We start from the raw sequence: 72,089 nt of genomic DNA on the forward strand, positions 1-72,089 counted from the left end.
AGAACACACCCACACCAGGGTATACCAGGAGAACATGCCCACACCAGGGTATACCAGGAGAACACACCCACACCAGGGTATACCAGGAGAACACGCCCACACCAGGGTATACCAGGAGAACATGCCCGCACCAATTGGTTAGATAGATATGTCCCAATAAAGTGGCCAGGCAGTGTATTTAGTAATATTACAAAAAATGTATGAAATTTTTGAGAAGCATTTTGTTACCAGCAGCAATTAACTCAACCTTCCCATCACAACGCAATTGGCAGCAGGAAAGTGAAACAGAATATCAAATCAAAACCTCACTCTTTTACCTTTAGTCTCACATTGTGGGGAACTAACAACATAAGAACATCAGAAAGCGAGAGGAGGCCACTCAGCCCCTCTAAGCTCGCCTGGTTCCTAGTAGCTGATTGATCACAGAAATTCTCAGTCAGGTCATAAAAGATCTCCCTCATCAACATGACTAGGTAACCCATTCCATCCCCTCACCACTCTCTGTGTGAAGAAGTGTCTCCTTCAACAACATGACTAGGCAGCCCATTCCATCCCCTCACCACTCTCTGTGTGAAGAAGTGTCTCCTTCAACAACATGACTAGGCAGCCCATTCCATCCCCTCACCACTCTGTGTGAAGAAGTGTCTCCTTCAACAACATGACTAGGCAGCCCATTCCATCCCCTCACCACTCTCTGTGTGAAGAAGTGTCTCCTTCAACAATATGACTAGGCAGCCCATTCCATCCCCTCACCACTCTCTGTGTGAAGAAGTGTCTCCTTCAACAACATGACTAGGTAACCCATTCCATCCCCTCACCACTCTCTGTGTGAAGAAGTGTCTCCTTCAACAACATGACTAGGCAGCCCATTCCATCCCCTCACCACTCTCTGTGTGAAGAAGAGTCTCCTTCAACAACATGACTAGGCAGCCCCTTCCATCCCCTCACCACTCTCTGTGTGAAGAAGCGTCTCCTTCAACAACATGACTAGGCAGCCCATTCCATCCCCTCACCACTCTCTGTGTGAAGAAGTGTCTCCTTCAACAACATGACTAGGTAACCCATTCCATCCCCTCCCCACTCTCTGTGTGAAGAAGTGTCTCCTTCAACAACATGACTAGGTAACTCATTCCATCCCCTCACCACTCTCTGTGTGAAGAAGTGTCTCCTTCCCTCTGTCCTAAGTCTGTCTCTTCATTTCCACACTGTGTCCCCTGGTCCTGGTTTCTGTGCTGCGCCAACAGTATTGTTTTGGGTTAACTATGTCAGCTCCTTTTAAGATTGTAAAGACTTGAATCATACCCACCTAGAAACAAGAAGCGTCATGTAATGGTCTTTAAAGGAGAAATGACTGCTGTCAACTAAAAGACAAGAGGAGCAAATCAGGGCAGTAAAAAAACAGATTTAATACTGAGGGGCCTCAAAGCAAGACTATACTGTGAATATTAAGCTAGTTTCAAGGAAAGATCCAAATGACATTAGTTTTGCTTCTTGAGGCAACAGCACAGCTTAAATATTTATACTGTAACCTCCCACTGCTGCATGTAATGGCAGGAGGCGGAGAGGCATCGCAATTTGACTACGTGATTTTAGGACAGTTTCAGTTTGGTACTGTGTCACAGATGACTTTAGTTTTTCTTTCACCCACAATTTGGCCCACTCAGCACCACAGCAAAACAGCTGAAAGTTACATGCAATTCAGACAAGGCCTGAGGGGTTATCTAACACTAGCCTTAAACACCAATTGAAAGAACAAATTGAAATCTGACAGCAGAAATCTGCTTTATCAACATCCTGAACTTTCTTTTTGATCCATTCCTCCTGATAGTTTCCTTAAAAAAAATAGTTAAATAATGACCCTCCCCGCACACCACGCGGCCGTGCCTTTACCAGGGGAGACCCCCTGGGACCCCTGCGCTCCCCTGACTGCATGACTCCCCCAGAACACCACGCGGCCGTGCCTTTACCAGGGGAGACCTCCGGGACACCTTTCATCTGTGCCTTTTGCCAGAATGTCAAATTCAGAGGTGAGCTTCAGTCTAAATTGTATTTTGCTATCTGGGATGTGTTGTATTGCCTGTTATAGAAGAGCTTACTTTGTCTTTGCACTGTCCTCTCCACCTCCTCCAAAAGCACACTTCTCCAGCTCTTATTGACGCAGTTAGGAAACAGACACCATTACGGCCCTCAGCCAGGAAGAGCAGAAGAGAAGAGGTCTTCAAATCATGGTGCTGGAGCTACAAACTTGCTTCTCTCCTGAGCGTTCCTTTAGCAGCTCCTGCAACAGCTCCCGGAGTCCAGCAGAGGGGTTTGGTTTCCTCCACCCCTTTAAGGTGTGATTCATTACCTTTGACCACAGTACTAGCACCTGTAACAAGGGTAACTAAATCAGTCTGCTTGTTAATAACAACATACACAAACCCTGATGTTGTACCAGCACTACAGACTGCATGGTGTTTCGTTTCCATGTCCACACATAACTTTCCCTCGAATGTGTGTGCGTGTGTCTATCTCATCTGATATGAACTCCCCTTCATTTGCCTACAGCTCTGTGTGTTTCTCTGTCAGCGAGCGGAAAACAACAGTGCTTCTGTTTCCTGCCTGGGGTCACTGCGTTCTTATCACAGACCTGCGCTTAGCGTAACCATAACAAATAGGACAGCATCCGTGCAGCAAGAACAGACGACACAAACAAACTGCATTTGCATAACTCTGCACAGCTCACTGGTCACAGCATGGCAGCATTGACTGTTGCTGAGAACTCTTATTGACTTCAACCAAATCAGCTGCTTATAACATTATTGGTTTTGCACGCTTGGCTATACAGGATGGCACAGAAACCTCCAGCAGATTTGGAGACACAATGGGGAGCTTAACACTAGAGCTGGAACAAATATGATATAATATAATATAATATATGAAGTTTTCCCATAGTAAAAGCATAGCAAAGTGTAACAATTAGTGTAAAGCACAGGTAAGTATAGTAAAGCCTAGAGGGATAAGGTAAAGCATATTAATGACCATGCAAATTTACTGTGTTTTTTTAAGGGAAGCTAGAAATGTATTTGCTGGCAAAAATAACCATGTTCCTATTTGTTCACGATCGTGCAAATGAATCCAGTGCATCAAGTCTGAAATAAGTAACACATTCTGTCCTACAGAAGAGTGTCTCTCTCCTTTCTTTAATAGGCTATTTGATTTTATAGAGGTTATTTTTACTGTCATATGATACGAATTATACTTTTTTCCCCAAGCTAATTTAACATTAAATAATATTTGAACATGTAAAACCCATGCTCATCCCAACACTAATCTAGTCTCAGCAAACTGGAGCTACAGTGAAAATCCTAGCAGTGTTGGCAGTCCCCATTGCAGAAACCCTAGTCTGATCTATGCAGAGTCCCAGTGTATATCGTGCATGTAAACGCTGGGATATGGGCTGGTGGTCTCAATGGGATTCCGGTGCATCTGATTCCTCTGAGGGCGGCACGGTGGTGTAGTGGTTAGCGCTGCTCCCTCACAGCGCCAGGGTCCTCGGTTCGAATCCAGCCTAGGGTACTGTCTGTGTGGAGTTTGCATGTTCTCCCCGTGTTCGCGTGGGTTTTCTCCGGGTACTCCGGTTTCCTCCCACAGTCCAAAGACATGCTGTCCAGGTTGATTGGTCACTCTAAATTGCCCTCTGTGTGTGTGTGTGGTGCCCTGCGATGGACTGGCATCCCATCCAGGGTGTAGACTCGCCTTGCGCCCTGTGTATGTCGGGTTAGGCTCCGGCTCACCGCGACCCTGTAAAGGAGTAAGCGGTTAATGAGAATGGATGATTCCTCTGAACCCCACTGAGTCTGGCTTGGAAACTCAGAGCATCTGTTTTCAGATACAAAGCGATCCATTCTAAAAGGATCGATTCTTAAAGGTAAACATAGTAATGTAGAGCCCCACTGAGGTCAAGCACAGGTAAAAACAGCAAGTATACTAGGCTATATCAATCATGCAGACATTATTGTTATTAGATTGTTGTGAATAAGGAATTCCCTACCGTGCGATGGTTTCTGGCTGCAGGGAACTGGGGGCTTGATGGGAAAAGTAACTAATCAATTCAAGATTCATCGGTCCACTCTGCAAACCGCAGAGAAGTCTGTGGCCAGCCCAGGAGTTCGGCTCAGTTCAGGAGGGGCTCCGGAGTCAGAGCAGAGATGCTGGCGTGATGCGCGACTGCAGTAAAGTAATGGGCTTCATGTTACAAGCCCGTGTTAGGTGACTTGTGTTTGTTTGTTTGTTTAATATTGTTGATCTTTAATAAAAGCGCGCGTCCTGTGAATCGTATTTTGTCATATACTTGTACTTACTAGAACCGAAGTCATTGTATTTTATCTTGCTCTTAATTGTATTAATACTTGTACTGTGATTCTTGAAATGTATTTTTGTTTTCAATCGACTGTAATATTTTTATTTATTTTTGCCAATACATCGTTTTTTTTTTTGTTTTTTTATGTGTTACTTTCACTTTAATATCTCCAAGCGGCAGCCCTCGTGTCAATCAGCCCTTTGGCCGCTCCTCCCCTCAGCGGTTTCAACGAAAACTCGTTGCCATGCAACAACAACAAAAAACAATTGAACGTCTTGACGTAATTCGTGTTGGAACGGCGTCTCCATGGCGACGCAACGTTTTGTCTACAGACTTGGAGGAAACCACGTGGTGCCGCTGAGAGTGAGAAAGAGAACGGCGGGAGACAACGGAGTCTGAAAGCTGATAAAATGAAAGAACTGAAACTTGGATATTGAAATGAAAGACGGACGGGGATTTAAACCCATTTGTAAAAACACAATAACTAAAATAACTGTATTTACCCGACCATAAAAAAAAGTTTGTTTACTAAATGCATGCAAGTTCTGTAGTTTGCTATATTGTTATGATTTGATTGTAGGCTGTAGCCGACAGAATGCGTATGTATTGCTAAATGACTGCTTATATTATAAACTGTACCTGTTACTTATTTGTAAGGTCTGTATCACCCTATAGCCCAAGACTACTCACAACATCTTAAAAATGTAAACGACACATATACCCTGCTCCCCTGTGCTGCACCCTGCTCCCCTGTGCTGTAGCCTGCTCCCCTGTGCTGCACCCTGCTCCCCTGTGCTGTACCCTGCTCCCCTGTGCTGTATCGTGCTCCCCTGTGCTGTACCCTGCTCCCCTGAGCTGCACCCTGCTCCCCTGTGCTGTAGCCTGCTCCCCTGTGCTGCACCCTGCTCCCCTGTGCTGTACCCTGCTCCCCTGTGCTGTACCGTGCTCCCCTGTGCTGTATCGTGCTCCCCTGTGCTGCTCTCCCCTGTGCTGCTCTCCCCTGTGCTGTACCCTGCTCCTCAGGGAAGCAGGGAGCAGCACAGGGGAGCAGGGAGCAGCACAGGGGAGCACGATACAGCACAGGGGAGCAGGGTACAGCACAGGGGAGCAGGGAGCAGCACAGGGGAGCACGATACAGCTCAGGGGAGCACGATACAGCTCAGGGGAGCAGGGTACAGCACAGGGGAGCAGGGAGCAGCACAGGGGAGCAGGGAGCAGCACAGGGGAGCACGATACAGCACAGGGGAGCAGGGTACAGCACAGGGGAGCAGGGAGCAGCACAGGGGAGCACGATACAGCTCAGGGGAGCAGGGTACAACAGGAGAGAGAGAGAGAGAGAGAGAGAGAGAGAGAGAGAGAGAGAGAGGGAGAGGGAGAGGGAGAGAGAGAGAGAGAGAGAGAGAGAGAGAGAGAGAGAGAGAGAGAGAGAGAGAGAGAGAGAGAGATGCAGACAATGGGCAGACGCAGATATTTCCCACACTGGCCAGGCCGGCACATTACTCACCGGGGTGGAATGAACACAGCGCTATGTGTTCATCGCTGACATCACAATGCTGAGTAACGGATGAATCTATTGCACATTCCGCATCCCGACTCGCTGGAGGGGAGTCAGAGGCGCGCTGCAGCTATCGCCGTCCCCGACACGGGGCAGGATGAATCACCGCTCGGAGGAGATTCGTGTAATGTTATACGCAATATAGCATGCATGAATATACAGGAGATATATCTAAACGATATTTTAACACGTTTTTTCACGTTGCTTCTACATGCATTAATTTTGATTGGTCTTTCTATTTTTTTTTCCTTACCATACGCATTGCTCGACTGTCCCTTCAAGAAGGTGAAAATCTGCCATACTGGGATGACAGACTAGTTGGTGGAGCTTCTATCCCGAGTGTGTGTGTGTGTGTGTGTGTGTGTGTGTGTGTGTATGTGTGTGTGTGTGTGAACATATTTTATTCAACATCGTATAATGGAAGAAACTACAAAATTATATCATCATAATAGTTGTACATTATTTTATGATAGATTTCGAAACATCACGTTTTTTAATTGTCAGTTTTTATTTAAGTATGGAAAACTACAAAGCGGTATGTAATTCAATAGTTAACGTAACATTATTCAGCAGGTTTCATTCGACTTCACGAAGTAAAACGTGATAATTCTATGGGGTGATGCAAAACGTTAAGCCACAGCTATAGAACCTGTCTGAATTCTAGAATCTGTTAACCACTTGAGATAATTCTAGAAGCTGTTCACCTTACTTAAGAATTCTAGAATATCTTTACGCAGCATATCATTCTAGAATCCGCCTGTTTTACTTGGAATACAGGATGAAGCAATTCCAGTACATACGGTATTATAGTTCTGGCGATCTGAGGTGCAAAGAGTACATATAAGTCAATACTGTGAACTGGGGATCTGCTAGCCAGCACTTAACTATTGAGAATTAGTATTGAAAGATGATAGCATTGCGGATCTGAGAGCAAATTCAATACAGCTATAGTGTAGTGTTAACTCAGCACTGGGGAACTGTGTTGGCCTATTAATAACAGCGTACCTATTGCTGGATTTACGTCACGCTGAAAGAGTGAACGCCCTTTTAAAGAGTGCTCTTGGTCCTTAAAACAAAACGAAAAGAACGAATGAAAAAAAGAGCGCGTGCACGGCTCAGTTTCCTTTTCAGCGGCCGGCTTCCTCCTTTCTTTTCAAATCCATGCAGGATTCCCCCGGCCGGCTCGCGCCGCGTGAGTGCGCCACACCCCCGAGGAATGTAAACAGAGACCCTCCCGTGACGTCACCTCCTCCTGCCAGGTGAACGGGACGGAATTCCCACGGTTGTGTGGTTCCAAGACAAGCCTAGAGCGATTGAGATAACAGACTTGAAAACACGTTCCCTGGTAACGTTTATCCGCCACGAACTTCAAACAACATGTATAATAATTATTATAATAATACAGATAACAGACTTGAAAACACGTTCCCTGGTAACGTTTATCCGCCACGAACTTCAAACAACATGTATAATAATTATTATAATAATACACTGACCATGAGTAAATTAAAGTCGTTTTTAAAATGCCCTTTTCATTTTTTTGTTTATAATGCAATTGTATTTATTTAATAAGAATTGAGATAAACATACCATTAAAAAAAAAAGAGTTTTAATATGATTAATGCAACGTTTATATATAGAGAAACACTCAAAGGATGCTAAACGTTTCGAAGACATTGAGAAAGACTTCTCGTCGAAATGTTTGGATGTCACTGAAGTTTCTTCTAGTATTTCTAAATGTTTCTGTTGAGTTTTTAGTTAATGTTTCTTTATACAGTAGTTTCAAACAGTTTCTATGTTGGCTGTTTAACACGCTGTCACTTGTTTGGAGAAGCCCAATCAAGTAGCAGGGTAGCGCCCGTGTTCACCCGCCCCGCCTAGTCTTCACAGAGGCGTCCCAGAAGAACTTTTGCCCGAGGCCCTGTCTCAGATTACCCCGTTGCGTAACGATGACATGAAAACGGTTTCACATTCTTGCACGGGGCCCAGCAAAAAAAAAAAAAAAAAAACAGAAAACACAGCGGACACCGCTAATAGCAGGTAAATAACTGAACCGTATTTTATTATTCATTATAATAACACCGATTCTACCTCAACTACGACGATTATTAATGATACTAACAAGATGTTTATAGCACACCGCTAATCTAACAGTTGGAGGCATAGATATCAATAGGGACTGGCCACAGAAATGATAAAATGCAACCATATTTGAACCTAATATCAATGTATGGACCCCCCCCCCCCCCCCCCCCCCATAACAAATTATGTGGCCCCCCATAACAACAACCCCCACCCCGTGGCGCGAGAGAACACATACCGTTAGTGAGTTACTTATAATTTTGTGCCGGTATTAATTCCTAATGTCCAATAAAATGACTTTGTATTCACATTTCTCGTTAAACTGTGTTACTGAAAGCCATTTGTGGGGATTCATATCGGCTCTGAAACTGTGTTTACTGTTTTTTTTTTTTTAACGTCACTTCTCGTTAAAACAGAATTGAATATGGAATACTTAACACTGACAATAAACCGAGGAGCACCTAAAATTACCTGAAAAAAAAAAACCAAAAAAACAAAAACGACTGTTGTTTATATTGTGTTCTGAGAAACGACACGTTTTTTAAGAAATAAATGCACTTTTTCTTCAAAACAAAACAAACAAAATCTTTTTTTCCGTCCTGGTCTGTGATAAATAACAATTTCGTTTATAAGAAGCCGTGCGAGTTTTCTCCACACTGTCTCTGAATAGGCGCTCTAGTAAAAGTTTCTATTAATAACAGCCGAGCTTGAAAGCGCTGTGGTATGTGGGAGAGGGATTCCCTCAACGTCATTGCTAGGTTACCAAACAAAACACAGACAAGACAAATCCATATATGGGCACGTACGTCATCGGAACGGGCGGGGCGAGGAATCCCGTATTATACTCGACTGCAGTTCGATTCATTCATAAAGACGAGAAGCCGGGTTGCCGTGAGGATCTTACTACAGCCCCGCGCGCACACCGGATTGATCAGTTTCACCGAAAAAAACTCTCGGATCTTATTTTAACACAAGAAGGAGGGTTCAACAGCAAGATATTGATAAAGGAAGAAGAAAAACACCACCGGATTTCAAATGTTTCTGTATGGGAAATTGCACTTTTAAAAGGAATTACTCAAGAAACCAGCACAAAAGGTACTTTTTGTATTTTTTCACTTATTAAACTCTGTGTACTTGTTTGAATTCCTGGAGCTTAGTATGTTATTGCATAGAAAAGGCGTGAATAGATGCGATTGGTGTTTGTATCTGTAAAGCGATTTATCAGGAAAGGCGCTAGATTGATTAAATACACAGGATAGCAACATTGAAGATGCCTGTAGCGTATACAGAGTAATATGCCATCTGTATTTCCACTGCATTTTGAATGCATGACACTGACAGTTAACGCTTAACTTAAATGCTGCAGCTTGCACACCATAGGGTTTGTATAGGGACGTGCACAAGGCTATATGCATCTTTCATGCATAGGATTCTTTTGTGAGAAGTATATAGTAAAATAAAATAAAATAAAATAAAAAAACACATTTGTGTTCTCAATGCACCTGTGTGTTTTCCTCCAACACTATTTTTGCAAACGATGTAATGTCGTATTAATAATGCTAAGGATATTACATGAATTCTGTATCTACACAGATATCTACACAGTGCACCTATACATCCAACATCCATGAGATCGGCATGTACTGTGTACTAACTGTCTATTCTCTGATCTCTCCCTCACTGTATCGCCTTGCCTTCAGCATCCCAGGACTCTGAGGTAGACAGGGACATGTACCAGGGATTCCCCGGTGGCTTTGACTCCGGCTCCCGTGACAGCTCTTCCCCCTCCGCTGAGTCCCAGTACCTATCATCCGTGGATTCATTCGCAAGCCCTCCGACCACCACTGCTTCGCAAGTAAGTACACTTCACCCCTCGTGTACAGCGCAACACAGAGACCATGCAGATTTGAAATGTATGGCTATACACTGTTTTTGTAGATGTGTATTTGTGTCTGTGTTTTTATTTAACCCTACCAATAACTTGATCTGATCTCACACACTGTCTGTAGTTTCTACCTATGAGACAACATTTTTGTCCGGCAAAAGAGAATACTTTTTAATGGGAGCAACACGTTTTGAATTCAAAACACAGTATCTATAAATGCATCATGAAACTGAATTTGTATTTTGTAGTACAGTTGTACGTTTTTGAGATGAGTTTACAATGCGACCGTCAGCACATTTCGACAACTGACTGGACTGCTGGGCTGCTGCTAAAATTGTGATTTTAGTGTACTGTCTGTGAACATCATTTAAAACAAGTCTCCAAATATGCCGTTGTGTTCGTTATTCGACTGCAACGCAGCGTATTATTATCTGAATGTGCTGGAATGTATGCTCAGATCTTATCGACAACATTCATAGCGGAACAGGCATCCTTTCCGGGGACAGTATTTGTGCAAGGGGGATTTCGAAGATATAAAATGTAACAGATCTCTCCTGTGTCGCTAACTAAAGTCTTTTAATCTGGTTAGCCGCACAGCTTTCCTCTCTCCGTCTCGTACGGGCTACGTAACAGAGAACAGCAGTTGGAACTCTCCGTCTGACGTTTGGGACGCACACGCAAAGACCCGCCCCCTCTCTCTTTTGCATCTCTCCGCTCCGCGCCGTGACGTCGACGCGTTCTATTTTGGAATGTTACGTCGGTTGCTAGGGGGAACCTAGGAGACAAGGCGGAAAGCGAGTGCTGATTGGCCGAATCTGACTTCAAAGCCGTGCCTCCCCCTCCCCACGTGGGCTTCTGACAGCACTAGCAGGGCCCCGGTGAATATTAATGCCATTGAAACGAGACGGCGCTGTTATATAATAAGGAGGATTCGGATATATTTTCAACAGTCTATTTTTGTTTCTTCAGTTATTTTTGTTATATGAGCTATTTAGAGAAAGGGTAGGTGTTTGTGCTTTACATATAAACAGGTCTAAAGCAGCAGATCCCAAACGTGTGATCAATCAATCAATCTATTTTATATAGCGTCTTTTCAGTAACAACAAGAAAATCCATAATACTTTAAATACAGAGAAATGCAGAATACATGCTATACAATAAATGCATAATACAATTAGAGCTGCTTACAGAAATACACTGAATCCATTTTACAAGACCTACTGACCATATGTAATTGGACAGATTTACGTTATACCATTTTACTGTTATACCATGTAAATGCGTCTTACTAGGTATTATTATTATTATTATTATTATTATTATTATTATTATCTTGTTACACTAAGAGTTGTTACACATAGTTTTTGGAAGAACCACTACTGTGTATGTATGAATATGCCTAATATATTCGATCAACGTTAATCTTCAAAACGTGGAATGCCTGAAACCGAACAACAGTAAATATACGGCGCCCCTAGTGGATGCCATGTGATCTTTCCCGACATTTATTTGTGGTTGCTCTTCCCGAGAGTATCTTTGCAGTACATGCTGTCGTTTCACGGTAGAGGGCGCTACTGCGTTGTGATAAGACGACTTAAAGTCAGGGGTCCGAGTCATTGAGAGAAAAGGGCAGAAAACGCAGTCGTTTTAATAATCTGCCACAGTGTATCTCCTCCGTGTGATTTTAAATGATGACATTTGTTGAGTTCAGATATTTTCATTGATCGATGAAATGGCGGTCGTAGAGATGCTAGACAGAGAAGGAGATGCGATCCCTTTTATTGCACACTAAACAAGAATTCATCACAAGCTTTCAAGACCTCAAAGGTCTCTTCTTCAGGTGAAAGTAGGGAAGAGAGATTGAAGTTTATATTCAAAGGTGACATCAGAACTTTAACAGAAAATAACCCATTTTGAATCAATGCAATTCTAATGCAAGGAAACAAACATTACCATTTATAATACACAAGTATTATAAATTGTAATGAGGTAGAAAACCATTTTCTATATTGTAATTTATAATACTTGTGTATAAAAATTGCGTGTGAGTGTGTGTGTGTGTGTGTGTGTGTGTGTGTGTGTGTGTGTGTGTGTATATATAATATATATAGGCATGTCTATATAGTATGCATATGTATGTGTCTATGTGTGTATTATGAATAATTCATTCAACATATATTCCATATAAAAACATATTAAAAAAAAACATTGAAAATTCCTCGTTTTTGTTTAAATATAATATTGTCATTTAACCAACACATGTAATACATTTTTTTATGTAGCCAATCATAGCCGGGAAAAATGTGGACAATTGTTTATCATTGTGATAATAAACATTCTGTTGGTCTGCTGTATAAACGCCTCCCTTGTCTTTAAATTCAGTCTGTATAATGTTATTTATTATTATTATTATTATTATTATTATTATTATTATTATTATTATTATTATTATTATTTATTTCTTAGCAGACGCCCTTATCCAGGGCGACTTACAATCGCAAGCAAATACAAATACATTCAAGTGTTACAATACAAGTAATACAATAAGAGCAAGAAATACAATAACTTTTGTTCAAGTGTGACAAACCACAATTCAATAATACAGCAGGTAATAGTGATAGTTACATCAGGATATGATTAAATAGTGATAGTTACATCAGGATATGATTAAGTACAAAGTACTACAGGTTAAACACTTGGCAGATTACAGTATTCTGAAGTACAGGATTAAATGCAGTAAAATAGGATGTTAGACTTACCCTAATACAACCTTCCTACAGTAAAAGCACAGTAAAGTGTGATAAAGCTTAGTAAAAGCCTGGTAAAGCATAGGTGAGCATGGTAAAGGATATTAAAAATACATGGCAAACCTATAGTCATGTAACAGTATGAACTGTAAAATTACACTGCAAATTTACTGTGTTAACTTTTATAAGGGTGCTTTTTCTAAAGCATGGCTCAGTCTGGCTCTGGTAATAACGTGTGTGTCTGGCGCCCCCCTGTGTCTGTCCCCAGGAGTGCACTGGAGCAGTGTCGGAGATGCCTGGCTCATTTTTACCCACCGTGACGGCCATTACCACCAGCCAGGACCTTCAGTGGATGGTCCAGCCCACACTCATCTCCTCTGTGGCCCCGCACCAGCCCCAGGCCCCCGTGGCCGTGTCTCACCAGGGCCCCCTTGTGGATCCGTATGATCAGCCCAGCACCAGCTACAGTGCGGGTTACACTCCACCCAGTGCCGAGGCTCCAGGGCCTAGCAGGCCCACACGAGCGCGCACACGACGGCCCCGCGAAGAAACTGTGAGTCAACACCCCCCCCTCAACTCGAACCCTACCTGCCAGCCTGTGTCTGTCTCTCTTGGTGTGTGTGTTCTGGAGCTTCTAACTTCCAAATGCTTAATCAGCCCTTAGAAAAGTTTCACATAGTGGAAGCACAGCAAAGTGTAATAAAGCACAGCGAAAGCATGGTAAAGCATAGGTAAGAATTGTAAAGCACAGAGAGGTCTGGTAAAGCATAGGCAAGAATTGTAAAGCACAGAGAGGTCTGGTAAAGCATAGGCAAGCATTGTAAAGCAGAGAGGTCTGGTAAAGCATAGGGAAGCATTGTAAAGCACAGAGAGGTCTGGTAAAGCATAGGGAAGCATTGTAAAGCACAGAGAGGTCTGGTAAAGCATAGGGAAGCATTGTAAAGCACAGAGAGGTCTGGTAAAGCATAGGGAAGCATTGTAAAGCACAGAGAGGTCTGGTAAAGCATAGGGAAGCATTGTAAAGCACAGAGAGGTCTGGTAAAGCATAGGGAAGCATTGTAAAGCACAGAGAGGTCTGGTAAAGCATAGGGAAGCATTGTAAAGCACAGATAGGTGTGGTAAAGCACATTAAAAAACCATGGTAACTACATAAACTACAGGAATAGCATCTTGTCATCGATAGTGTGGGCTGTCTGCATACTTCAAACTGAAGTGTAAAATACAAGCAAAGAAACTCAACAAAAAGAGGGCTGAGAATATTTTTATACTTACATTTTTTATTAATATAAATACATAAATAGTTTCGATTGTTAATTACATGCTCAAATAAAGTTAATTAAGAAAATGAAAATAAATGAATAAATAACCCAGGTCAGTTATAAATATACGAAACAACAGATTTAGTTAATAAAACATGGTTAGAACTCTATTTTCCCCCCATTACCATCAGCAACATCATCGCTGGTCCCTTATTTTATTAAGTGAATGCAGGTTTGAAGAACCAAGCTGTTCCTTGCTGGTATCTTTTCACTTCCTGTGCTGTAGGGCACACAGCTGGATTTCAGCGAGACCACTGGAGTGCATAGGCAGTGATAGGACACTAGGGATAAGGGATCAGTGTTAGGTGTCGACAAAGGACTATATTTCTTGACTGTTGGCTATGGGCAATAACACAAACTATTTCTGGCGACCCTGTATTGTCAATAGTGTTGCAGGCTTCAATCTAGGGATTTAATAACACATACTATAGTATATTATAGGACAGTATCAGCTGTTTTCCTATTTTATATGTTAAATAAGGTTCGGTGTTTTGTAATAGAAAGTGTTTTCCTGACGCTAATTCAATCTCTGTCTCTCTCTCAGCTCACCCCAGAAGAGGAGGAGAAGCGACGTGTCCGCAGAGAACGGAACAAACTCGCTGCGGCCAAGTGCCGCAACCGCCGGCGTGACCTCACTGACCGCCTGCAATCGGTGAGTGCTGATTGGCCCAAATGAGACTTCCAAGTGACAAAGCCCCGTCCCATGACAAGAGTGCTCAGATCGGGTTGCCTGTGCAGAATGTATCAACTCCAAAACGATCAATTCAGATTCTTAGGGATCTAAGTCAAGGGGACAAACCTGTCGGTGAGTCCCTTCATTGTACAGTGGACAGGACTGAAGGTCCAATCGGTGAGTCCCTTCATTGTACAGTGGACAGGACTGAAGGTCCAATCGGTGAGTCCCTTCATTGTACAGTGGACAGGACTGAAGGTCCAACCGGTGAGTCCCTTCATTGTACAGTGGACAGGACTGAAGGTCCAATCGGTGAGTCCCTTCATTGTACAGTGGACAGGACTGAAGGTCCAACCGGTGAGTCCCTTCATTGTACAGTGGACAGGACTGAAGGTCCAACCGGTGAGTCCCTTCATTGTACAGTGGACAGGACTGAAGGTCCAATCGGTGAGTCCCTTCATTGTACAGTGGACAGGACTGAAGGTCCAACCGGTGAGTCCCTTCATTGTACAGTGGACAGGACTGAAGGTCCAATCGGTGAGTCCCTTCATTGTACAGTGGACAGGACTGAAGGTCCAACCGGTGAGTCCCTTCATTGTACAGTGGACAGGACTGAAGGTCCAACCGGTGAGTCCCTTCATTGTACAGTGGACAAGACTGAAGGTCCAACCGGTGAGTCCCTTCATTGTACAGTGGACAGGACTGAAGGTCCAACCGGTGAGTCCCTTCATTGTACAGTGGACAGGACTGAAGGTCCAATCGGTGAGTCCCTTCATTGTAAAGTGGACAGGACTGAAGGTCCAATCGGTGAGTCCCTTCATTGTACAGTGGACAGGACTGAAGGTCCAATCGGTGAGTCCCTTCATTGTACAGTGGACAGGACTGAAGGTCCAATCGGTGAGTCCCTTCATTGTACAGTGGACAGGACTGAAGGTCCAATCGGTGAGTCCCTTCATTGTACAGTGGACAAGACTGAAGGTCCAATCAGTGAGTCCCTTCATTGTACAGTGGACAGGACTGAAGGTCCAATCAGTGAGTCCCTTCATTGTACAGTGGACAGGACTGAAGGTCCAAAGTGAGTCTATAGAAGTGAGGGTGGGGTGGAGTTGAAAGATCGCGCTGTCACGTGATTAGAAGGGAATGAAATACTAAAAGAACAAAAAAAAGGTATGAGAAACGTTTCCACTGGGAGACTTTTGCAATGTTGAAAAAGGATTCTAGTGGAAACGTGTGTCGTTGAATTGCAGTTTTCTGTTAGCATTGTTGGTGTTTCTGAGCTCTGTATTAACTTGTGGCTCCCTGGCTGACTCGCAGGAGACAGACCAGCTGGAGGAGGAGAAGGCGGAGCTGGAGGCTGAGATCTCGGAGCTGCACAAAGAGAAGGAACGACTGGAGTTCATGCTGGTGGCTCACCAGCCTACCTGCAAAATCCCTTTTGAAGAGCAGCAGCAGCAGCAGCAGCAGCAGCAGCAGCAGGGTCCTGAGCAGCACCAGTTGGCTGGGCCTTCCGTGTCCATCCTGGGGCTGTCCGTCAAAGAAGACCCCTTCTACCTGCCCCCCGCCTACCTGCCTCCCCCCCACGAGCAGCTCCACCACCCCTCCCAGCAGGGGCTGATATCAGCGGAGGTAGCGTTTTCTAGTTCTTTCTATGCGCACAGCGAGCCCGGGCCCAACCCCTGTTACACGTCTTCCTTTGTGTTCAGCTACCCTGAGGGGGGGGGCACTTGTGGGGCGAGCGTTAACCAGCGGACCAGCAGCAGCGAGCAGTCCTCAGACTCCCTGAGCTCCCCTTCCCTGCTGGCCCTGTGAGCGAGCTGCCCAGCGAACCACACGCACACGCTCACACACCCCATCTTCACAGCACCGTAGAGTTAACCCTGCTCCCTTTGTACCGCAGACAAACTAGACAGCATACACAGATTTCACGCCTGCTACTGAATTCTCTTCAATGGTGTGGCTTTGCCGTCTTTTCTCTTTATCGTTTAAAGCAAACTCCCGGGACATCCTCAATGACTCCGGCAGTTGGATCTTCAGAAGAGGAAGAAGAGGAGTCAGCCCAAACTACCCCCACCACCACTGCCTCCTGGTTTTTTGACTGATTGGATTTGAGTATAACCGCCTCCCCCTCCCTCCCTGCCTTCTTCTTTCTCAACCTTCCAGCTCCTGTCTTAGCAATCTGGGGGGAAAGCCACTTAGAAAGCCCAGGGGAAGAGCTGTGAAAAGGAGGGGCTGGAGATGATGGTATGGCATTGTATTATATGGCTAGGCACAGCAAGCCCACGCACGGCTACTGCTGTTAGTCGTTTTCAAAGTGGGTGTGTCAAGGAGTGAGCGTGCATCCTGCAGCCTTTAAATAGGATTTGTATTATTTACAGATAAGAGCAATGTTGTGTGTTGAAATATAAATGTATTTGTTTGGAACAAATGCACAGTTACTGTGTGCAATGCCCATCAGCAGTATTCACCATGGCTTGTATGCGCTGAGTCTTTTAAATAAAGCGTCTTGCCGCTCGACCTGTACAGCAACATGCTCGTCTTTTTACATTCTTTTCTCTTGGACTTGATAACTTGATAGCTTACAAGCTAAACATCTCATAACCATAATCACAGTTATGCAACACTGCCGAGCTCAGCAGGAGAACTCTTTCTCGTTATTTGTTTAAAATGAAAAGCAGTGCTGATGTGTATGATTGGGAGGTGGAGAACTTCCTCCATTGAGGCTCCTTCACTGAAACTTTCTCCCCAGCTAACTGCCGCCCATCATGGAGGATCCTAGGCGGTTGCTAGGTTACACCTAATCATAAACAGCTTTCTACAAATTCAATTGATTGACTCCTATAACATACTTGACCATAGGAGCACACCCCTATTCTGTGCTTGCATGTTGAGTATTTATGCAGTCACTTATTAGATAACTCTCGTACCCAATAGCCTCTATATACTTATCCTTCCTCCACACAACAGATTCACTGTTTTCCCAATCAAACACACTGCATTCAAACAACATTTCAGCTTGCTATTTTTAATGGTTTAGTAAGTAATGCAATCCAAACTTTTTCAAGCGAGTGACTACCACCTAATACACACATTTCTGTATGACTTTCTAACACCAAGTTTGTGAATACTAATGATAATGATAATAATAATAATAATAATAATAATAATAATAATAATAATAATAATAATAATAATAATGGTGATTGTGTTGAATAGGGTATTTGTGCTGATTGTGTTTTTGTTCTAACACTATACCATGGCTCAAGCTCCAGAATTTATTTTACTTGTATTGAAGGAGAAACACACCTGCTAATAACACAAAACTAGGACCAAACAAAATTCAAGGGGTCAATACCATTGCTTTATACTGCTGTGGATCTAAATAGTATCTTCATTTAAAACATTGGAAAATCTCCATCAGTGTGTCTAATTTATATATAGGGTGATTCATAATTCAGGCAACATTGTCACGTCAAACTGTGTCTGTGACAGAGACACATTGTGACAGAGACACATTGTGACAGAGACACTGTGACAGAGACACACTGTGACAGAGACACATTGTGACAGAGACACTGTGACAGAGACACATTGTGACAGAGACACTGTGACAGAGACACACTGTGACAGAGACACTGTGACAGAGACACTGTCACAGAGACATTGTGACAGAGACGCTGTGACAGAGACACACTTTGACAGAGACACTGTGACAGAGACAATGTGACGCACCGTTTGGCCACCAAAGGGTTGTCAACATTTAGAATGAAAAACAACAGTGCGTGAATTATGAATCAGTCTGTATTTTTGCCTTGGCATGATTGCTCCTAGTTCTAAATGAGGATTGAGGTCATTAGACCCACTGCCAGATCTCTTTACAGCACCCACTTTGTTTGTTTCTCTTTTTGTAACATTGCTCTTGTCTCATTTAAACAAATCCAACTGGGTTCAGTATCACTTAATTTGGCATCCAGATAATTGCAATGTGAGAACATTGATTATCAGCTTTGAGCTTGACCATTGTACCTGCCCCCTCTGAGGGTGATGTGCAGAGTCTCTGCAGCTTGGGCACTGTGCCCTGGGGGTGAGGGTGATGTGCAGAGTCTCTGCAGCTTGGGCACTGTGTCCTGGGGGTGAGGGTGATGTGCAGAGTCTCTACAGCTTGGGCACTGTGTCCTGGGGGTGAGGTTGATGTGCAGAGTCTCTGCAGCTTGGGCACTGTGTCCTGGGGGTGAGGGTGATGTGCAGAGTCTCTGCAGCTTGGGCACTGTGTCCTGGGGGTGAGGGTGATGTGCAGAGTCTCTGCAGCTTGGGCACTGTGCCCTGGGGGTGAGGGTGATGTGCAGAGTCTCTGCAGCTTGGGCACTGTGCCCTGGGGGTGAGGGTGATGTGCAGAGTCTCTGCAGCTTGGGCACTGTGCCCTGGGGGTGAGGGTGATGTGCAGAGTCTCTGCAGCTTGGGCACTGTGTCCTGGGGGTGAGGGTGATGTGCAGTCTTTGCAGCTTGGGCACTGTTTATATTTTGGAGATTGTTAAGGGGATCTTTATTGTACAGAATGTAAGAAAATGTTTTCTATGAATTCAAAAGATAGCCCCCTCTCTCTCTCTCTCTCTCTCTCTCTCTCTCTCTCTCTCTCTCTCTCTCTCTCTCTCTCCCTCTCTCCCTCTCTTTATCCTAAACTGACATTTTTACACGAGGACGATTTGAGACAGGGAGGGGGTCTATTTTTATTATCTCAGTCGTATTACTGCCATCCTAAAAGGACTGTGAAATCTATTTTTATTAGCATTGGTAACCTTATCACTGCCATTCGAAGTAAGGGTGGAATGATCATTGTGTGTCAATGACTCATGATACCCTCTTTACATGATATATCGTGATAGTGGGCTGTATCAGTTGAATCGCGATACACACCAGCTCATTGGAGGTCACTAAATGGTCCTTGAATGAAGGATCAGAGTGTTTTATAGTTTGTATGAACACTCTCCTGATCTCGTTTAATTGTTGTCTTTCAACAAAATCGTCCATCATTAAGTTTGGTCTTGTTATACATCACACAAGTAGCCACTGCTGGACTTTTTGTAGATTTTTTTCAGATACAGTGTCCCTCCCTGTACTGTGGGTCTCATGGTCTAATGTCCTGTCATTGGAGTGAACCTGACCTACAGCCCAGGAAGCAACACCAAAAATAAGCATTTACCTGCCAAAAACAGGAATGGATTTTAAATCTTGGCTAGCACTTATTGAAAGGGGCTGCTCTGTTGCTGACCTCTTCAGATTGTATTCAGTGATGTTAATAAGGGAACAGCACCTGTTAGATTAATGCAGAGGCCTTAATTGAATGAAAGTTCAACCAGAGCTTTACAATGGACAAGTCACTTTGATTGAATCCAGTTCAGATAATGTTCAATTGCAGAATTAAGATCGGCTACTGTTCAGATAACTGAAATAACCCCTAAGAAATAAAATGCTATTATTATTATTATTATTATTATTATTATTATTATTATTATTATTATTATTATTATTATTATTGCGCATATTGGGGAAAATCTTGCACTATAAACTTTTTTTATATCAAATAAATATGTAGGTCAAGTATAAATTTTAGAATATAGTAACTTATATTGTGTTTTTTGTTCTAAATGTTTTTTGTTTGTATTTTTAGGTTAGCAATTTCCTTGTTTTAGTTAAAGCGAAAAAAATAAAAATACAATAAAAACAGCCTTTCACTGCCTTTTGCCACTATGGTATACATGATATATATTATAAAATGTGTGTATATATTTATTTGCCGTAAGCATTAGTTACTTTGACTGCGAACAATGAGGACTTTGTGAAGGAAGGTGTTTTTAATTCCAGTGAGTTTCGGTGTTTTAACTGGGATTGTGAATTGATGAATGTTACATAGTGCTTGGAAAATAGATTTTGGAAATCAATCCATGTGAAAAAAATATATGTAGATCTCCCTGGGGTCCACAGTGTGGACAAACAACTATGGCAAACATTTTGGCTAAAAGTCTTTTTCAATGTCCAGAAACCAGGACCAAAGGACACAATAGGAAATGAAGATTAAGGACAGTGGGTAGTGGTGAGGGGATGGAAGGGGCTATCCAGTCATGTAGCTGAGGTACAATCACTGGGATCCTTTGAGACCCAGCATGACAAAGTTCTGAGATCCATCAGCTGCTAGGAACCAGGAGAGCGCTGATGGGCCGAATCTCGTTCGTACATTTTCTTATGCTCTTTCTGTTTGTCATGGAATTAGATGACCTTGAAAAAGACTTCTCGATGAAATGTTGGGCATAGAAGCCTGTGTTAAATATCTAAAATGACTGTAAAATGTTTTAAACAGTGAGTTGAATAGCTTTTGCATGTGTATTTTATTTAATACATCAGGCCTGGTGGTGTTCTGAGCATGGTCAGTTTCTACTGTAGCTGTTTCTATCGCAGTGCTGTTCAGCGTTTGTTTCAATGACGCATTTCTGGGCAGGATGTTGTAAACAGCTGATGGGAGGCTCCTCGTTGCAGGGGTCTTCTGGGATTCTTGCCCCCGCGGCAGCTGCCTGGCCCTTGTTGCTTATTAAAGGCATATTCTGTGTGACTCACCTGTTTGTGCGCCAAGAGCTATCTCTTCTACAGGTGCTGGGTAACTGTAATGATGCACAGCCCCCTCTATGGGCCACAGTGGAAGTTGCAACTGTCTGACCCCATCCTTACCACCAGCCTGTATATAAACAAGGTTTATACTTTGAGACAAGCATATATGCTCAAAATATACAGTATGTGTAAATAATATATCATGCATATAGGGCATGGCCATTGTAACCCATTCCAGTGTAGTATACACTGGCGGCGTGCTTGAGTTTATTTTTCATATGGATTGTAATGTTACAGATAGAACGGACGTAGAATCAATGCAGCGCTTGGGTTTGTCTCTCGTCTTTTACATAAAGAGTTGTATTTTTTTATTTCATGGACTACAGTTAATAACGTCACTCTGTTCCAATGATTGCTGTTTGTATTGAGTTATGTAGTGATTATAGATGCCATCTGTGTTTGTAACTTATACAATCCTGTAAATACCTTTCAACTCACCAGGCCATATTTTCAATGCATTTCCTCCATTCTTTAATTAACTCCTGTTTATGAAAAGGAGAAAAAAATCCTGTGCTCAAGAGAGCTTGGATTATATGATTTCGTTGTTTGGTTCTAGTTTTGTAAAATGAACAGGACTTAGTTAGATTGCAGCAGTTTTTGCAAATTTCATTCATTCTTGGTGAGGCCATTTTGACAGCAAACTGTACATTTTCTAAACTTTACTGGTCACTAAAAAACAGTTTTCAGTATTTTAAGCTCATAGTGAAATAGGAGGCACTGTATAGGATAAGTCATACATTATAATAAATAAATGATTCATATAAGATATGGATAATGTGACATGAATTATATATAAAAAATGATATACCTTTATTTTTGATGTATTATGACTTAGCATATTGTAAATGTATAACCAATACTTCAACATATATTTCCATAAATTACCTGATCCTTACATTTTATGCTCACAGTTTTATTTCACTTCCCAAAGTGGCAAAGATTGAGAAGAGGTAGAGAAAGGGTATGGTAAAGTCTTATTTACTGAAGAGAAAATCAAATCAAATGCCATTTCAATAGATTTGGTTTGCAGTACTTTTTCATTCTGAGTGGTTCTGGGTTCTGTTGCTCCAATATTTAGTCACAAACCAAGTAGAGCAGAGATTCTAGAACCAAACATCACAAACCAACTAGAGCAGAGATTCTAGAACCAAACATCACAAACCAACTGGAGCAGAGATTCTAGAACCAAACATCACAAACCAACTGGAGCAGAGATTCTAGAACCAAACATCACAAACCAACTGGAGCAGAGATTCTAGAACCAAACATCACAAACCAACTGGAGCAGAGATTCTAGAACCAAACATCACAAACCAACTGGAGCAGAGATTCTAGAACCAAACATCACAAACCAACTACAGCTATAGATCTAAAATGTTTTTATGTTGGAGCATCTACTGTGCCCCAGAGTGTGTGTCTCTCGCTTTGTGATATACTGTGAAACCATTGAGAAGCCAGGCCTGGCCTCTGGGGGGTTATTTAAAATGAATGGTGAAATAATAAAATATGAACTATGAATTCAATAAAGAAATATGCACTATGAATTTAATAAAGATGTTCCTTGTTGCCACAGGCTTGTGTTTTTCTGTGGTTTGTAAATAATAATAATAATAATAATAATAATAATAATAATAATAATAATAATAATAATAATAATAATAATAATAATTCAATTCTAGGATTTTAAAAAACAATTAGATTCAATGTCATTCTTTTTTTCACTTTTCCCTGGCCTTTTTATGATTAGTCTCAAAATCTGTATCACAGCACAGGCACAGTAATGTGTCTGTAAGCACTGCAGGGGTTCATAATGTAGCTATAGCAGTCTTACATTTTAGTTGCAATATATGTGATGTTTTAGTGATTAGAAATTGCAGTTCATTCTTGTGATCCTAAATTTAAAGGACCCTTAAATTATTGTGATCTTAAACAGCAGTTACAGTGTGTTCCCAGTACTAGGGGTTCAGTCAGAATGTAATTAAAATATAATCTATATCAGAAGATATAACGCTGTTCTCAGCCGGTGGTGCTGAAAGCCATTGAACAAAACTGTAACCCCTGTGGAAGCTGTATATGATTTCGTGTTTATTTTACACTGATATTTGCACAGGATATCAGTGTGAAATAAGCACGCAAACATCTTAAGCAACAGAAATAAAATTTAAAAAGAAACCAGTGCCCGTGTTTCTGGTGTGTGGTGGCAAATGAAATTCCATGCCTTGGAAATCGTTCCTTCAAAGATAGGTGAGTCATAAAACCGCATCCTCTTGTGTGCCAAGTTAGCGCCTGTTTCATGCTTTGGCCACACGAGGGCGATGCTACACAATTTTTCATCTATATATATATATAAACACACACACACACAAAGTATAACTTATTTCATGTATGGATGTCTGCTAAGAAATACAAAGTAATAATAATAATAATAATAATAATAATAATAATAATAATGGATGTCCCACGTTTCCCCCTAGACTGGTGGAGGCCTACAGGTAACTCAAAGAAATTGGATCTTAGGCGCCATATAAATAAATAAAATTGGTTCTCTGTAATATGTAGACGTGTGTGTGTGTGTGTGTGTGTGTGTGTGTGTGTGTGTCTCAGAGTGTGTGTGTGTGTGTGTGTGTCTCAGAGTGTATGTGTGTGTGTGTGTGTGTGTCTCAGAGTGTATGTGTGTGTTTGTGTGTGTGTCTCAGAGTGTGAGTGTGTGTGTGTGTGTGTGTGTGTCTCAGAGTGTGTGTGTGTCTCAGAGTGTGTGTGTGTGTGTGTGTCTCAGAGTGTATGTGTGTGTGTGTGTGTGTGTGTGTCTCAGAGTGTGTGTGTGTGTGTGTGTGTCTCAGAGTGTGTGTGTGCCTCAGAGTGTGTGTGTGTGTGTGTGTCTCAGAGTGTGTGTGTGTGTGTGTCTCAGAGTGTGTGTGTGTGTCTCAGAGTGTGTGTGTGTGTGAGTGTCTCAGAGTGTGTGTGTGTGTGTGTGTGTCTCAGAGTGTGTGTGTGTGTGTGTGTCTCAGAGTGTGTGTGTGTCTCAGAGTGTGTGTGTGTGTGTGTGTCTCAGAGTGTGTGTGTGTGTGTCTCAGAGTGTGTGTGTGTCTCAGAGTGTGTGTGTGTGTGTGTGTCTCAGAGTGTGTGTGTGTGAGTGTGTGTCTCAGAGTGTGTGTGTGTGTGTGTGTGTCTCAGAGTGTGTGTGTGTGTGTCTCAGAGTGTGTGTGTGTGTGTGTCTCAGAGTGTGTGTGTGTGTGTGTGTCTCAGTGTGTGTGTGTGTGTGTGTGTGTGTGTGTGTGTGTCTCAGAGTGTGTGTGTGTGTGTGTGTGTCTCAGTGTGTGTGTGTGGGTGTGTGTGTGTGTGTGTGTCTCAGAGTGTGTGTGTGTGTGTGTGTGTGTGTGTCTCAGAGTGTGTGTGTGTGTGTGTGTGTGTGTGTGTGTGTGTGTCTCAGAGTGTGCGTGTGTGTGTGTGTGTGTGTGTGTGTGTGTGTGTGTGTGTGTGTGATTTATTTCGATGGATATATTAGAACTGCATTGTTTCATGTTATCGTGGGTGCGTTAAGTATTAGGGCGGCTCAGACCAATCATTTTCCCGCTGACTCGGATCACCGACGAAACCTGCTGTGCGGCTCTGAGCTGCACAGGGGGCGCGGTACCGTGCACGCCGTGAAGTGGGCTCTTCACTGAGCTGCTCTGAGCGGCTCGCTTACTCAACGCGCCCGTGTAAATGGAGCCGTCAGAACGGTTCTTTATAGAACACAGACAGGACAGCGGGGTTCCCGAGAACACTAATGCGGGATCCCCCCACCCCCTTTACAGCGTCACAATGACACGTGCTGTGCTGTGCTGTGCTGTGTGCACAAACTGGGACAACAGTGGCTTAAGTTTATTGTTCCAAAGTGTCCCTACATTTAATACGGTTCTGTAGCTAACTATAAAAACCTGTGATTAAACGAGCTTTATGATAGTCAACACATGGTATATATTATATAGGGGCAGCAGTGTGGAGTAGTGGTTAGGGCTCTGGACTCTTGACCGGAGGGTTGTGGGTTCAATCCCCAGTGGGGGACACTGCTGTTGTACCCTTGAGCAAGGTACTTTACCTACGTTGCTCCAGTAAAAACCCAACTGTATAAATGGGTAATTGTATGTATAAATAAATAATGTGATATCTTGTAACAATTGTAAGTCGCCCTGGATAAGGGCGTCTGCTAAGAAATAAATAATAATAATAATAGAGAACTATGAAAAAAGCATTGGCCTGCATTTATGTGTCCATTTATTAAATATGTGTTAGAACCTTTCTATAACATATTATTACACACACACACACACACACACACACACATATATATATATATAGGAACTGAAATTCCTTTTGCATTAAAAACCAGAGACTCTGCATTTCAAGTGTTCTTGGAATAGTAAACTCGTTATTCTAAGAATTAACCCGTTGGTTTTCATGAGTATCTGACAACCCGTTAACGAAAGTAAAAACAGGATTGGAGACTGCAGGCTCCGCCTCTCTATTAAAAGGCACGTTGCTACAGTCAAATCACACCTTTGCGGTTTAAGGTGGAACTTAGGAAAGCTAGCTTCGCTAAAACTCACGGCAGAACGCATCACATTTGCCACCCACCTTTAAGCGGATTTCGACGACAGCGCTTCGAAAATATCAATCTCTTTAGGGCGGGTTTGGGTGGCCGCGGCTCCGCCTCCCTCTCGTTAGGAGGGGCGCTCGGGTTTCAACCTCGCCGTCTTGAACTTGAGTAATAAACTCGGCTGTGCCGCGGCGACAGAGCGCAAACACCACGCAGGTGTCTCAAAACACTGAGAAACACGCGGGGATCGCCGTCTCTGCTCCCGGATTATATATTTATAGATATATTTTAAATCTTGATAAGGATGTCGAGGCGAAAACTGGGTAGCAGACCCCAGCACGTCAGTACATTTCCGTGTAAGTATTTACAAAGAATTCTGTTTTTGACAAGTTGTAATACAGTAGTGTTAACATATATACATTACCGGCATATGAAGCGACCGCGTTGGATACCGCCTCTGTGTGTAGTGGGACTCGTTTTTGTGATGTGTAAAATAGCGAGATTTGGAGTCTGATTTCAGGTTTTGTTTTATTTTTGTAATAAGTACCTGTACTTCGTTGTTGCTGGACTGGCACTAAACTCAGTCTGCCCAGGCACATGTGGGCTGCTGGCGGTCTTTCAAGGTAAGCCTGTCCGCGCCGCGTCTCACCGTGCAGGTAGGTATAGCTACAGGTATACGCGGTAACATGAATATTTTTTATTTCTTAGCAGACGCCCTTATCCAGGGCGACTTACAATTGTTACAAGATATCACATTATACATATATCACATTATTTTTATATACAATTACCCATTTATACAGTTGGGTTTTTACTGGAGCAATCTAGGTAAAGTACCTTGCTCAAGGGTACAGCAGCAGTGTACTCCCCACCTGGGATTGAACCCACGACCCTCCGGTCAAGAGTCCAGAGCCCTAACCACTACACACTGCTGCCCCTATAAGCGTTATGTTGAGACATCATTTCTGTTGGTTTTATAGTGTGGTGTTGCCAATTTTACTGGGTGAAAAACAAGGTTATATTTAAGTTCAAAATAAATATAGCGCGCTGCCTGAAATACAGTCGCAGACAAAACGTATTTACACCCCAGGCTTTACACCGGAATAATTCAAAGTACAATGTAAGAACAAGCATTTAGTAAATTTAAGTTGAACCATTAAATAAACGAAAAAAAAAAGATATTTTGCTGTATGTTACGTCTTGTTTGTGAAATCAGCCCCCCCCCCCCCCCCTCCCCCTCCAGAATTCCAGGGTTGACTTAGCCGTTTGCTTTGCATCGTCGTGTTGGAAGCTACATTCCTACGAGCAGATTGTATTTAGGAGAACATTTTGATACACGACTGCATTCATTCGATCTTCAATCGCATCAATGTCTCCAGGCCCTGAACTGCTAAAACACAACCCAATATCACGATCGACCCGCCTCTCAACTGTCTTCTGTGTGTTTGTCCAGTTCTTTCGGGCACTATTACGCGAATCCAACACCTTTGTCTTAACCGTCATCTGCTGTGTTGTCGAAACATTCTTCAACAGATGTTGGAAATAATGGGACCTCCTGTTTCTGGTCATTGACTTTATAATACTGCTTAGTTACTCTGTAATGGTTTTCAACCAATCTGTAATTAGTTCTAAATGCTTACAGGCTTTTAATGTACAGGTGTCAATACTTTTGCCATTTTAAATAGCTTAAATGCTTTTTTTGATGTTAAACTGTCAGAAAGTTGTGTATTATGGTCATATTAATGAGTGGTTAATGTTCACTACATGCTTGAATTTAACATGCTTTATTGAATTATTAAGTGTAAGGTGCCAATACGTTTGTCTGCGACTCTATCCCGCAGTTGTATTTATGTTTATTTCAGATTCAAGTATAGCCGTATTATATTATAAAGCCGTTACCGCGGCGCTAATTGTTCACCATTATGTGTAAAACGAAAACCCAGCCGCTAATGATAGAGGGTATGCCGAAAAGCAATAAGGTGTACTGAGGAGCCTGAGACTGTACTGTGTGGAACTGCTGGTCCTGTGTCTTCACATAAACGGTGCTAGGTTAGCACGATGGGAAATCCTTTGTGACCCTATGAATGTGGTCATGTAGTATATCATGTACATTTACACTATCGTGTGCGTGTGTGTGTGCGTGCGTGCGTGCGTGTGTGTGTGTATATATATATATATATATATATATATATATATATATATATATATATATATATATATATATATATATAGGGCCTAAATATGAGTGAACATTTATTTCACACCTATTTAAATGTATATATATATATATATATAGCTTATATTTTTCATACATAATCAATGTACTATGGCCTATAGCCCGCTTCTTTTTAATATGGGATGTAGTTTTCAGTACCAAAATACGCTAATTGTGTGACTTAGATGAACTTTGAAAACCAGATATTTCTAGTTAGAATGGTTTCAATGAACCAGGCTTTGTCTCTTTAACTTTAATTATTTAAAAATTACAATTCAGGGACATTAAGACTGTTAACAGCGTTTTTTAAAGGTAAATCAAAGAAGCTACTGTCATTGTACCCACTATACCCACTTATATATATATATATATATATATATATATATATATATATATATATATATATATATATATATATATATAAGAATGCATCTTGTATTTTAGTACTGAGATTTGATTTTTAATAAACCTGATGCATTCTTTTTATAACGACATGAGGCCTATTTTAACTTCCTTTAAAATAATTCTTACAATATTTTCCTTCTATTAAATGAACACATTTGATCAAATATAATCACTAGCATTCAGCAATTAACAGCGAAGCAGGAAGGTGGTCTTTCTGTATCGTATGCGACTAAATGCTCCTTTAAAAAATCGGGGGAAAAAAATACAGAAAGCGGCATATTGCTTTGTAATTAGCATTTCGTGTATATATATATATATATATTCGATCTGGCTCAAAACGTGTTCAAAATGAAATCCACACCTCCATAATACACCCCAGTAGCTCAGCAGCTGTTTCGATGCAATGGAATCATTCCTAAAGTGTTCGCGGTTACCCGAATTTCTTATAAATAGGTGTGTCTGTACAGGAATGCATGCAAGTACAAAACAGAAAAGGGACCAAAATCAATCCAAAAACAACAACGATATTATTATTATTATTATTATTATTATTATTATTATTATTATTATTATTATTATTATTATTATTATTATTATTATTATCGCTCAACATATCTGACAGACGCTTTACTGTTTTTAAATATTGCACATACGTAACCTATTTTTTAAATATAACATCGTGTTTTTTTTTCTTTTTTAACACAGAGACTATTACCAGTCATAAAACCCCAGAACTAATAATACGCCTGTATGTGTTTTTCAAATGAAGAGGCGATCCACCTGCATGTTTGTTAGGTTTTCCTCATGGAATATCGGACGCTACACACAAATATTTAAAACTCGTGACTGGTGAATTAACTATATTTTGCATATTCATGGGACTGTTCTACACGGCTGCTTGTCTTAAAAACAGCCCAGAAACGTGTCGAGCATGCACAAAATAAATACATGCAGACATATATACATAAATAAATACACATCTTATATTTAATAATTGAAACTTTAAAACACCACTCTTCAGCACCTTGAGTTTAAAGCTATGTTAAAAGAACGCGTTACATGTCACATTTTCATGTCGGCATTTTAGAAATAAACGAGTCTCCTGTTTCAGAATACGATTCAAAGAACATTCTATTCTAAATAGGGTCTTTATTTTTTGTTTTATTTATTTATTTATTTATTTATTTTTTTAATTGATAACACGATTTAAAAAGCGTTATCTGTAGGCCTCTGCAGTGCCACCGCGCTGTGGTACAATGCAATGCCGCCGCCTTCTCACCTGTATTTAATTCTGAATGCTCAGAGCCGGGCTGGCAGAATATAAACAGACAGTACTGACCGTTAGAGCACCATGTTTACTGTCAATAAACACCGATCAAATCAATTTTCTTCTCACTTTTTAGTCGGCGAAAACTTTCTAAGCCCCGCAGAGGTTCTATAATACTCATATCTGTTTACTAGTTTGGAACTTTGTGATTTAAAATCGTGGCTGTTCTTATTTCAAGATAGATATACATATCTAATAAAGCAACTATTGTTCAAAGAGTTTCCTCCAGTCTTTAGTCACAATTAAAACATGACAAAAAAGGCCAGGTATGAACAGGAGAGCTCATGCTTCCTCTTCAGGAGCAGGGTTCAACAAAAGATATTTCGAGAGAAATGTAAAGTTGTGTGCTTCGTTTGCTAGGGCACCAATGTGCAGTTTTGAATCCGCACGTGTTTAAACATCTGTTTAAACATTATTTATTTTGGTGTAGTGCCAGATATCATGTTTTAAAATAGACATGATATCTGGCCCTACACCAAAATAAATATCTTTTACAAACTATGCTTTCAGAGAGTGTTACGTTTCCTTGGTCATTTTTAGTTTTTTTCCCCCTGTGTATTTATCACCAAAAGCATCTACCTGAATTAGGGTCATTCCCTACCAACTCAACCAGAGCCGTTGCCCGTCCGTCTCAAATTTTGCTAGAAAAATTCACCTGGGGGTTTTCGGACCTGCTGAGTTCAGAAATGGTAATGAATTTTTGGTATTTCTACCAAGTTTAGGCCGAAATAACCCACGAAATAACGCAAGTTCATAACCCCTAGTGACACTGGAAGCACACCCTGTCACTAATTTTAATCTAGATCTAACCCCAGACAATGCAAAATTAAAGAATAACGCCAGTTCAGTTAGGACTATGTGGTACTTTAGCCTCACCAAAGTGGCCATAAGCAATGCTTGAATGCATGACAAATGCAACTTCAAAAATCCATAATCCGCGGATACCAAAATGTTTTGCTTGATTCTTGTAGCTCTTATCAACATCTATCCAAAAATATCTTTGGGATGATTTAGTTATTTCATTTTAGGACCTGCATCCCCTGCAGTTGAAGTTCAAATAAAACTCATCACTTACCTCTCGTCTGCAACTTGCCAAAAGTGAGTTAGGTGCTCCTGGTATTTTGTTCTCGAATGCCCTGTTCATTACGAGTCGAACAAGGTGCTACACATGATGGTAGCGTCTAAGTTGAGCCCAGGGTGATTTTTCTGGTCAGGGTCACTTTTTCACTTCAGGTTGACCTTTGCCAGGTCACAGCTCAAAGGGGAAATTTGAAATTTAAAAAAAGATTCGCATTTCTGAACTCCGCAGGCCCGAAAACCCCCAGGTGAATTTTTCTAGCAAAATCTGAGACGGCCTGCAACGAAATGCCCCTTTTTCTGGTTGAGTTGGCACGGAATGACCCAGATAAAATCACCAGGGCGATGAATCGATTGTTGAATAAAAGCCACGGCTATGAATAATGGATTCTTCAATTCATTGCTGCAAAGATAAACAGGAGAGCCATCATGCTTCCTTTTTCAACAAAAGATATTTCGAGAGAAATTAAAAGTTGTGCACTTCGTTTGCTAGGGCACCAATGTGCAGTGTTTAAACATCTGTTTTTTTTTATTATTTTAAAACATGATATCTGGCACTACACCAAAATAAATATCTTTACAAACTGTGCTTTCGGATACTGTTGCATTTCCTTGGTTATTTTATTTTTTCCCCCTGTTTATTTATCACCAAAAGCATTAAATGAATTACCAAAACATCCTGTTGCTATGTTTTTAGTGACTGCGTCTACATATGCAAACAAGGGCTTCTAAATAAATAGTATTTGAGTTTGAAATATGAAGCCTGTAATTATAGAACGCCATATGGTTCTATGTGATGTAATTTGATGACATTTTAAATTAAGTTTTCAGGCAGATTTAAAAGTAAACCAAAATTAGAATGTATTATAGAATTCATATTCAATCATGAATTGATTTTCAATTCTATTAATAATCGTAATCAATAGATAGAAAAACAATGCTATAGATATTGATCAAGCAGATTGATAGGTAGAAACAGGTGAATCGATAGACAGATTGCTAGAGAGATAGACATACATACACATATATAGACAGATAGGCAGGAATACAGTTGTTTTTTCGTATTCATTTTAAACACTCAAATGCACCAGAACTGTAAAGACTGAATCATAAAACCTGACACTTTTGGGTCTTTTAAAGGTGTTCCGAAAAAATAAAACCCAGAACATCTATTTTCTGTTAATTTGAAAACCTTTCTCAAATGTTTGCCAGCGTGAAGTGCAATGATGTTTTCTGCTTCAGGTTTGATAACTTCGCAGGGAATAACTGACTGCACATATAGCAGCCTGTTTATTTTAAACAGGGACTGTAAATGCAGCCGCTATTTAAAATGGGACCCATTGCTTTTACTTCAGAGACTCGTACACACAGGTAGAGATGTTGGCATTCTCAACACCCTCCTTCTTTATTTAGAGACACTGGAGAAATGCAGTGACAGGCGTTTGAAGATTTAAACATGTTACTTGGCTCCTCCACGCTGTTCAATTGAACACGTCATCTTCCTTGCCTTAGCCTACACTTCTTACTAACTGGTTGGGGTTTTGCTGCTGTGCATCCGTGCTTAAAACCAGCAGCAAATTGCCTGGATTAACAAGAGGAAATGGCCCAGATACTGCCAGGGGCGCTGCGTAAATGAGCCTGTGAAGAGACACTGCGCTGAGCTGTCAACAGCCTTTGTCTTGGTGGCATGCAGGAAGGGATTAAACACTGAAGAACAAATCAATACAGCTAACCATCCTCACTGTGACTGCTGGGCTATATAGCTAACCCTGCTCACTGTGACTCCTGGGCTATACAGCTAACCCTGCTCACTGTGACTGCTAGACTATACAGCTAACCCTGCTCACTGTGACTGCTGGACTACACAGCTAACCCTGCTCACTGTGACTGGACTATACAGCTAACCCTGCTCACTGTGACTGCTGGGCTATACAGCTAACCCTGCTCACTGTGACTGGACTATACAGCTAACCCTGCTCACTGTGACTGGACTATACAGCTAACCCTGCTCACTGTGACTGCTGGACTATACAGCTAACCCTGCTCACTGTGACTGGACTATACAGCTGACCCTGCTCACTGTGACTGGACTATACAGCTAACCCTGCTCACTGTGACTGCTGGGCTATACAGCTAACCCTGCTCACTGTGACTGGACTATACAGCTAACCCTGCTCACTGTGACTGGACTATACAGCTAACCCTGCTCACTGTGACTGCTGGGCTATACAGCTAACCCTGCTCACTGTGACTGGACTATACAGCTAACCCTGCTCACTGTGACTGCTGGGCTATACAGCTAACCCTGCTCACTGTGACTGGACTATACAGCTAACCCTGCTCACTGTGACTGGACTATACAGCTAACCCTGCTCACTGTGACTGGACTATACAGCTAACCCTGCTCACTGTGACTCCTGGGCTATACAGCTAACCCTGCTCACTGTGACTGCTGGACTATACAGCTAACCCTGCTCACTGTGACTGCTGGACTACACAGCTAACCCTGCTCACTGTGACTGGACTATACAGCTAACCCTGCTCACTGTGACTGGACTATACAGCTAACCCTGCTCACTGTGACTCCTGGGCTATACAGCTAACCCTGCTCACTGTGACTGGACTATACAGCTAACCCTGCTCACTGTGACTAGACTATACAGCTAACCATGGTTGGGTAATGACAGCCATTGAAGGGGTGGGGAACCCTATCTGAAGCACACTGTCTTTCTCTATGAAACTTTTGTCATTGCTTTCTTTTCGTATTTCTAAATTTAGCACTATTGAGTGTTTAATATTTATGGATGGTTTAACCTAGCCTCGAACCAGATCTCCTGTTTTATAATGAAAAAAACATGTGTTTCTTTCAAAACTGCACACATGAGACCTATATAATGAGTGAAAGTTCCCAGCAGGTAAGCCTTGTGGAATTAAAGAATGGTGTGGAATCCCCCCTCTGAAGCACTATGAAGTGAGATTGATGCTAGAGGGCCCATAGAGGTTTAGAGTGAGTTTACGAATGGACCATGGAGATACTGGGACCCTGTTTTAAACTCTATTTCTTTCAGGTGAGACTGAGCTGATGGAAGTGACCCTGCCCTCTCTTGAGAAGGTGGGCGTCCTGTTGGGGGAGGACCCCAGCGACCGTGACCTCCTGACCTGCGGACAGTGTCGCCACAGCTTCCCCCTGGCGCACATCCTGGTCTTTATCGAGCACAAGAAAGGGCAGTGCCAGGGTGGGGCCTGCCTCAAAGAGACGGAGCTTTTGGGACACAGCCCTCCCTCCCCGCCCAACAGGACATTGAGTCGGTCTGCCATGGAGCCAGTGGTCCAGGTGGCTTCAAGAATGTGCGAGTGGAGCAGGCCCAGGGAGAATGGAATATCGGTGAAGCAGGAGAACTCTGTGGAAGGTGAGCTATCAACGAATCGGACATTTGCTATGCCTCTATTACTCACTTCGTTCCTGTGTTACAGTTAAAAGGACCCCTACAGCTCTTCTAAATGTTTACCACAATGCTTACCTGTGCTTTACCATACATCTCCATAGTGCTTACCTATGCTTTACCATACCTCTCTACAGCGCTTACCTATGCTTACTTAAAAGTAAGTTTAGAACAGAAGGCAGGATGCACTTCTATACACAGTTAGAGATGCATGGTAGTCTAGCAGGTGAATTATCTAAAACATTCTATTTGATTCTATTAGATCCCCCTTCTGGTGGGGAGCGGTGTGCTAGGAGGAGATGAGCCCTGTGGGGCTGAACCCCAAACTATTCTTACTGATGCTTACACTGTTTTTTATTGCACTTTGCTGTGCTTTTATAAGAAAGGCAAGTCTACTGTGCCACCTGAAAGAGACAGACACAAGCACCCCTCGAGAGTTAATCTATAAGTCTGAGAGCAGAAGAGGAAGTGAGAAGAGGAACAAGCTGCCTCGCTGGCAGCTTCTCAAGCGGTACAATCTCAACTCACAAAGAGGAAACCAGCACACCTAAAGGGGAAACACTTCAGAGAAAATCACTGAGCCGTGAGGCAGGTTACGGAGCTTCCTTCCTCATTCCAACTGCCTGCTCTCAGACCTCACCCTGCACAGCACACGCCTCTCCATTACAGGACTGAGGGTCATTACTGTGTACAGTGTGCGTGCCTGAAGCCGGTCTGGACTGGAGCGGATGCCCTTTCTCTGAGGGGGTGAGGGAGGGAGCAGTTCAGTCTCCATGCCTCTGGCAATGCATGTTGTGCCTGCGGCAGGTTAGACCACTGATCAGACTTATTTCACTTGTGAGCTGGACATTGTGTTGGACTCTCCAACTTGCGCAGCTCTCCTTGCACCTATGTTTGTGTTTTTGGAAACTATAACTTGATCCCCTTCCAGGGAAGCCCTAACGAGATTGTACCTGTCCCTAATTAAATTTACTGACAAGTGGAGATTTCTAATCAGGAATCCTGGTGGCTGCCAGAGACTGCAGTGCGCTCTTAACCCTTTCAGTGCCCATGATCAACCTCATTATAGGGATGAATTGAGATCTCAGCCCATTGAATGGAGAGGCGAGGGCTGGACGCGAGCCTCTAACCTCGTGGTTCAGAGACGAATGACTTGCCATTCAACTGAAGAGCAAGCTCTGTAGTGCAGAGGGTCAGTGTTATTAACCCATCAGCTGCTAGGACGAGATTCATTACAGTGTCTCCAAATACCAATTGACAAGAGATCTCACCGTCCCTGATAATATTAATAAAACATGTTTTGGGGTGGTAAAGCATAGGGAAGCATTGTAAAGCACAGAGAGGTATGGTAAAGCATAGGGAAGCATTGTAAAGCACAGGGAGGTGTGGTAAAGCATAGGGAAGCATTGTAAAACACAGGGAGGTCTGGTAAAGCATAGGGAAGAATTGTAAAGCACAGAGAGGTCTGGTAAAGCATAGGGAAGCATTGTAAAGCACAGAGAGGTCTGGTAAAGCATAGGGAAGCATTGTAAAGCACAGGGAGGTATGGTAAAGCATAGGGAAACATTGTAAAGCACAGGGAGGTGTGGTAAAGCATAGGGAAGCATTGTAAAGCACAGAGAGGTGTGGTAAAGCATAGGGAAGCATTGTAAAGCACAGAGAGGTGTGGTAAAGCATAGGGAAGCATTGTAAAGCACAGGGAGGTCTGGTAAAGCATAGGGAAGCATTGTAAAGCACAGAGAGGTGTGGTAAAGCATAGGGAAGCATTGTAAAGCACAGGGAGGTATGGTAAAGCATAGGGAAGCATTGTAAAGCACAGAGAGGTCTGGTAAAGCATAGGGAAGCATTGTAAAGCACAGAGAGGTGTGGTAAAGCATAGGGAAGCATTGTAAAGCACAGATAGGTGTGGTAAAGCATAGGGAAGCATTGTAAAGCACAGAGAGGTCTGGTAAAGCATAGGGAAGCATTGTAAAGCACAGAGAGGTCTGGTAAAGCATAGGGAAGCATTGTAAAGCACAGAGAGGTGTGGTAAAGCATAGGGAAGCATTGTAATGCACAGAGAGATCTGGTAAAGCATAGGCAATCATTGTAAAGCACAGAGAGGTGTGGTAAAGCATAGGGAAGCATTGTAAAGCACAGGGAGGTCTGGTAAAGCATAGGGAAGCATTGTAAAGCACAGAGAGGTGTGGTAAAGCATAGGGAAGCATTGTAAAGCACAGGGAGGTATGGTAAAGCATAGGGAAGCATTGTAAAGCACAGAGAGGTCTGGTAAAGCATAGGGAAGCATTGTAAAGCACAGAGAGGTGTGGTAAAGCATAGGGAAGCATTGTAAAGCACAGATAGGTGTGGTAAAGCATAGGGAAGCATTGTAAAGCACAGAGAGGTCTGGTAAAGCATAGGGAAGCATTGTAAAGCACAGAGAGGTCTGGTAAAGCATAGGGAAGCATTGTAAAGCACAGAGAGGTCTGGTAAAGCATAGGGAAGCATTGTAAAGCACAGAGAGGTCTGGTAAAGCATATTAAAAACATGGAAGGGCGTGGGGAAACTGCTTTTGGTTACAGCAGTGCTACATTTAAAGATCATTCTATTTCAGTAAAAAATATATCACAGTATAATATGAATGCATACATTTAGAAATGCACTTTCATACAATATAGAATAGTTATCGAAGTGATCTGACAGCTAAAGATTAAAAAAACCTCTCCATGTGTTTCAGTTAGCTACAATGATACACACAGTAATGTTCGCTGAATGGAAGTACAGTAATCCATCTCATATCTGATAGCAGTGGGACCTGAGTAAGGGTGGATATGTAAAAAGTCGGATGAATGAATCCTGTTTTTAAATACCATTATACACAGCTGTAACAATTACTATATTCACACGATTATTGTTTTGAGAATCAGCTTTTATTAGGGAGCTTCCCTAAATCCCTTGTTTAGAAAGATACAGGGTATTAATGCTTGTGACAGGGTAGCCGTCTGCCGTGTGGGTGCGTGCGTTCGCTGCTGACTGACAGGCAGGAGAGCGAGACGGAGGTTGAAGTTGATACACCCCCTGCAGGCGAACAGGATTTGAAAATGTTAAACAATATAATTAATGCAATACAGTTTGTAAAATGCAGATTTGAAGCTTGAAAAACAAACGCAGGTTTATAAACGCATGCCTTTACAATATGCTGATTTTAGTGCAGTGCGACTTCTGAATAATTTAGTATATCCATTCACCAGAGAGTTTGGTGGGATCTACAATCTCTGAACTAATCCTCTCTGTTCAATAATAAACTAATGTTGCTGAAGAGATTGATCATGGCTGATAAACGGTTAGGGTGGATATGTGACGGATTACTGTAAAAGGAATACATACATGACATGACAAGGCATATTTAAATAGTGGAATAAATAGCATAGCAAGCACGCAGCTAAAGCAGTGTGTTTTGCCAGTTTATTTGATTTAACTGCAATTCTTTTAGAAGTTGCTTCATGGTACCCATTCGCCAGCTGTAGGTCAGTCTCGCTAGGGTATCACTGACCTACAGCAGAGGAAGCAACAGTTTAAACATGTAATCCAATGTGCCAGATCTCTTCAGCAGGGATAATGTTGCCAGCGAATAAGGCTTGAGGAAGTGGCTTGGTTGGCTCTATGAATATTAGATTTATTGTGTGGTGAGGCATTGAGAAGACTCCCGGGGGTGGGGGGTGGGGGGGCTGAGCTGGGCCCTGGCTGTCGGAAGTGAGGGGTGGGGGGGGGTAGGGGGGTCTGGTGTGAAACCTGAAGGATAATTATACCCGAGGAGGAACTAAATGGCCAGGTCTCTGGGTGATTGTCTAGTTAGAGAACAACACCTGCTGCAACAGAGAGCTATTGTTATTGAAGCGGAGAAGAAACCCAAGAGCAAAGGCTGTGAGCCCCACCGCTGCACAGTGCTTGAATGAGCAGGAGCACTGCAATACATATCACTGGTGTGCTCTCTTCCCATAGCATGGGAGTGCACCCATACCACAGCACAGGCACAAGGCAGAGTGATAGAGCACAGGGCAGCATGATAGAGCACAGGGCAGCGTGATAGAGCACAGGGCAGCATGATAGAGCATAGGGCAGCATGATAGAGCACAGGGCAGCGTGATAGAGCACAGGGCAGCGTGATAGAGCACAGGGCAGCATGATAGAGCACAGGGCAGCATGATAGAGCACAGGGCAGCGTGATAGAGCACAGGGCAGCGTGATAGAGCACAGGGCAGCATGATAAAGCATAGGGCAGCATGATAGAGCACAGGGCAGCGTGATAGAGCATAGGGAAGCATGATAGAGCACAGGGCAGCATGATAGAGCATAGGGCAGCATGATAGAGCATAGGGAAGCATGATAGAGCATAGGGCAGCATTATAGAGCACAGGGAAGTGTGATAGAGCATAGGGCAGCGTGATAGAGCATAGGGCAGCATTATAGAGCACAGGGAAGCGTGATAGAGCATAGGGCAGCGTGATAGAGCATAGGGCAGTGTGATAGAACACAGGGCAGCGTGATAGAGCACAGGGCAGCGTGATAGAGCACAGGGCAGCGTGATAGAGCACAGGGCAGCATGATAGAGCATAAGGCAGCATGATAAAGCACAGGGCAGCATGATAGAGCATAGGGAAGCATGATAGAGCATAGGGAAGCATGATAGGTATTTCAGAAAAGTCTGGGTTTACACTGTCACTGTTACACTGCAAATCCAGCTACTGTCTAAATCCGATCAAACCTTCCCTTTAGGCCAGTGCAGTTTGTATTTGGGCCAGGTTTACTGCAGCACCCACAGCAGATGAAGCATTGTGCACAGAAACCTGTGCCATGCAATATGCTTCCCCGCCTCCCTTTTGAATAGCACTAATATTGTTCAACCTTACATCCGGTTACACAAGCCCCAGATCAGTGCTAATCGGGGTCTGTGAAACCAGTCGTTGCAGTTTCAAGCTCTGTGGGCCTGAAGCTGGCGCAGCCTGTGGCACACGGGCAGGGGAAGTGCCCGGTTGGAGCTTCTCTTTTTTGTTGAACAGAAACTAAAAGGAAGATGTCCAGCTCTTCATAAGAAGGAACAAGGTCTAAAGCAGCTGCAGACTAACCGAGGCCAGCCAGACAGTCAATAGGAGAAGCAGCTGATTGGTTATTGACAGGAAAGAAGCCAGTGAACGGGTGGGGTCAGTTTCACCACAATTGCAACACAGACCGAAAGCGTGGCTTGCAAACCAGAACTTCTTTAACCTAGAGTAGTACAAGACAGCATGTTTTAAAATGGAAGGACATGTGTTAAAACATGTGTTTAATACTTGAAAAGATGTTGATTTCAGCATCAGCAGCATTGCAAGGTAAGCTTTTCCATACCCTCACCACTCTCAGTGTAAAGAAGACTTCAAATTCAGTTTCTTCAGCCTATCTGTGTAGCACATTCGTTTAAGCCCTGGAATTAGTCAAGTTGATCTGCCTTGGATTCTCTCCAAGTCCACCATCACGCTGGCATTCCACCGATGAAGGCACTCGTGATCCGCTCGCCCTGAGAGTCTGTACTGTGAGGTTCTGGGTGAGCAGGCTGGTGTGGGGCAGTGGAAGGGTTAATGGTTATTTTTGATTAATTAGAGAGAGTGCCGGAGGATTCTTGCAGGTCTTGTCTCCTCATTAATATTCGTCTCCGGGTAATTATCGCTCTCTCACAGGAGTGCTGGGCTCGTGTCCCTCGTTAACACTGACTGCATTTCCATTTTTAATTAGCTTTGATTATCTTCAACTCCTTGAGTCAGGCTGTGCGGTTCCTGTGGTCTTTCTCTCCCTCTTTCCCCTCTCTCTCTAAACCCTCCCCACATTCCCCTCACAATCCTATCCCCTCTCTCTAAACTCTCTGTATCTCTCCCCTCTTATTTTCCTCTATCTCCAAACCCTCTCTAACCCCTATATCATTTTTCTTCCCCTCTCCCCTCGCTTTTAAACCCCCTATCTCCCCCCTTCTCAAGCAGATTTAAGTGCAAGTGAGCTATACTGCTAAAACCCAGGGGGAATGTAAACAAACTGGACTGTGAACATTTGATAAAATCCAGAGCGGCTGTGGAGGAGTTCAGTAAAACAGACTGCCCCCGGGATGCTGGCTCAGTGTGAAGCTGCACAAAGCTGTGAGACGCTGCTTCTGTAAAATCAGTAGCAGTTCTCTCTGCCGGCTTGGCAGAGGGCCTTGGGCCTTGAACAGGGCCTTGGAAGCAGCACCCTGGATGTGAGGCGTGTTCCCAGCGCCCGCGGCACAGGCAGCCTCAGCCAGCATGACTAACAGGCTCTCTGAAACCCAGCACAGGATCCAGACTCACGAACAAGGCGTTCGCAATCAGCACCCCCCTCCCCTGGAACACAACCGGGTTAGTTCAGTTTCTTGTCACTTTGACTCCTACCCCAACAGATTCACTTCCTTCCTGTGCAGCAGATACTAGGATTCCGGTATTCTCCGCATGAGGGGATCATAATACCTGCTGCACAGGAACAGGAAGTGGATTTATAGTGTTGTAGTTTAATGTCTGGATCAAAGTGAAAATAAAACTTTAGCAAAATGACTGTCTGTCCTCTCCTCTCCTCTCTTCTCCTCCACGGTTTCTCTCTCCTCTCCTCCGCAGTTTCTTGTCCCTGTAAGGAGTCGGTTCCCAGTGGAGCTCCAGCTCTCTCATTAACACCAGACAATCTGCATTTTTAATTAGCGTTTATTGCCCCTGTTTAATATTCAGCTGCTACTTGAGGCGAAACAGAAAGAAAAGAGAAAGATCAGTGAAGTATTGAGGATGCTCCCATGGCGCGGCCAGCCCCTCAGGGGTATTGAAATAGGTTTCAGATCTGATAGGCAGCTCAGCTCACTGCCAGCAGGCAGATATACACGTCTGCCCATTCTTATTGCAGGACAGCTTTAAATAAACAACTTTGTGTGCCTTTGTCTTTGATCTTTGATTCAATACAGCAGGCAGTTAAGCGATTTCTATTATCTGGTTGATTCAATTGTCAGATTCTTTTGAAGAAATCCTGAAACAGAAAAAAAAAGATAGAAAACAATGCATTTCCTATCCAGATGCATTAACAGGCATGCTTTGTATTGGTGAGTGAATTCTTATCAATGCTTAAAATATTAGGAGGCTGTGTGGTCCAGTGGTTGAAGAAAAGGGCTTGTAAGCAGGAGGTCCCCGGTTCAAATCCCACCTCAGCCACTGACTCATTGTGTGACCCTGAGCAAGTCACTTAACCTCCTTGTGCTCCGTCTTTCGGGTGAGACGTAGTTGTAAGTGACTCTGCAGCTGTTGCATAGTTCACACACCCTAGTCTCTGTAAGTCGCCTTGGATAAAGGCGTCTGCTAAATAAACAAATAGTAATAATAATAACTTAATCACAACCCCCCTTGTATTGCTTCCTGGTGCTGTAGGTCACACGGTGTGCAGTGCGTGTATAGAATAGTTTTGGGGAGCACCAAATAGTCGATTAGGACACCTCTGTGGTCTGGTGTGGGGTTAGTCTTGTGAAGCAGGCATTGTTGGACCTCACAGGGAATAATGCACGGCTTCCATTGTGGGTTTATAAAGCACATTGTGTAATAAAGCACAGTGAAACACAGGTAAGCATCTTGGAGAACAGACAGGTATGACAAAGCATATTAAACTGACCTGCACACTGTGGTAAATGCATGACAGCTTAACAATAGGAAAAGCATGGAGGAAAACAGAAACATGAGTGGTAAAGTTTTATAAGATGATTCAATAAAACAGCGACAATTTTGATCACAATATGAGATTCATTTAATTACACACCGATTCTACTGAGCAGTTTTCACTGTAGTCAACAAATTCTGTTGCAAAAACAGCAAACACTCTTTATTATTATTTATTTCTTGGCAGACACCCTTATCCAGGGCGACTTAGAATTGTGTTATAATATATCACATTATTTTTACATACAATTCCCCATTTATACAGTTGGGTTTTTACTGGAGCAATCTAGGTAAAGTACCGCGCTCAAGGGTACAGCAGCAGTGTCCCCCACCTGGGATTGAACCCACGACCCTCCGGTCAAGAGTCCAGAGCCCTAACCACTACTCCACACTGCTGCCCCTTTGGTAGGAATACAGCATCTGAGTGGGCTTCATTAGGTGGCTTGGTGGGCTAGTTGCCTGAATGCATTAGTGCACTGCGACAGCTAGCCCAAAGCACACGATTATTCCCTGAGCAACACTTAGTGAGAAACATTCGTCCATCTCTTTACTTGGAAACCTTCTGTCGCTTTCCCCCAGCTTCAAAGACAGTGACGAATCTGCTCCGACACTAAAAATGCGTGGTTGTTGTTCTTTCTGTTGATTTATCTTCCTATTTAGTCTTTTTTTAATTAAAGCAAAAGTGCTTCATATGTCAAGGGAGCTGACTAAGACCTGATTTGCATAAAGCCTTCATTTCCTTGTTAAACTAATTAGCAATTTGCAGCTTTAATTGGTTTGTAGCACTCAGGCTGCAGAAAATAGGGAACATTTAAAAATACACTGTGTTTTTTTTTCACTTTCCTGTGAAATCTTTTCCAGATTGTACCGCTGTGGGTTTCTGTGGGCTGGGCTAGTTATCACTGTGCTACAGAATTGAAATAAGCTTTACCTCCGTTCTAGAGAGGGATGGGTGCTGGTTTAAAATGCTTCATATTATCCACATTATCGTTCTATTTCATTTCTCCCTGTTTAATATCCTGTTGTCTGTTTTCTCAGTCTTTCTCCATTGCTTATTATTTTCCGGCAAATATTTCTCAATTGAAGTAGTTTGCAAAGTGACCACTAGGGGCATGCTGCTGTCTTTTCTGTATAGGGATTTGTATTTGCTTACTCACAGTGTGGTGATATTTGTGTTTTCTAAAGTCTTGACCAAGGTGTTTTATTTATTATGACCCTGCCCCAAACCTGCATCCTAGTATATCATTCAAAATCTTTCTGGATGGTTTTGCACATAATAAGTTATGATTAAAAGTGGATTAGCTCTGATTAGATTCCTTTGCCATAAACTGATGCTAAGCAATCTCTGTAACATTCATTTTACATTCATTCAATGCAAATGTCAAAAGAATCCTTTTGGCACCCGGAATTTAATAATCAAAACAATGCATGTATTAAAACTGTAGATTCATTGTTCATTGTTTTTATTACTGTCTGTCATTTTATGATGATTGCAATTGTTCTTATTGTAATTAGTCCAGAATTGCTTTTTAATTAGTCTGTGTTAGGGTTCTTTAATCTGAGTTTCACAGTATAGAGACACCAGTCAACATTACATACAGCAGACAACATTAAAAATGATTACCTGCATTCAGAATGATTGAAAACAATATACACAGGTAAGGGGGCAGCAAAAAACTCTCCTTTTACAATTTGAAGCGTATCAACAATATTGCTGATCTTAGAATAAGTTCATTTGGTGAATAGCTATGCAGTTCAGTATCTCACTAATAAACCCATTGAAACGCTTCAATGAACCCCTTTCTTGCTTTGTTGTTTGCAGATGAAGGAGAGCCATCATGCTATATCTGCCAGTCGTGCAAGGAACTGTTCCCCAGCGCGTGGTTCCTGCTGCAGCACGCTCAGAGCACGCACGGCCTCAGCATCTACCTGGAGGCCGACCCCCTGAAAGGCTCTCCTCCCAGGGACAGGGAGTCGGGGTCCCTGAACTCCCTGAGAGAGAAGATACATCAGCGGCGCCTAGTCAGCCTCCAAAAAACAGACTACTTCTCTCCCTCCTTCACGCCCCCTCCTCGACGGAGCCTGCCCCACCAAATCAACTACCTGTACCCCGAGATGCACCCCGAAATGCAGCCCTACCCCCAGTCTGGAAACGGCTTGTCGGATCGATTCGACAGCCCCGGGCAGGACCAGGCCCTCAACTTCTCAGCCCGGCTTCGAGAGCTGGCTGGGAACATCGTGTCTGCAGAGCCCCCTTCCCCGGTGCGGGGCGGCTCTCCCTTCCTCCAGACCGCCCAGCCCCCCCGCGAGGGCACCCCGCCAGCCGGGGGGAGAGCCAAGTCCTGCGAGTTCTGCGGCAAGACCTTCAAGTCTTTGAGCAACCTGGTGGTACACCGCCGAAGCCACACTGGGGAGAAACCGTACCGCTGCCCCTTCTGTGATCACGCCTGCACCCAGTCTAGCAAGCTGAAGCGCCACATGAAGACACACCGACTTGAGATCGAGCCCCAGGCCTGGGAGAGCTGCCTGGGGGCCGCCTCAGCGCTCAAGGCGAGGGCCAAAGAGTACGAGGGATACCAGGGAGCTGACGAAACCAAGCCTGACACGGCAAAGAAATCGCATGAAAGCGAGGGCCAGGAGTTTGTTCTCCAGGCGGAGGTTTCCGAGAAGCTGCCGGAGAAGAAGAACCATTGGCCAGGGAGCAGCCTGTATGCGTGCGTCCCTTCACGGATGAGAAAGCTCAAGGGCCTGTATCCGAGCCTGGAGGAGCAGGAGGCTGAGGACCTCGCTGCGAGACAGCTCCCCTCAGACACAGATCTCCAGGAGCTGGCCAACAAGAGCCTGCTGTCCTCCCTGGCACTGTCCCAGGCTTCTCCGGGCAAGCAGGGCCTGCTGAGCTTCCTCAACCGGAGGATCAAACTGGAGCAGAGGGAGGAAACCAGCGGGATCCCACCGCTGCCACCAGTGTACCAGAATAGTTTGTATTCCCAGTGGCTGTCCGGGTACAACGGGTCCATAAACAGCATATCGGACCCCAAGGATCCCACTCCCAGCCCCACTCTGGATTCCAGGAGGGCCTCCCCGTTCGGGAATGCTTCCGAACGCTCCCTGGAGAACTCTCCGGAAAACAACGGCGACTCGCGCGTCCTGACGGAAGACAGCTCGGAGGAGGCCCTGTCTTCGGAGAGCGGGATCGCCAGCGGGAACTGCACCCCAAAGCAGACGGGCGGAGGTGGCGGGGGGAAGCGTGCGGATACCTGCGAGTTCTGCGGGAAACGCTTCAAAAACAGCAGCAACCTGACGGTGCACAGGAGGAGCCACACCGGGGAGCGGCCCTACCACTGCACTCTGTGCTCCTACGCCTGCGCCCAGAGCAGCAAGCTGACACGCCACATGAAGACCCACGCGCCCCACGGGGGCAAGGCTGCCTTCACGTGCCAGGTGTGCCACGTGCCCTTCTCTGTCTACTCCACGCTGGAGAAGCACATGAAGAAACGCCATGCCAACGAGGATGCGGCGACGGATAGCAGTGGCACTGCCCCCTGCGAGATTCGACAGGAGCAGCAGCACAGCCAGTGCTAGGAAACCCAGCCCTGCACGCTAGCGCACAAGAGGGATGGGTTTGTTACAGGCCAAGCTGTGACACAGAGAGAAGGGCTCTGATTTGAGGGTTACATAATGCCTGATTTCTGCTCCCCTGAATGTCGTTTCATTAGTTAGCAACCTGATCTTTTTGTTGTGTAGCCAGATGAATGGTCAGTGTTTTTTTGTGTATTTAATGGAAGTTAAAGTAGAGAGATTACAAAGTATTTCCATTCAAGTTTACCCGATGAAAATGGGCTTTGAAAAGCCAGGGACTGGTTACTGAGGACTTGCTTCTGGGAGTTTTAAAAGAGAAAGACTTCCAGTGGAAACGTTTCTCACTGAATTTACATTGAAGACACTGAGAAGGATTTCCAGTGGAAACGTTTCTCATTGACTTGACTAAGTTTTATTTAGCATTTCTAAATTCAAGCACGAGTGAGTGTTTTAATAGTTACTGATGCATTTCAAAAGAACTCAAACTCCCAGAAGCCTCTAGCTCTCCTAACCCAATCACTGTTTTTTTCTTTGACCCTCGTATTCTCAAGGTCTCTGTTCCTTTATGCAACCTCTTGAAATGAAATTCAAGTCAAGAAGTTATTGGTAAATGTGAACTTAATAATCAAATACACTTTATCATAAGGTGTGTTTCTTTCAGACGTAAGACCTACGAAATACAGAAATGAATATTAGCTGAGATTGAATTTAAATTGTTCCAACCAGATTCCTGTGTGTAACTTCAACACATTTTATAAAATTCTTAATTTAACCTGATTTTTTTAACAGTAAAACCCCAAAATATTTATTATCCAGATGGTTTTTGCAGACTGTATATGCCCAGGGATTCATTGTAGACATCGCTATGCTATAGATACACATGGTGTTCAATACAGATTTGAATGTATAGGCACTGTACCTTTCCATTGTCAAAGCTGGAAAAATGGGGGTGGAGCTAGTGACAAGACCTGCCCCTTGCAGTTATTTGACTTGAATTGATAGATGTTCTTTTGCATATGTATTTTCCTAGTCTAGTTTAGTAATAACTTTTAAAATATATAAACATGTTTGTTACTAATATTTTTGCTGCTCTTCAGTCTATGCATTTGTAAATGTCCTTCGTAATGTTTAAAAAAGAAAGTTGACCTAAAAGGGTGTCTGTAAATAGAATTTGTAGAAGCTTCATTACTTATAATAATAATATTAATACGTGGAGTGTTTTGGGTTTTTTTTTGGAGATGTGGGTATATTTTATACGTGCTTATTTATAACATAAGAAAAAATTAGATTTAAAAAATCTTTTTTTTTTACTTGAAAAATGTGGGTGTTTTCTATGTACAGTATATTGTTTAAGGGATTTTTAATAATTCTTATTTGACATGTTGCATATATTGAATATACTGTTGTTGTAGGGTACTTAATAAAGATGTTTTTAATTTATTTCACTTTAAAAAGCATGCTGACTGTGCATAATTTGACCAGAGCACTTATTTCAAACTTTCAGTACCATTCTTGTTTTGCTTTTTATCTGACAGTACAGATTAATTAATTTCTCTTTTTGTTTTTATGAATAATTACATATAATTGACTTTAATTACCAATAGACAAATTGCTGTATGCTTTACCTCTTACTCGACCGTGGCTCATTTAGGACAGTGGGGAAAAATAATTACAAATGTGTTACACTGAGACACTTCAAACCGTTATCAGTCAACAAAAGTTTGACTATTTAATTAGGGAGCTACATCTACACCTCTGTATGTTTGAATCGTTATTCCACTTTGGGGGTAAAACTGATGCTGGTGTCTGGGTTGAGGACGTACAAAACAATTAATAAAAGGCTTAAAACTGTTCGTTTTACTGCTGTTGGAATACTGGTGCAAGTCGTATACTACTGCCTTACATTTCAAAAAGTTAAACCACACAAATACGTACTCATCAAATGCAGAAACATTAGCGCAGTAAAAGTTAGACAGTACCTATGTAAATGCAGAATGGTTTTAGAGAAGAAAGCTGTGAATTCAACTGCAAGACTCTATCATCTGACAATAGATGCCCACACGGAGACAGACCTCAGCGTCCAGCAGAGAGGGTAAAGAAGGGGTCCGTAAGCTTGTTCTTAAATAAATGGTGTTGGATCTCACAGCACGAACACACCTGAGGAGGGAGCCGCCACTGTGGGTAAGTGATATATATATATATATATATATATATATATATATATATATATATATATATATATATATATATATATATATATATATAATCATTCCTGATATTTTAAGTATACAGTACGAAACAACTGAATCCCCAAAATTATAGTTGAAAGGGATTTTTGCCATGCTAATCGTGCCAGGCAGTAGTGATACTAGATCAGAATAATTTAACCAGTTCAAATTGACTTAGCTAGAGCATGATCTATGCAGAATCTTATTGTGCCCCACATATCACAGCTTTTAAAAACGTGTGCCTTAAAAATGTATAGCGATTGTATGGATACAAATAAATATTGTTTTGTTTTTGTTTTTTGGGGGACTGTAGTTGCAAATTTAACTGAAATCTTGCCAAATACATCTGCAATATGTTCTCATTGACGTTTAATTTCTCTTTTCAAAAACCGAACTTCTGAGAATTAAGACTCGAGCAAACGCAGATTTTTTTTTTATTAAATATTTAGGCGTATTTGACATGCAAATTGTGATCTGAACTTCAACACCTGCTGTACTGCTTTCAATTTCAGTCCAGGCATCCTGAACTTAATAAACCTGCTTAATACATTTTGAAGTTTACTTTCTTTTTTAGACAGAAAGAGAGAGAGAATTCAAAAACAACAAACAACTCTATATTTGAAAAGTCACGTGAGCACAATTTCAGACTGAGAAATTTATATTAGCTACTTTATAGCTGCAATGTACTGTACAGTATTTAATACATGTACAGCTATGCCTCTATTTAGACATCTGACTAACACAAACAAAAACGTGCACCACTGAATGGAAAATGGCTCTTAAACAGTAAAGTACAGAACAATTTATTGAAATAGCTTGAATTAACCAAATTAGTTAATTATCGAATCATGAAATAAGGAAGGACTGTACTTACAAAAAATATATACCATGAAGAAAATTAAGTACATACTATTAATGTATGAAGAGTATGCCTTCACAGATAATCACAGATATATTTGTGTTCCACCTTATAAAGAGAATACAGAGACTTGACATACGTAAATAGACACCCAGGTTTGAAAGAACACCTGCTTATTCTGGAACCATAAATGCAAAACATGAGTGGTGTTAATACTGTGTGGTGCAGCCCTTTGTCACACTGTGGGGATGAGATCAGCAATCCTGGTCTGTGGGATTGCAGCCCATTCCTGGTACAGAATCTGTATGAGGGAGTCCCGGGGAGTGGGTTTACTGGGACGCTTTCTCAGGGATCGGTCAAAGAGGTGCTCAATGGTACAACCAACACATACAAACAGCACAGTACAATAAATACAATAAGATTAATAAATTAGTTTATGTGGTAGAGGAGAGCTCTCAGGTGCTCAGTGGGGTTCATGTGGTTGAGGAGAGCTCTCAGGTGCTCAGTGGGGTTCATGTGGTTGAGGAAAGCCCTCAGGTGCTCAGTGGGGTTCATGTGGTTGAGGAGAGCTCTCAGGTGCTCAGTGTGGTTCATGTGGTTGAGGAAAGCCCTCAGGTGCTCAGTGGGGTTCATGTGGTTGAGGAGAGCTCTCAGGTGCTCAGTGGGGTTCATGTAGTTGAGGAGAGCTCTCAGGTGCTCAGTGGGGTTCATGTAGTTGAGGGGAGCTCTCAGGTGCTCAGTGGGGTTCATGTAGTTGAGGAGAGCGCTCAGGTGCTCAGTGGGGTTCATGTGGTTGAGGAGAGCACTCAGGTGCTCAATGGGGTTCGTGTGGTTGAGGAGAGCCCTCAGGTGCTCAGTGGGGTTCATGTAGTTGAGGAGAGCTCTCAGGTGCTCAATGGGGTTCATGTAGTTGAGGAGAGCTCTCAGGTGCTCAGTGGGGTTCATGTAGTTGAGGAGAGCTCTCAGGTGCTCAGTGGGGTTCCTGTGGTTGAGGAGAGCTCTCAGGTGCTCAATGGGGTTCATGTAGTTGAGGAAAGCCCTCAGGTGCTCAGTGGGGTTCATGTGGTTGAGGAGAGCTCTCAGGTGCTCAATGGGGTTCATGTAGTTGAGGAGAGAGCTCAGGTGTTCAATGGGGTTCATGTAGTTGAGGAGAGTGCTCAGGTGTTCAGTGGTGTTCATGTGGTCGAGGATAGCCCTTGTGAAGTCACTGAGATGCTGCTTTCCTCTAACAGTTTCTGAATAGTTGCACATAACTCTTACACAGCTCGTATAGGTCATCATGGATCACATGACACATCACAGGACCACAAAAATTTGTATACATTGCAAATTTGGGTATTTTCTAATTCTAGTGACTTTTTGTTTTGGACAGTCAACATAATGAAGAAGTTATCAACCTTATTGTCTACTCACGGGCCAATTCAAGACCACAGACACCATTACCACACACTTAGAAACACAAGAACATAAGAAAAGTTTGGAAACAAGAAGAGGCTGTTCTGCCCATCAAGATGTGTCCCTTCCACGCACACCATTCACCCTGACTAGGGGGGTCTAATTTAATAAGACATAATCTAGTTGTTTTTTTGCTGGAATGGTCCAACTACAAGAGAGCTGTTTCTGAAAGCTGCAGAGATGAAGACTGGCAGTGTGGTGTGGGAGTGGGGGAGGGGGCTCAGCCTGCAGTGAGAGGGTCTCTCAGGAGGATGATGTGCTTTTTGTTCTTGTAATTCCCCCCAGCTCTCCCCAAAAATAGGGATAAACGGCAGCTTCCTGACTCTTACTTTCTCAAGTTCCTGCCTTGCTTCTGATCTAAACACTGCAATTAGGAGCCAGCATTAGCATTCTCTGGGCTAGGTGGAGTGCTGGGTTCCACACAGAAGAGTTCAGAATCTTCCACTGGGGTCCCATTCTGATCCCAGGGTATTACCCTGAGCTGGCAAAGCCAGTGGCAGATCACAGTGCTACCAGCAAAACAAATATTGCACAACATAGTCCTGATATGGTAGTGCACTTTCAGTCTGGTATTGGATCACAGTAGGATAATTTTCTCACTTCTAGTCTATCAATGGCAGCTTCATCCCATTGTAGCTGCCCTTGAGCTATCATTCCCACTTAGTGGACAACTATTGCATTATGACTGTATACATTGCTATTGAAAATCATAGGGTATAGTTAGGATACTGTGGTACCCTTCTACCAATGGTAGCCATTCCATTGTACCTGCCCTTGTGCTACCATTGCCTTTGTAGTGACACTGTCTGTCTGCATTGCCATTGAAGATCATTTAGAAAGGCAAGTTAGCACACTGTGGTCTAATTCTACAGGTGAAATGTGTTGGACAGTAATGTAATCTCCATCTCAAAGCAAACACAATCACTGGGCACCAGAGAAGGCTTGAGGCATGGAGACTAAACTGCTCCATCACCCCCTAAGAGAAAGGGTGCTCCCTCCAGTCCAGGGCAGACTTGAGGCATGGAGACTGAACTGCTTCCTCATGCCCTACAAGAAACAGAGGTCCCTCCAGTCCAGAGCTGTATTAAGGCATGGAGTATTTAAAATATTCCATATTAAAATTATGAAAAATATATTCTACATGTACAATATTGTCCTATGAGGCTTTATTTTCATTCTGTATAGCAATTACAGCACATACTAAACCTGCACAATTCAGATGCTATATTTTGCTACTTTATATGTCAGAGCAGGTCAGTTTTTAACAGCAACTGTGACATTAACAGCATGGTGATGAGAAGGGTCTGGTGCTTTATCTGCAGTGATATGAAACAGCTTTGAATGCATATCTACATACGACACCACAGCACGGAAACTGCAAGCATTTGGATGCCCAAGTGAGTTAATTCTTTGCATGCAAGTAGACAAGAGTGACTGCGAAATCTGGAGCAACACATCCCACCATTCAGTCTCTATAAGCCAGGCGCTCCCGACCGAAGACTATAATTACCAAGTCTTTTGTAATCGTGTGGCTGGCTTGATTCAGCCCGAATGACTGAACATCTCCTTCCCTAATGACAAGCTGCTCCTGTCATTTTAATTGGATCATTATGATGCTTCTGATCTTGATAGCTAATTAACAGCGGGGCTTTTTAATAAAAGAGAAATGCGACCATATGTAATATGTCGTCCTCCCCCCCTGGTCCATCTGTGACACTGACACGATTACGGTGTCATTACAGAGCATCAGGTCTCTTTCGCTTCCACAATTAGCGTTCAGAGTCTTTCAAGGGGAATAATGGTTCAAGCAGGGAGGGGGTGGGGCTTATAGAAAAATCAAATAAAGGGGAGATGAGCTGACCTCGCTGTGCTAGGATTACTAGGAGTTCCCGTAAGAGCAAGCACTGTTTAAAACAATTGCCTTTTTGATTTAAATGTCCCTATTTGCTGATAGTATGGAGTCTCAGAGTTGACTCTAATAAGATGGGAGATCCCTTTACTAGATAAGGTCTGTTCCTCTTATGGGCATCAATAAAATGATCTTGGTGAATGGGTCCTATTTTGAGACAAGAGGAAATATTCAAACAAGAATAAACAGCTAGATCTGCTCAGAACTCGAATTCAATATAATTGTTAATTGCGTTTGACTTTTGCACTTGATTCAAAGTAGGGCACAGAAGTCTATTCAGATTTCTTGAACACTCCCTTTCCAAATTTGCAAATGGAATCACAAAGTAGTCTTCTCCTGTGGTATATAACAGATACATAGCCTTGTTGTGATCAGAAATTTCCCTAGATAATATGATAATCGATAATACATTCTCAGTACAATAAATCTTCACGACTAATCAATAATATCACAATAAACAATTATTGTTCCAACTGTTCTGCAAACCAGACAGCAATCTTTGAATGAGGGGTTATAGTAAGGGCTTGGTTGGCAGGTGCTTCTGTATCCAGTGTGCAGATTTCTGATATAGTTGAGATATGTGTGCAGGATTCTAGTCCAGCTTGTCTCCCAGGCTCTCAGCTTCTTGAACAAGGTCACACAGCACCCTATATATAGAATACAATGTCTTTCCATTAGATTAGCACAGTGCAGTCTTTACCATGGCTTTGCCAGCATTGAGCCTAATACAGTACTGTGCAAAAGTTTTAGGCAGGTGTGAAAAAATGCTGTAAAGTAAGAATGCTTTCAACAATAGACATGTTAATAGTTTATATTTATCAATTAACAAAATGCAAAGTGAGTGAACAGAAGAAAAATCTAAATCAATATTTTGTGTGACCACCCTTTGCCTTCAAAACAGCATCAATTCTTCTAGGTACACTTGCACACAGTTTTTGAAGGAACTCGGCAGGTAGGTTGGCCCAAACATCTTGGAGAACTAACCACAGTTCTTCTGTGGATTTAGGCAGCCTCAGTTGCTTCTCTCTCTTCATGTAATCCCAGACAGACTCGATGATGTTGAGATCAGGGCTCTGTGGGGGCCATACCATCACTTCCAGGACTCCTTGTTCTTCTTTACGCTGAAGATAGTTCTTAATGACTTTCGCTGTATGTTTGGGGTCGTTGTCATGCTGCAGAATAAATTTAGGGCCAATCAGATGCCTCCCTGATGGTATTGCATGATGGATAAGTATCTGCCTGTACTTCTCAGCATTGAGGAGACCATTAATTCTGACCAAATCCCCAACTCCATTTGCAGAAATGCAGCCCCAAACTTGCAAGGAACCTCCACCATGCTTCACTGTTGCCTGCAGACATTCATTCGTGTACCGCTCTCCAGCCCTTCGGCGAACAAACTGTCTTCTGCTACAGCCAAATATTTCAAATTTTGACTCATCAGTCCAGAGCACCTGCTGCCACTTTTCTGCACCCCAGTTCCTGTGTTTTCGTGCATAGTTGAGTCGCTTGGCCTTGTTTCCACGTCGGAGGTATGGCTTTTTGGCCGCAAGTCTTCCATGAAGGCCACTTCTGACCAGACTTCTCCGGACAGTAGATGGGTGTACCAGGGTCCCACTGTTTTCTGCCAATTCTGAGCTGATGGCACTGCTGGACATCTTCCGATTGCGAAGGGAAGTAAGCATGATGTGTCTTTCATCTGCTGCAGTAAGTTTCCTTGGCCGACCACTGCGTCTACGGTCCTCAACGTTGCCCGTTTCTTTGTGCTTCTTCAAAAGAGCTTAGACAGCACATCTGGAAACTCCTGTCTGCCTTGAAATTTCTGCCTGGGAGAGACCTTGCTGATGCAGTATAACTACCTTGTGTCTTGTTGCTGTGCTCAGTCTTGCCATGGTGTATGACTTTTGACAGTAAGCTGTCTTCAGCAACCTCACCTTGTTACCTTGTTAGTTTGGCTGTTCCTCACCTAGTTTTATTCCTCCTACACAGCTGTTTCTGTTTCAGTTAATGATTGTGTTTCAACCTACATATTGAATTGGTGATCATTAGCACCTGTTTGGTATAATTGTTTAATCATACACCTGACTATATGCCTACAAAATTCCTGACTTTGTGCAAGTGTACCTAGAAGAATTGATGCTGTTTTGATGGCAAAGGGTGGTCACACCAAATATGGATTTGATTTAGATTTTTCTTCTGTTCACTCACTTTGCATTTAGTTAATTGATAAATATAATCTATTAACATGTCTATTTTTGAAAGCATTCTTACTTTACAGCATTTTTTCACACCTGCCTAAAACTTTTGCACAGTACTCGTTCACACTGTAAACCGAGCTAGTTCTTTATATATTACTGAATACAACTGACATGGAACGCAAAGAGGAGAAGAATGCTTTCAAGACCTCCAGATTGAAGTATCTGCACTGTACAAGAAGGTGATGGGTTGTAAATGGTCAGTCTGGGAAGTAACTGGCCAGTTTAAACAGTTAGCAGTTTATATATTTTTATTTTTTGCAGTGTCACCTGTTTTTAGTGACAGTATTGTGTGCAGGACAGTGAAGCTCTCTCTAAGTACAGCTGGTACACCAGAGTGTAACCATTAACCTGCCCCCCCTGCAACACTACCACTATTTTCAACATACAGCAAATGTGGTATTTTCTGTTTTAAATCCCATAGGGGCAAAGTGTTTCAGGGGGACATGTTATTAGTTACACTCTGGTGTACCTGATGCCAGTTTAGCCATGATTCTTAGAGCTCACAGGGATGCCTTAACATATGAGTTTATAAAAGGCCCAAAGACGTGAGATAACTGAAACAGAAAACTGAAAAATCTAAAGGACAAGAATACACCCGTACACATAACTGTGATATTCCAATACCATATAAACACATTTTAAACTCTGACAGTGTCACTTTTCAGGTCAGCAATTAAAAACCTTGCGGCTACCTAGAGTCACATTTCCACCTGCATCATGAAACCAGTCTGTAGAACTCAATCTCATCTCAATCCCAGTATCAAACTGGGGCTGCAGCCGGTTTCATCTGCAATCTACAATCTCCAATCCAATCTGCCACCAGACCAGAGTTCTCTGAAGCTCTCTGAAGATACTAACGGGCTCACAAGGGAAGCTGTATGTGGGAATTGTAAAGTGGAAAGGCATAGAACAGCATTTGCCCAAACAGCTCTCTCTATAAGAGGTACTTTATTCTGGAACTCACTTCCTTGAGAAATTAAGGTCTTAATTTTAAAATATTGTGTAATAAATTTAAGGCTTGGTTGAAACATAATCAATTATGCAATCATTACTTTATTCAGGATGTATTTGAATTGTGTATATTGGATATTTATATTATATAAATTGTACTATAACTTGATTTTGTAAGCTGCTGATTGCTATGCACTTTTAATAGGTAATTTATGACTTTAATGTTGTATGTGTTTTTAATCAAATATTCAATAGGAGGTTTGCTATAGTTTAGAGTAGAAGTAATATGGAGATTTATTACAGTTGTCATCAATGTCTGCCTGGGGACTGTCAATGGAAATTAGTTTGCTGGCTAAATTGAAAAAGCAATGCATCCTGTGTCATGCAAGTGACACCTGTGCTGTAATTATATGTGACACTGATAATTACAAAAAACAAAGATCACCTGTACGTATCATGCTTTTGTATCATTGCTGTGTTTAAATTAATTCACCAGCCTCCAATATTTTTCTTACAGTACAATATATTCACAGCCTTCATATTCTGCCTACATATTGTTTACTGCAGTCTGAGAAACCCGCCTCTCACATCCTTCTCATTGGAGGCTCATTAGGTCACTTCCATCAACAGTGTGGAGAGATCGAGTTCTGGGGCTGACAGACAGACAGACAAGAGTCCAATTATAATGGATTTGATCTGCTGCTGATGGAAATGAACAAGATGGATTTCAGACCGCTTTCAAGCCAGTCCCAGTGGCAAGTGGAAACACAGTACAGCTCCTACTGGATTGAGAGTGTTTTGAAACTGGTTTTGCCCGTGCCATCTGCAGCAGACAAGGATCAACCCAGTTTGAACTGGGACTACGCCATTCATTCCCAGTCTGGATTTGGACTCGCTGGTCTCTCTAATCAGTGTCCAATGCAAAGGGTGGTAGAAGTAGGGTGACCATATGCCTCCAGGTTCACCGGGGCGCCTTGGGACAGTTCAGGCTTTTTAGCCTCCATCGCAATGCATTCTGATAATTGCAGTCCTTCTTCTCTTAAAGAAAAGAAGACATGACACAGGTAAAAGGTACCAGAATGCATTCCGATACAAGAAAACCTGAACTGTCCCAAACTGTCCTGATGAACATGGAGACATAGAGTCACCCTAGCTAGAGCTGGCTCGTGTTAAACATTGAAGTGCAGAGACAAAACAGGGGGAGGGCTGTGGATTACTGGCACTGTGAGAGAAGTGCTGAAGCCAGGTGACTGGATTTATAAATGGGAATCATAAAACCTGTGATGCATACATACAGGCCATATTTACAGTGCTGACTCTCCTTCCCTCACCTGCCCACTGAAGTTGTGAGAGGAGCCCTCTGCTCTGTGTCATAAGAGAGCAGCCTCCTGTCCATCAGAGGGCTCTATGCTGCTGCGGAGTTCACGCCTTCATGCCCAGCCTAACCAATATCCAGTAACCCAGGTTTATATATTAGAGTTAAATTTATTTACGCATGTCTTAAACAATAAAAACTGTTTGATTGACTTCTACACTATAGCTACCAGTTACATATAATAGAGCTAATTCCAGGCTAATAGGTCATATGCTTATCTAAGATGTCACCACAAATACCCCATTGAGGGGTATGCCAGCGATGACAGAAGGAATTTGATCAATATCGTACCTCATAGCCTGGAATCAGCCATCCTATTGATACCACAAGTATGTTATAGGAGTCAATCAATTGAATTTGTAGAAAGCTGTTTATGATTAGGTGTAACCTAGCAACCGCCTAGGGTCCTCCAGGATGGGCAGGAGTTAGCTGGGGAGAAAGTTTCAGGGAAGGAGCCGTTAACATCCTGACAACTTTTTACACTGAGAACTTTAAAGTCTGTGTGACGGGGTACTGCCCCGTCTTTATGATCAATGTTGGGACTGGCAGGGAGGGGGTTAAAATTCCTCCCTGCCAGAAAAACATGTGAGAATGTGGCTGGAGCCCTAATTGACTAATCAGTAATTATTGAATAATTGGGCTCCAGCCACAGGGGATAAAAGCCAGGGGAGAGGCCCTGGCTAGGAGGAGAGTAGGAGAAGGAAAGTTCCAGAAGAGTGTTTTGTTCGTGCTGTGTCTTTGTAAGTTTTTGGTTCCAGTGAAGGCAACGCCCAGCCTGGAAACTTTATTTTGTAAGTTTTTGATTTGTGTTGGTATTTTATGTTTAAATCTTTTTGTTTGGCCCTCGTGCTGATTTATTTTGTATTTTTTCATTAAAAATCTTTATTTTGAACTTAAAACTGTCTCTGAGTCTCAAACCTCGGTCCATCCTGTCACAGGTTGGTGTCAGAAGTGGGATAGCGCCACCTGGAGGCTCAGAGCAGTAATTTTTTTTTTTTTTCTTGAATTTTGGGAGTTTTTTTTTTTTTTTTTGGAAAATGGGGAAGAAGAGCAGACAGCAGCAAAGGCAGGAGAAGCAGCAGCCGAAGAAATGTAGGCTGCTGCAACAACAGCCACCCCAGCTGGAGGACCCAGCCAGTCTTTTCCCCTGGTGCTCCTGGTGCGGGAAGGAGGATCATCAGTGGAGGTCCTGTCCAGATGGGCTACCAGCTGACTGGTGTGGGTACTGTGAGGTGGATGGCCACAACTGGGCAGGATGCCCCCACAATCGTGACCAGGAGCAGCTGCAAACCCCGTCCTCGGCAGCCACCCCACCACTTCCTACATCACTGCCTTCACCACCATCCCAGGAAATATGGGACTGGTTGATGCACCCTGAGGCAGACCTCTCCCACGACCTCCCCATAGTTATCAACACGCTGTGGCGTCGAGATGGGGGGAGGTGGGAAAAGTGGGAGGAACAGCATCACCCGGCATCCTTCGCAGAGCTGGCCCTGATGGTCATTAATTACCTGGCGGTAGATATGGGAGACGCCCCAATCATTCCAACAAAGAAGGTGGAGCTGTCGTCCCGAGAGCCAGAGAGGGGTGAGCCATCGTCCCGAGAGCCAGAGAGGGGTGAGCCGTTGTCCCGAGAGCCAGAGAGGGGTGAGCTGTTGTCCCAAGAGCCAGAGAGGGGTGAGCCGCCGTCCCGAGAGCCAGAAGGGGAGGAGCTGTCGTCCCGAGAGCCAGAGAGGGGTGAGCCGCTGTCCCGAGAGCCAGAGAGGGGTGAGCCGCTGTCCCGAGAGCCAGAAGGGGAGGAGCCGCTGTCCCGAGAGCCAGAAGGGGAGGAGCCGCTGTCCCGAGAGCCAGAAGGGGAGGAGCCGCTGTCCCGAGAGCCAGAAGGGGAGGAGCCGCTGTCCCGAGAGCCAGAAGGGGAGGAGCCGCTGTCCCGAGAGCCAGAAGGGATGGAGCCGTCGTCCCGAGAGCCAGAGAGGGGTGAGCCGCCGTCCCGAGAGCCAGAAGGGGAGGAGCTGCCGTCCCGAGAGCCAGAATGGGGGCCGCTGCCGTCGCCCAGAGAGGGGGAGCCACTGCCGTCGCCCAGAGAGGGGGAGCCGCTGCCGTCGCCCAGAGAGGGGGAGCCCGACCGTCCACAGCCCGAGAGGGAGGAGCCCGACCGTCCACAGCCCGAGAGGGAGGAGCCCGACCGTCCACAGCCCGAGAGGGAGGAGCCCGACCGTCCACAGCCCGAGAGGGAGGAGCCCGAACGTCCACAGCCCGAGAGGGAGGAGCCCGAACGTCCACAGCCCGAGGGGGAGGAGCCCGAGCGGGAGGAGTCGGTGCGTCCACGGCCCGAGCGGGAGGAGTCGGTGCGTCCACGGCCCGAGCGGGAGGAGTCGGTGCGTCCACGGCCCGAGCGGGAGGAGTCGGTGCGTCCACTGCCCGAGAAGGGGAAGCCCACAGGCCTAGGGCTGAAGGGACCTGTAGGGGAAGAATATAGGCTGTTCCCACCTCCACCGCCAGCAGAGGGGCAACAGTCGGAGCTGTCTATCCCTCCACCGCCAGCAGAGGGGCAACAGTCGGAGCTGTCTATCCCTCCACCGCCAGCAGAGGGGCAACAGTCGGAGCTGTCTATCCCTCCACCAGAGGGAGCCGGGCCGCCGTTCCCGTCTCCGCCTCCCGAGGGTCCGCTGCTGGTGCCGTCGCCTCCCGAGGGTCCGCTGCTGGTGCCGTCGCCTCCCGAGGGTCCGCTGCTGCTGCCGTCGCCTCCCGAGGGTCCGCTGCTGCTGCCGTCGCCTCCCGAGGGTCCGCTGCTGCTGCCGTCGCTTGGGGTCTTCGGGGATCCTGCTTCGCCTGGGGTCGCTACACTATGGCCGGAGCCCCACGGAGGGGAGTTGCTGGCCATGAAGAGGGGGAGGGAGGTCAGGAGACCAGCTCCCCCAGCGGCACTTTCGCGGCAAGATGGTGTGTGGCCGGAGCCCCGGAAGAGGGAGCTGCCGGCCACGAAGAATTGGGTGGTGCCGGACGTCCCACCATGGCCACCCCCATGGACACTGTGCTTCCCCCTCTTCCGGGACTGAGACTGAGGGGGGAGGTGGCCATTTAGGCCATGTTGTGCTTGGCACAAGGGGGGGGATATGTGACGGGGTACTGCCCCGTCTTTATGATCAATGTTGGGACTGGCAGGGAGGGGGTTAAAATTCCTCCCTGCCAGAAAAACATGTGAGAATGTGGCTGGAGCCCTAATTGACTAATCAGTAATTATTGAATAATTGGGCTCCAGCCACAGGGGATAAAAGCCAGGGGAGAGGCCCTGGCTAGGAGGAGAGTAGGAGAAGGAAAGTTCCAGAAGAGTGTTTTGTTCGTGCTGTGTCTTTGTAAGTTTTTGGTTCCAGTGAAGGCAACGCCCAGCCTGGAAACTTTATTTTGTAAGTTTTTGATTTGTGTTGGTATTTTATGTTTAAATCTTTTTGTTTGGCCCTCGTGCTGATTTATTTTGTATTTTTTCATTAAAAATCTTTATTTTGAACTTAAAACTGTCTCTGAGTCTCAAACCTCGGTCCATCCTGTCACAGTCTGTTTCAAAGCTCTTTTCAAAATGTCTGCTCTAGTGCACTGGGGTTTGAGATCTGTCCTCTAAATCACTGTAGGAAGAGCGATTAAAAAAAAAAAACATAAACAAGTGCTCAGGCTTTTCTGTTCCGTACCACATCATGGATCGTTATTGCTATGTTGTCTGTTTGACAATGTGGTCAATAATTAGAGCCCTATTATTAATGTATCTGTATATATTACAGATACACATTAATAAAATAACTTAAAAGTCAGCAGTAGGATTTTAAATTTTACTCTGAACTCCACTGGGAGCTAATGCAGCCTGGCTAAGACTGGAGTAATATGATCAGTGAACTTGGTTTTAGTTCAAATTCTAGCCGCTGAATTTTGGACATATTGTAATTTTTTAAGAGAGTTTTTTGAGACACCAGCAAGCAAAGCATTACAATAGTTTATACGAGAAAAAACAAAGGCATGAATCAGCTTTACTGCATCTGCCTGAGTAAGACAGGAGCGAATACTCACAATATTACATAGATGGTAAAAGTAGCTAAAATAACATTAAAACATGTCTTAAAACTTAGCGACTGTAAATATATATATACTGCTTTTAGCGAAAATGATCAAGGAAAACAAGTAATAAGGCACAATAGAGTAGTAATAAAAACTATACTAAGGCTCTCCATTGCGAGTTTAATATGTTGTGTATTGATAATTTATTAATCGAACTGTAATTAGACAAAAAATAAGTTCTGCTGTGCATTAAACTATATTTATGCACAATTTAAACCCCCTCAGCAGCCAATCAGCGTGCAGCATCCAAACATTCTATTTTATAATAAACAGTATCACATCTTCAAATCTATCATCACTATCACCTTGATTAACACTCCAAAAAGCGAGCTGACAGTCCCCGTAGCAAAACGCCATCACTCTGACGTCCACTTGTTTGATTTCAGCCCCATTGACTACGCAGAACAGCTAAGAAGAGCTGCTTTGTATTCAAGTCTATGACCCATTGGCCTTGGAGTCGCCTTCCTGGAAGAGCTTAATGAAGTCACCCAGCCCTCTCTACGCTGACTGAATTACACTCAATGAACATCCCACTCTCCTGGTCAAGCAGTCAGCACCGGTCAGTCAGACAGGATACCTGCTGGGGCAATGAGGGTCAACCCAGGTCTGTGGCCACTGACCCCTGACCTGACCATGACCCTCGACCTTGGAGAGCTGTCAAGTCCAGTCCAGGCCAGCCAGTGGTGTGGTGTGAGGGGTCAGCTGGGTCAGTGACTGGACAAGCCTACCCCTGGAGCCAGCCTCTATTAGACAACTTTATTAGATGTTATTAGATTTCATTGGATTCACTGCCACTCTACAATCCCTCCATCTGTCAGTACATCACACAGCTGGCCTAAATTACACAGTTTCTAATTCCTCATGCAGAGTTCATGTTACTTATAACATGTTATAGCTAACTATAGCTAAATCTGCAACTGTTTAAGTGCTGAAAACAGTTAAAAAGGTCTAATTAGCAATGTATTAGTTCAATTAAGGGTCTAGTTAAGTAACTCAGAACTCAGTTGGAATGAAAACCAGGAGACACAGGGGGACCCCAGGACCAGGGTTGGAAAGCCCTGTCTTAGGTGGTGAGGGAGGGAGCAGTTCAGTCTCCCTGGGAAGCCCTGCCCTGAGAGAAAGGGGGCTCCCTCCAGTCCAGGGTAGGCTTTTCTTTCTTTCTTCTGTTTGTTCCCCAGGGTAGTATAGAGATGTGTGGGAAAGCTTGGCTCCAGTAATTCTTGACTGCTGGGAGGACAGAAGGCATGGGCACCTTTAACCGCTAATTAGAGTGCTGGAGAGAGACCGCTGCACATAGCAGGTGGGGAGAGGGCTGAGAACAGAGGCATTCTCCCACAGTGGACATGCAGCATGGGAATGTGCACTGCACTCTGAGACAGAAGGAAGCTGATTGAGGCAGTCACTATATGCCAGTGTAGGATTCCTAACTCTGAGCCATAGAGGGTCTAGGTTTGTCATCACTTTCTTTTTTATTTAAGTAGATGTAAAAACACTCATTGACAAACAGACAGACAGACAGTTAGACACAATGTCATTGATAGGTACTGCCTTCCTCTTTTTTTAAGTGAGTGCCACTCATCATCTAAATAGAGGCACGATAAAGAGTTCTGTAGTTACTCTCTGAATGAGGCGAGCCGAATAACCCAGAGGAGTCCTCACGAGTGAAACAACCACAGAACGCTCACTGAGTGATAGAAGAAGAGTAATCTTTAAGAAAGAGGTGGTTTGTTTAAAACTTTATTTAACAGCTGATATCAGAGAATTACTTTCCTTTGATCCTCATCTGCTTAGCAACGCAGCCTCATTTCTTCCGGTCATGCTGTTATTGGATTTGAATCGGAGAAAGATTCCAAAATGCAATCCGGTAAGAAAAATCCTCACTCTGAACCACTGAATATGAAAAAGGCATTTGATGCCAGATCTGTCTGTGTTTTCGCAAAAATGGATATTGTCCATATTTTACCTCTAAGCAAGGTGGGATTTCTGTAAGGAAATATTATGCAATATTTTTTATTCTGAAAATGAATAGGGTAAAAAGAATTCCTTTAAATGTGTCTGTGCTCTCTCACACACACACACCCACACACCCACACACCCACAGCCACACGAACACCTTTTGACAAATAAAGCCGTTTGTAATTATGTGAATTTCCATAGCACAGAGATCACACACACACCTCCGCTAGCCTGCAAACCTGAACCTGTAATTAGGGGGTAAAGGGGGGGGGGGGGGGGGGGGGGGGCTCAGCCGCCCAGAGAAAGGGAGGTGGGGGAGGGGTGCTGTGACAGCCTAATCTCTGAAGAGGCTCTAATTGCAGGGGCTGTCTGTGTGTGAGTGTGCAAATCATACACACCTGCCCCTCCTTGCCCTCCTCTCCCTCCCTCCCTGACATACCCTGCAGTGTGTGCAGAGCTGACAGTGTCAACAAGGCCCCTGGGGGAACAACACCCTTCTCAAAGGATCTTCAAAGGCAACAAAGGCAGGCAACAGCACTACAATGTCAATGGTCCTGTACTGAGGGGCAATGGTAGCACAAGCACAGGGCTGCCATTGGTAGAATGGAACCACAGTATGCTGACTATACCCTTCCCAAATGCTCTACAGTGGCAATGCAATGGATTGGTGTAATATTCAGACACAATGACATTTAATGTGGTGCCTGTCTGTCTGCATTTCTTCATCTTTTCCAATTGATGCAAGTAGAGGTGCAAGACCATCATAATAGATCGTAGATCACATTTCCATTCTTTATTATTTATTACTCAAATCATGAAACCAATAGTATGATAAGATACTTAAGGAAAAGCTATTTGCACACAGGTGCTCTGCCAACTGCACCTGTTACACGGTTTGCAACAGAAGCAATAACAAGTAATCTCCATTACTTTTTGCCCTGAAAAGCAATCGGATTACTTGTCCATATTACATAAGAAATCAGATTTGTAAGTAACTCGTTTCTGTTACTAGTTACTTGAAGAACCCTGGATGTAATGTATTAGAGACTGACAGAGGCAAGCCTGTGCACATGGTACAGATCTGTATGTGCTGCTCCTTCCTCTGGGACTCTGTGTACCATGTAGTTCTGGAAGGCTCTGGTATGGCTTGTGACTGAGGGTGTTATGAACTGAAGCTAATTAAATATCCCTCCTTCTCTATGCAGCTCTTATTCATTATTCATGAGCCAGAGGAAGAAAACAACAGCTTACAGCAACACTTGAGTCTTGAGCTGCCTCACTCAGACCAGAGTGATACTCACACACTCCCAACCTGAAAATAAACCTGAATACACACACCACACATGGAACAATAGTGCATCTTAAGTATATTCATGAGAATTGCATTGTACAGTTCCATATAAAACATCTAAATACATCGACATGTTTACAATGTATTCTATTATTATTTATTTCTTAGCAGACGCCCTTATCCAGGGCGACTTACAATTACAAGATAGCACATTATTTTTACATACAATTACCCATTTATACAGTTGGGTTTTTACTGGAGCAATCTAGGTAAAGTACCTTGCTCAAGGGTACAGCAGCAGTGTCCCCCACCTGGGATTGAACCCACGACCCTCCGGTCAAGAATCCAGAGCCCTAACCACTACTCCACACTGCTGCCCCTATAAATATATCGCCTATGAAAAATATATCATACTTTTTTTTTTGATGCCTACAGTGCAGAGGTTTCCAGAAGTATCAACATTTTAATCTCATGTTACGCCTCTGACTAGCAGTTTGATTCAATGTTTTAAGAAGTGGAATCAAATTACAGAAATATTGCTTAAAAAACGTTCTTCTCATTGGCTTTACTGACATTATTATGGGTACTAAAAATATTCTTATTCTTCAGTAGTTTTTCTGTTTTTTGCAATAGGAATTCAAGATGCAATAGGAATTCAATGCCCTAGACCAACTATTGCACCTATAGCATTATAAAATACAGTGAGCCCTCTTCACAAAAAGAACAGTTTTAAGAAATATTTTTAAGAACAGTTTTTTGAGGAGTGTTTTCAAACATGGAATAACCCACTCTTAAACATTTGAAAGATAGTTTGTTAACTGCCGGCTTGATTTGATTAAACAAAACAGGCTTTAAAACAGTCCTTAACAAATTGCATTTCAAACAGTCCTTCAAGTTTGTAAACAAGGCCCAACGTCACATGACCAAAAAATGGTTTGCACTACTGCCCACCCACACACCAGCCAGTAGTCACTAAAGCAGTAGATAGGCAAAAACTATTGCCCTCTGGCATCACTCGCCAGTCAACAGTCAAAACACTATTGCCCTCAGACAAACAGACTTGCCTGCAGTTTGCATAGTGGAAAATTAGCAGCCAGGAATGCTTTTTTATGACAAGCCCAAACTACTGTATATCCCACATTAAAGTTTACAATGCGAAATAGACACATTGTAAAGCACAGAGAGGTATGGTAAAGCATATTAATAAACATTGCAAACCCTGATAAACTGTGGGAAATCCATAATATATCCATGGGAAAACTTCAAAAATACTGAAAACTTTTATCTTGGTAAACTTTTATAAGGGCGCTAAAAAGAGGTAAGAAAATGGATTTTATAATCTTGAATAGCTTTCATTTATTAGGGAGCTGGTCTCCGCACATGGAAAGAGACTTGGTCACAATAACACAGATTACTTTTAAATGGGGATACCTGTTCCAGCACTTCCATGCAGCAACAGCAGTAATTGCCCATGCTTAAGACCTTGAAATCGGGTGCATCCGACAGCTATTATACACTCACAGATGGGCTAATCCTCTGGTCTACTTAGACTGTGAAGATTCAGACTCCCCCTAAGGGAAGCTGGCTGCTGTGGTGTTCTGGGTACAGTGGTGGATCCAAACCATTATTACTGAACAATGGCTTCAACCCATACAGACATGTTGGGACAATTCCATTGGGATGCCTTTCTAATCCCAGTGCATTACACTGAGGAAACTCTAGCAAGCAGAACCATTAGCAGGCATTATCAGCAACTTCCCAGTGCATTCAGAGCAAATATGACTGGATCAGTTAAGATTGGATTGGCTATTGACAAGATGAATTGGAATCCTATTGAGACGTCAGAATAAGACAATGGTCCAATCCATAACAGCAAATTACATATTTTTATTATCAAAAGTTGAAACAAAAAGGACATCACATAGTAAAGCAGACTCTCTGGAACTCTCTCCCAGCTTTAGTGGGTGCAGCTCCCACAGTCGCTCGCTTCAAATCAACTCTCAGGACCAGCTTGTTCTCTCTTGCTTTCAGTGCTCTTCAAGCCTGATATCTGTTATTAGCTGTTGTCTAAAATGCGATTTCAGGTTTTTCACTCCATCTTATTCGTATGATTCTGTATGACACACGCATCCACAATGTTTAGAATTCACATCCTCACCCTGTATTTAATGTAATATGCCTGTAGTTAATGTATTTGCATTGTAATATGGCTTTATCTAATGTATTTGCATTTTTTTTTTTTACTGTTTGTATTGAATGTACTATGCATTATTCCTCACTATCTTGTAAAGCGCTTTGTGATGGTGGTCCACTATGAAAGGCGCTATATAAAATAAAGATTGATTGATTGATTGATTGATTGATTGATTGATTGATTGATACAAAAAGGAGACCAGGCCAGAGAAGAGCAACCAGACCGATCCCAGGGTTCAACAGAATGAGCTGTGAAGATGAAGGAACTGCATCTATTAGCCTGAAACAAAGAAGCATCGGGGGGGGGGCTTGAAAAAGTGAACCTTAACCAGTAGGTTAAGAGCAGCACAGAAACCAGGACCACTGAAAATGAAATGGAGACAGACTAAGGACAGAGAGAAGGAGACACTTCTTCACACAGAGAGTGGTGAGGGGATGGAATGGGCTGCCTAGTCATGTTGTTGAAGGAGACACTTCTTCACACAGAGTGGTGAGGGGATGGAATGGGCTGCCTAGTCATGTTGTTGAAGGAGACGCTTCACACAGAGAGTGGTGAGGGGATGGAATGGGCTGCCCAGTCATGTTGTTAAAGGAGACTCTTCTTCACACAGAGAGTGGTGGGGGGTGGAATGGGCTGCCTAGTCATGTTGTTGAAGGAGACACTTCTTCACACAGAGTGGTGAGGGGATGGAAGGGGCTGCCTAGTCATGTTGTTGAAGGAGACGCTTCTTCACACAGAGAGTGGTGAGGGGATGGAATGGGCTGCCTAGTCATGTTGTTGAAGGAGACACTTCTTCACACAGAGAGAGGTGGGGGGATGGAATGGGCTGCCTAGTCATGTTGTTGAAGGAGACACTTCTTCACACAGAGAGTGGTGAGGGGATGGAATGGGCTGCCTAGTCATGTTGTTGAAGGAGACTCTTCTTCACACAGAGAGTGGTGAGGGGATGGAATGGGCTGCCTAGTCATGTTGAAGGAGACACTTCTTCACACAGAGAGTGGTGAGGGGATGGAAGGGGCTGCCTAGTCATGTTGTTGAAGGAGACACTTCTTCACACAGAGTGGTGAGGGGATGGAATGGGCTGCCTAGTCATGTTGTTGAAGGAGACACTTCTTCACACAGAGAGTGGTGAGGGGGTGGAATGGGCTGCCTAGTCATGTTGTTGAAGGAGACACTTCTTCACACAGAGAGTGGTGAGGGGGTGGAATGGGCTGCCTACCACTTCAGTTTATACGTATACAGGAATAAACAAAAAAAACACATCTTTTCAGGAGTCCCTGAAAAACAGACCACACACAAGGATCCCGGTATAGGACCCAACCTGTACCGCATTCACTGGCGATGAGGAGAGACAGAGCAAACATAAAAAAAGATCTTGGAAACTGATCCTTTCTGTTTAAATGTTGTGGTTACTCCTAATAACTAGATAGCTTGACATGATATTTTAATTGGTTTTACCCTTTGCTTGACTGGATAGCCAAGATTCTCCTCTCACTGATTTATAGATAAATTAACTGAGCTGGAAAACTAAACTGGTGAAGGATACATTTACTTATAACATGGCAAGAATGGACAGAGCAATCTCATTGGCTGACAAGTGTTCCAGCCTGTGGAGATATGTCACCATACCAACACAGCTTGGGACCATTCGGCCTGATTCCCTGGGCAATCACTGGGGGAGAGGTGGGGCAGGGAGGGGGACCCACTTTAAGAGACCCAAATTGTTCCATGGCAATGAAGCAGTAACACTATACAGCCCTGTACTGTAGGACCATAGAAATAGACAAACGGTCAAACATCTTGGAGACCAGCTGGCCTCATCTCCATAGCAACACTGATAAAGTTTGAGGCCCATGCTCAACCAGAAGTGTGTCCCTAGAAAGGCACAGCTGGTAATTCAAGCTAGCTGTTTTAAGTAATGAGATATGTTTGTGAGTTTGAAGAAAACGAGTCACAGTTACAAGGAAAAGGACTTTGCTTTATTCTGAGTTGGTCTAGTCAGTCAGAGGAATGGAGAGCAGCTTTGAACAACTTGAACTGTCAGCTGCAAACATCATTGAGAAAACACTCTGACTGTGTCAATAAACTTGGAAGAAAACTCCAATATTGTTTAAAGAACTTGAAAGAGCTCCGTTAACCGGGATCGGAAAGTGAATCATTAAAGAATGAATTGATAGACTGAATTGGCCTGCCTGGCATCAGTCGATTTTCCTGGAAGAGTATCTGCTCTTAAACAAAGCCTGAAAGGACACCGCCCGCCGAGTCGTCACACACTGTATCAGCGCTGCAGTCTGAATGAAGTATTTTGTGCAATTGAATTAAAGAATAGGGAATTGCAAAAACTATACTTGGGGAATGTAATCGATGTATATTTGCAGAAAGGTTGATGTTGTGGGATGTAAAAGGGGCGTGTTGTACTTTGCCTGCTAACAAAAGGGCTAGTTTGAATCTTTCATGAAAGTAAATTAGCAGCTAAACAGCTCGGATAATTACAAAGCGATTCATGAAATTGAATAAGAGGTGCTGGGGGTTGATTTTAAGAATGCATGAATGGGTGGTATGTGCTGTGAATTCTAATTGAAAGACATATATTTTTAACAACAGATTGATAAAGAATTGATTACAATTTTGTAATATCCCATTGATTAGAATTCACTGAATTTATATTCAGTTATTTCCTGGCTCATATTTACTCAACTACTTATTGCATATTCATATCATTATATTTGCTGTCTTGAGTATTATTAGTTCTTATAGAAAAGACAAATCCTAGAAAATGAATGGATGATTGCTTTTAAGCTGAGATATCATTGACTATTATTGCTACTGAGATGAATGGGCTGATTTATGGTATTTTGATATTAACCTTCTTTTCTACTTTTGGACCGTATTTTATTTACAGACTTTTGATAACATTTATAAAATATATAACAGTGTGCTTATAATCACACTCTGGTTAGTATCAACTGGTTAATATCACCTGACTACCAGCCCACCTAATATCACCTGACTACCAGCCCACCTAATATCACCTGACAACCAGCCCACCTAATATCACCTGACTACCAGCCCACCTAATATCACCTGACTACCAGCCCACCTAATATCACCTGACAACCAGCCCACCTAATATCACCTCGGCTAGAAATCGTAAAAGTGTCTCAGTATATGTTCAGAGTGTGCAGTCTGGCAGCTCAGTATTGCATACAGAATACTGCCATGTGTATGCTTACAACTTTCTTGGGTTTTTATTTATTATAAAGAGACCCATATTAAATATTCCCATAATAAAAGCACAGCACAGTGGAATAAAGAATATTGAAAGAAGGCTCATGGTAAAGCATATTAAAAAAAAACACTTAGCAAACCATGGTAAGCAATGGTAAAGGTATAGTATAACCACAGGAAAACTTCAAAATGACCATGCAAACAATACCATGGTAAACTTTAATATGGGTGTAATAGACTGTATACTGAAATGTGATCAATGAACACTGTTGTAATCAATGCAATGTCTAGTACTCTGAGATCCTCAGCAATACAGGCATATTTGTTGTATCAGTGCCTGTGTGTTTTAATTCTGAATGTGACAGGTTATTGGTGAACTTCTGATAAAGTCAACTGCTTCTTACCACTGTTTGTGTTATTGAAGAGATATTAAAAGGCTGTTTGACAATTTATTGAGTCTCCAAATGGGAATACCCTGGGTGAATACAGTATAAACTGCATGACTCCATCCTTTGTATCAAATGAACACTTGAATCCGTCACTTGATTAAACACAGTCTGGCACGTCCTGTGAGCTCATAGGTGGAAGAACACAGGTTCCCAGTCTCTAACTGCCTGCTGGTGTGTTTTTAAAAACCTCTTAATTGCACGCTATCCCCGGAGCTCACGTCCTTACACAATTAACAAGGACAATCTGGGTTATTCAAGGAGAAGAAGAAACGTGCCCTAGTTTCACTACACCTTGTTTAATTAAAAGTGCACAATTAATAATGCAAATATACATCTGTTTGTTAAAAACAAACAGCGACGCAAACTGCAAGAATTCGTGAACGGGCTGCTTCAACGTATCCACATAAATGTATCAACGTATCCATTCTGCATTGGAGACTGAAGACTTCCTGCATTTAATGTGGTAGACGATCACTCGTTCTTCAAATACAGTGATTTCTGCTTACTATCACTCCAGTTAATGTCTATATTCAGTGTTGGGGAGTGACACATTAAATGTCATTATTTATTATTTATTTCTTAGCAGACGCCCTTATCCAGGGCGACTTACAATTGTTATAAGATATCACATTATTTTTTACATACAATTCCCCATTTATACAGTTGGGTTTTTACTGGAGCAATGCTCAAGGGTACAGCAGCAGTGTCCCCCCACCTAGGATTGAACCCACGACCTTCCGGTCAAGAGTCCAGAGCCCTAACCACTACTCCACTCTGCTGCCCTGCTGTAATACATTATTGTAATCTGATTACATTTTTTTCAGTAACTTGTAACTGTAATCATTCCTTTTCAGACGTAATGAAATGTGATAATGGATTAAAATGTATGTGAATAAAACAGTTACTTTTTGTTAAAAAAAACACTACGGCTAAGTGGAAGTTGGAAAATGCATCAACAGTCAAACCTTACCTGTCACAGTCAAAAGTCATGCAACAGATTTCTCCCCACTTAATATGGGAAACAAAGGCAGAAGATTAGAAGAGGTTCACATGAATAGGCTGCTGTACAGGGTCACAAAGTTCAAAATACCCAGTACAATATAGAAGAACACGGCAATGCTTACCGCTTTCATAAGTTTAGAATTATTACAGTGTGTTGTTCATGGAGATAGACTGAGGACAGAGGGCAGGCTGCACAGAGGGAGGTGAGGGGATGGAATGGGCTGAGGTTACTTTGACCCTTTAACACGCAACTTAACAAAGTTCTGAGATCAATCAGCTGCTAGGAACCGGATCACTTTGTATCCCTGAATAAAGAATCTTACAAATGCAAGCAAAAGATTTTAATGAGCACTCCGTCCTTCAGGTGCAGTGGCACCCCCAGATATGATCTGTGTATTACGACCAATGCAGAATGACTGGGTAGTTTTTTTTACACTATATAAATATGTTCAATAGGCAAAGCTGTATGATCAATAGTACTATGTATAAATACTTTAGATTGGTAGTTTAAAAGCACAGTGGAATCACTGCTGACAGTGACAGGGCTGTGATGAGGTAGAAACAGTGATGAAGAGGGTGTGCCGGTCCAGAGCCACACAAAGGGATCCCTGACGAGCTCTTCCCCCCTTCATGAGATTTGTAAAAGATGAGTCCCATCAGAGAATAGGGGAAGGAAGTTTAGAAGAGAATAATACGTCATCCACCAGCAGAAAGGTCTGATTCTAGCCCAGCACTGGATGAAGCATTTTGTTTCCCTTGGCGTGTGTTTGGCAGTTCAGTAGCTGTGAATTTATTAGATATTTGTTTTATTACATCCCCATCTATGCTAGTGAGGTAAGCATTTTAGTTTTTTTTGGAAAACCATGGTAAACTTTTATAATCTGTCCCAAAACTTGTTTGATTAAGACGATCTGGTATTCGTGTCCTATACCCAGTGGGTGAAGTGGGTTAAGCATAACCAGCCATGCATGCTGCCAGGGAGGGGGCATGCGAAGTGTGCTGAGACCTGTCTGGTTTAGGATTAAGATAAATCTTTTAAAACAAGGTAGTTACAATAGCTTAAACTTGTGAATTTCGAAAAAAAGGACGAGTAAAGGGAGAGTCCATTGAAGTTTACATAGAATAAAATCCTACATTGTATAGTTAAGGTTGTTAACCCAAGATTTCAAATGGCGATGTGAATTTAGCTTGAAGTGACGTCCAAAAATGAAGTATTTCCTATAGAAGTTGTTTCACCTT

General features: G+C 43.1%; 2 protein-coding genes across 2 annotated transcripts; both read left to right on the plus strand.

Moving 5' to 3' along the window:
- Nucleotides 1–8,856: 8,856 nt before the first annotated feature.
- Nucleotides 8,857–22,825, plus strand: LOC117435019 (protein FosB-like). The gene is made up of 5 exons (XM_034057863.3): nucleotides 8,857–9,074; nucleotides 9,680–9,834; nucleotides 12,880–13,164; nucleotides 14,475–14,582; nucleotides 15,918–22,825. The coding sequence occupies exons 2-5, from the start codon at nucleotides 9,709–9,711 to the stop codon at nucleotides 16,410–16,412; spliced, it is 1,014 nt and encodes a 337-aa protein (XP_033913754.3). The 5' UTR covers nucleotides 8,857–9,074; nucleotides 9,680–9,708; the 3' UTR covers nucleotides 16,413–22,825.
- A 3,164-nt stretch (nucleotides 22,826–25,989) lies between these two features.
- Nucleotides 25,990–47,036, plus strand: LOC117395341 (B-cell lymphoma/leukemia 11A-like). Its single transcript, XM_033994208.3, has 3 exons — nucleotides 25,990–26,195; nucleotides 33,932–34,273; nucleotides 43,835–47,036. The coding sequence occupies exons 1-3, from the start codon at nucleotides 26,144–26,146 to the stop codon at nucleotides 45,592–45,594; spliced, it is 2,154 nt and encodes a 717-aa protein (XP_033850099.3). The 5' UTR covers nucleotides 25,990–26,143; the 3' UTR covers nucleotides 45,595–47,036.
- Nucleotides 47,037–72,089: the final 25,053 nt, after the last annotated feature.

The sequence above is a fragment of the Acipenser ruthenus genome, chromosome 30 (genome assembly GCF_902713425.1).
Source record: "Acipenser ruthenus chromosome 30, fAciRut3.2 maternal haplotype, whole genome shotgun sequence".
Lineage (NCBI taxonomy): Eukaryota > Metazoa > Chordata > Actinopteri > Acipenseriformes > Acipenseridae > Acipenser > Acipenser ruthenus.

What these genes read in the sequence shown, in the direction of transcription:
- LOC117435019 (XM_034057863.3), top strand. Translation starts at nt 9,709, where the DNA reads ATGTACCAGGGATTCCCCGGTGGCTTTGACTCCGGCTCCCGTGACAGC. An exon ending in CGACCACCACTGCTTCGCAA is followed by an intron (nt 9,835 to 12,879) that starts GTAAGTACACTT and finishes GTCTGTCCCCAG; the next exon opens with GAGTGCACTGGAGCAGTGTC. An exon ending in GACGGCCCCGCGAAGAAACT is followed by an intron (nt 13,165 to 14,474) that starts GTGAGTCAACAC and finishes TCTCTCTCTCAG; the next exon opens with CTCACCCCAGAAGAGGAGGA.
- LOC117395341 (XM_033994208.3), top strand. Translation starts at nt 26,144, where the DNA reads ATGTCGAGGCGAAAACTGGGTAGCAGACCCCAGCACGTCAGTACATTT. An exon ending in GCACGTCAGTACATTTCCGT is followed by an intron (nt 26,196 to 33,931) that starts GTAAGTATTTAC and finishes TATTTCTTTCAG; the next exon opens with GTGAGACTGAGCTGATGGAA. An exon ending in GCAGGAGAACTCTGTGGAAG is followed by an intron (nt 34,274 to 43,834) that starts GTGAGCTATCAA and finishes TGTTGTTTGCAG; the next exon opens with ATGAAGGAGAGCCATCATGC.